The 64609-nt window shown below is 40.6% G+C and overlaps 3 protein-coding genes across 3 annotated transcripts in view; 2 read left to right on the top strand and 1 right to left on the bottom strand.

Moving 5' to 3' along the window:
- The window catches only part of LOC307040974 (uncharacterized protein), a 16059-nt gene extending 1820 nt beyond the window's left edge, over window positions 1-14239 (top strand). The window contains exons 4-7 of the mRNA XM_079684226.1: window positions 1395-1496; window positions 10480-10593; window positions 11689-11797; window positions 12406-14239. Coding sequence (XP_079540352.1) covers window positions 1395-1496; window positions 10480-10593; window positions 11689-11797; window positions 12406-14048 — 1968 coding nt within the window. The 3' untranslated portion in view covers window positions 14049-14239. The remainder of the gene's footprint in view (window positions 1-1394; window positions 1497-10479; window positions 10594-11688; window positions 11798-12405) is intronic.
- Window positions 14240-30803: 16564 nt separating this feature from the next.
- LOC307038813 (uncharacterized protein) lies at window positions 30804-34030 on the bottom strand (the record flags this gene model as incomplete). Its single annotated transcript, XM_079680490.1, has 3 exons — window positions 33309-34030; window positions 31030-32895; window positions 30804-30869 (listed from the first exon to the last, which is right to left on the bottom strand). Exons 1-3 carry the CDS (start codon window positions 33543-33545, stop codon window positions 30804-30806), a joined length of 2169 nt encoding a protein of 722 aa, XP_079536616.1. The 5' UTR covers window positions 33546-34030.
- A 26539-nt stretch (window positions 34031-60569) lies between these two features.
- tat (tyrosine aminotransferase) overlaps window positions 60570-64609 on the top strand; it is a 10559-nt gene continuing 6519 nt past the window's right edge. Inside the window, exons 1-5 of the mRNA XM_079685249.1 lie at window positions 60570-60726; window positions 61576-61865; window positions 62264-62368; window positions 62612-62679; window positions 63424-63582. Of these exons, the coding sequence (XP_079541375.1) occupies window positions 61583-61865; window positions 62264-62368; window positions 62612-62679; window positions 63424-63582 (615 nt within the window). The 5' untranslated portion in view covers window positions 60570-60726; window positions 61576-61582. The remainder of the gene's footprint in view (window positions 60727-61575; window positions 61866-62263; window positions 62369-62611; window positions 62680-63423; window positions 63583-64609) is intronic.

Below are 64609 nucleotides of genomic sequence, written 5' to 3'. Positions count from 1 at the left end.
TAACTTTGGTTTGAGAAGTGGGGGGGACACAAAACAGGGGTCCTCCGCAATGAAAATGTTTCTCAATTAATTCCATTTCCTGCCTTTCTACAAATATATTAGGGACTGTAGTGTTAACTAATCCAATGTTTTTTTTTAGTGTATATAATGAGTGTGCACACTCATCTAGTATCCTATCCATGTGAACCTGTTTTATTTGTGATGTCCTCACATCCTCTAGGGGGGTCTGGGGCATGCACCCCGGGAAGATTTTTTTCTTTACATTAAAGTTAAAAACATCAATCTGGTGCACTTTGAGGGCAACATGAAGAGATGTATGGATACAGCTCTCAACACTCATATGAAACAGAACTGTATATATTTCAATAATAAATTAGAATATGCTCACAACCAATAACACATATTTGATCAACTCCTCTCTCCTATCTGTATCTTACATAGACTGCGTTCTTTCTTTTTATTTATGCATTTTTGACTAGTCACTCCCCTTTCAAACTGTGTTTTTTATTTTTGTACTGGCCTATAGTACACATTTGATGGATTTCTTTAATTATTTTATATACAACTAATATAACATAGATGGAAATATTTGTTTACATAGATGACCAAACCGTTTGAGACCCAATGAGATAACTTAGACTAAAGTTTACAATTTAATCGCTCAGAGTAACTTTCTCAGTCTCTCTCTCTCTCTCCTCTCTCCTCTCTCTTTCAAAGTACGACAGGAAAGAGCTCTCCCTCTCCTTATTGTTGAAACAGCTACTAATCTCCGTTAGCTCCGAGCTAGCACCAAATGCTAACAACAACCCCCGTAACTCTCTATGTCTCTCTCTCTTTCTATCTCTCTCTCACAAGATGCGCTCGTGCCACACACACAGACGCTCCTCCGTGACGATGACCGCTTGCGCAACAAAATAATAATAAACACATTTGAAAAGTGGGGGGACATGTCCCCCCTGTCCCCAGTGGAAATTACGTGCGTGGATCTGGGATTAAAACAAATATTGTGAACACTTTTTACTTTTGCTCAGTTGATTTCACTCTTGTGTGATATTCATTCAGAGGCAACAATTTCATCTAAAGCTGCACAACTCACTGATGAGTGAGTAGATCAACACAAAACAGACAGCTGCGAACATTAGCCATTTTATATTTATGAGGTGAGAGATTGTTATTTCACCTAAATATTGGAGGGCAACATTTAGCAATAACTGTCTGGATATTGTTATTGATCTGCTATTATTTATTATGTCTCATTAATAAATTGTTACATTTAATTAATTAAAATAATCATAAAAGCATGTATTTTACATCATTGTGCAGTTAAGTCTGGCTGCTCTGTGCCTAACTAACATTTATATGAAAAACATTTGTTTACCATGTGTCTTGCACAGAGCCAACATGAGATGTTCCTCATGAGGAAGAACCATGTGGAGTTCAAGGCTCTGGCTCAGACTCTTGCTATGGACAAGGACAAACGTGAAGATTACATTAAGGTATGTTTCCCTCCACACAGTGTCTAACACAGTAACAGCCGGTGCATGAGAGGATACGAGTGTGTTCAAAGAGCCGGCTCACACGGACCTCTCCTCAGTAAGTGATACATGATTAGGGTTAAGCAGCTGTGAAACTGCTCAGGTTTGATGTGTATCCTGAGAGCCTTGAAATTGTTTTATTTTCCCTGTTTTTGGCTCACCTCTCTAATCGGCTTTCTATCCAAAGTGTTGCCCTTCTGCAGCGTTTCTCAAAGTGTGGGGATATGTGATAGGTAGGTCGCGAATGGACGCGATGAACGGGAGATTATTATTATTATCTTTTCTTTTTTTAAATACATTTTTTGGACATCAGGCCGGAATCGAACCTCGGTCCTCGAGAGAGAGAGAGAGAGAGAGAGAGAGAGAGAGAGAGAGAGAGAGAGAGAGAGAGAGAGAGAGAGAGAGAGAGAGAGAGAGAGAGAGAGAGAGAGAGAGAGAGAGAGAGAGAGAGAGAGAGAGGAGAGAGAGAGAGAGAGAGAGAGAGAGAGAGAGAGAGAGAGAGAGAGAGAGAGAGAGAGAGAGAGAGAGAGAGAGAGAGAGAGAGAGAGAGAGAGAGAGAGAGAGAGAGAGAGAGAGAGAGAGAACGAGAACACCCTGGCCCGTCCTGATACACCCACACAGCCAGCTGCCCACAGCCAGCTCTGCCCATCCCAGCCTCCCTCTACTCAGCAGGAAGAACAAGACCCACAAGTGGTCCTGCTGGCTGACTCAAACGGGAAGTTCCTGGACCCAAGAAAGCTTTTCCCTGATAAAAAGGTGCTGTCTAAACACTGCAGCACCACAGGCCAGGCCATGAAGCTGTTGAAAAAGGAGACCCTCAGGAGCCCTCAGTACCTGGTGATCCACACGGGAACAAATGACCTGCACACCCTCCGTAGGGACACTGCTGAGGCAGTGAGGAAAATGGCGGAGCAGGCCAGTAAGGAATTCCCTGACACCCGCATTGTGGTCTCCACCCTGCTGCCAAGGACAGACACCCCTCCTCATGTCATCCATGACATTAATATGGAGATCAGAAAAGGATGTGCCACCTTACCAAATGTCCACCTGGCCCTCCACTCAACCATTGGCCCCTGGGACCTCTATGATGGACTCCACCTACACAGAGAGAGGGTGGGGATATTTGCAAAGACCCTCAAAGATGCAGCCCTGGGACGCAGTCCTCCCACCCCCTCCTCTAGAGGCCTTATAGACCCTCCCACACCGCTTCCTCCCCATCACCACCCCAGGATCACCACCCCTGCTGTGAGGAGACACAACAGCTCAGCCTGGACCTCCCACTCCCCACGCCCCCCAACACACCCAGAGGAGGCTGCTTTCACCCAGCTCAACACCTGCACAACATCAGCAGCAGAGATATGCAGCAACAGCTGCTCCTTGTCTCCCTCCCCGCCTACAGCAGCGGAGCTATGCTGCAGTTGTAGCCCAGCCTGCTGCCACCCTCCCTCCCCCTGCTACCTCTGAACTGGGAGACATCAGGATGATGCTGCACACCCTGTGCACCCGACTTCTGTCCAGCTAAGACATTACATTTATATGTTATCGTAGTAATCAGTACAATAGCAATATTAGTGAAAATAGTTGTTTTATTTGTTGTTGTTTTTTTGTTTTTTTTTATATATTTGTCTCACTATACAGGTTCATTTTGATTGTTTTGTATTTTTTAAAAGATGCGTTCTTTTCATATAAGCTGTTGGAATATTCAGGGACTCCACTCCTCAACCTTTGAGGTTAAGAGTGAGAATCCAGAGTTCTTAGAATCTATCAAAGATGTTGATATAATTATATTAACAGAAACATGGTGTAAAAATGATCTGCTCACTCACTGTCCTCCAGGTTATAATGAAGTAATGGTGCCCTCTATAAAATCAAAAAACATACGCAAGGGCAGAACATCGGGGGGGATCTTGGTGTGGTATAAAGGAGATCTTTGCCATCAGATCTCAGTAGTAAAACAAGGTAAATCACACATTTGGCTAAGGTTAGATCAAGCCCTGGGCATAACTGACAGGAATCTATACATGTGTGCTATTTATATACCCCCAGTAGATTCTCCTTATTTTGAAGAAGACATTTTTGAAACTCTCCATTCAGAAATAGCCTATTTTCAGGCCCAGGGAAATGTGCTTCTAACTGGAGATCTGAACGGACGAACAGGAATTGAACCTGATGTCATAGACCCACAGGGCAGCCACCATGTATTTGGTGAGCCCCCCCTGTTTACCACACCAACCGTCAGCCATCGGAACAGCCTTGACTCTGAAATCAATCAGAATGGCAAAGAGATAGTGCATCTCTGTCGGGCCTTAGGCCTGTACATAGTGAACGGGAGGTTCAGAGGGGACTCTTTAGGGAGATTCACATACTCCTCAGCTCTAGGGTCTAGTGTAGTAGACTATGCAATCACTGACATGGACCCCTCCACTATCAGTGCATTCACTGTCAGACAGCAATCCCCCTTTTCAGACCACAACCAAATCAATGTGTTCTTTAAAGTCTCAGGTCCAATGAGTGACACAACAAGGGGACCCAGTAAGCTGTATACATTAAATCCTACTTACAGATGGGCCCCAGACAGTGGAGACAAATTCACCATGGCCTTGAACTCACCTGATCTGATGAATGACATGTCACTATTTGACCAAAATCAATATGTTCCTACCAAAGATGGTGTAAACATGGCCATTGATTATATCAATATGATATTTCACAAGGCAGCTATTAAAGCTGACCTTCTAAAACAAAAGCGGAAGCCTGTTAAAAGGCAAAACGCTGACAAATGGTTTGACCAGGAATGCAAGACCATCAGAAAAGACCTGAGAAAAATAGCAAATGAAAAACATCGGCAACCAAACAACCCAGCCTTACGCATTAGATACAATGACCTTTTAAACAAATATAAATGTACAATAAGGAACAAAAAACAAAATTATACCCACATGAAACTTGAGGATATTGAGAAAGCCATTGATCAAAATCAATTCTGGGATCTGTGGAGCAACTTCAACACAAAACAACCGCAAGCATTACCCATCCAAAACGGTGACATCTGGAGAGAACATTTTGAAAGTTTGTACAAAGACATACCAATAAATCTAATGAATTCAGATCAATGTATTACAAAAGAGAAACTCCAAACATTAGAAGAAACAATTAAAGACAACCAAAACCCCCTTGATTTCCCAATGACTTGGGAAGAGTTGACCACACAGACACAATCTCTCCGGCCAAGGAAAGCTTGTGGCCCAGACAACATTAAAAACGAAATGCTCAGATGCAGCACCCCAGAGATGCAGGGTACAGTATTAAAGCTGTTCAATATCATATTGCAGTCAGGATGTTTTCCTGACATCTGGTGCAAAGGGCTCATTTCCCCCATTCATAAGAGTGGAGACAAATCAGACCCTAATAACTACCGTGGCATCTGTGTCAGCAGCTGTCTGGGGAAATTATTCTGTAGTATTCTAAATAAAAGAATACAAGATTTCCTTAACCGACAATCCATCTTGAGTCAAAATCAAATTGGCTTCCTTCCAAAACACCGCACCACCGACCATGTATATACCCTTCACACTTTAGTTAACAAACATGTACACCAAACAAAACATGGTAAGATATTCACTTGTTTCATTGATTTCAAAAAAGCTTTCGACTCTATTTGGCACGAAGGGCTCTATTATAGACTTCTACATTGTGGTATAGGGGGCAAAATGTACGATCTGGTTAAATCAATGTATTTAGGGAATAAGTGTGCTGTTAAAATTGGAGACAAACAAACTGAATTCTTCACCCAGAGAAGAGGTGTTCGTCAGGGTTGCAATTTAAGTCCCACTTTATTTAATATATATATAAATGAACTTGCTGTTCAGTTGGATCACTGTGCTGCTCCTGGCCTCTCCCTCCTAGAGAGAGAGGTGAAGTGTCTGCTTTATGCTGATGACCTTGTTCTGCTGTCTCCTACTGAACAAGGACTACAACAACAGCTGGACATAGTAGACCAGTACTGTAAGAACTGGGCCCTGGCAGTCAATATGAAGAAAACTAATGTCATGGTTTTCCAAAAACGCCCCAGATGTCAGGAGAACAAATACCAGTTTACCATAAATAATCATATCATCGAACATAGTATGAGTTACACCTACCTCGGTTTAACCATAACAGCATCAGGAAGTTTCAACATGGCAGTGAATGCACTCAAAGAAAAAGCCAGAAGAGCTCTTAATGCAATTAAGAGAACATTTTATAATGTCCAAATTCCAATTAAAATCTGGCTCAAAATCTTTGATAGTGTGATCCAGCCCATTGCGCTGTACGGTAGTGAAGTATGGGGTCCACTCAGTCACCAGAGCTATACCCGCTGGGACAAACATCCAACAGAGTCTTTCCATGCAGAATTCTGCAGATACATTTTACGTGTTCAGAGAAAAACACCAACAAATGCATGTAGAGCAGAATTAGGCAGATACCCACTGATCATTAACACTCAAAAGAGAGCACTGACATTCTTTAACCACCTTAGATCCAGCCCCCGAGACACCCTCCACTCCAAAGCCCTCCAAAGCCAAGAGCTAACCCCAGAGAAGAGTCCCCTATGTCAGCTGGTGCTGAGGCTAACTGCCCCCTCTCAGAGCCACTCTGACCAGTCTCTCAACAACACTGCTCTCCAAACACCAATCACAGTCAAACGCATTATAACACAATGTAAAGACAACTATTTACAACATTGGGAAGAAGAAACTAAAAGACAAAGTAGATTAGAATGTTACCTGGCTCTAAACAGAGAGTATGAGCTGGCAGAGTATCTCTCTACTGTCAGAGATAGAAAGCAGAGACAGATCGTAACCAAGTACAGGCTCAGTGACCACAAACTGGCAATCGAAACAGGAAGACTCAAAAGATCCTGGCAACCAAAAGAGAACAGAACATGTGGTCACTGTACGACAGGTGAGACTGAGACAGAGATGCACTTCCTCCTGAAGTGCCAAACATTCAACGAAGTAAGGAGCATTTATTGGAACAAGTTGAACTCTGTAATCCCAGGTTTCAAGGAGGTTGATGACCTCTCAAGACTGAGAGTACTCCTAGGAGAAGGAGACAAGGCACACCTTGCTGCCCAATATGTATACACATGCCACAACCTGAGGGACAGTGAATGAGACTCTCACACACACACACACACACACACACACACACACACACACACACACACACACACACACACACACACACACACACACACACACACACACACACACACACACACACACACGTGTTGAAATGTAATTGTATCACTGTATATATATATCATCAATAATATGTAAAAATTTGAAATGTCTGTTAATGTTGTTAATTATTTTGTATTGTGATGCTTTGGCAACATTGTTTAATTTAACTTTCATGCCAATAAAGCCCCTTTGAATTGAATTGAATTGAATTGAACACACCTCTTTATCTATTTAATATAGTCTAGTTGTAAAAAATGTAGTAATAAATCATTCCAATGTGTACTATAGGACACATTGGAATGATTTCTTACTACATTTTTTACTACAGTAAAAAAAAAAAACTGTTTAAAAGGGGAGTGATTAGTGAAATACCCATAAATAAAAAGAAAGAATGCTAACTAGGTAACATAAGAATAAACAAGTTGAAATGATTTGTTATTGGTTGTGATCATATTCTAAAGATGTTTGGATTCTTGAAAAGTATACAGCTCCCTTTCATATGAGTGTTGAGAGCTGTTTCCATCAATTACTTTTGTGCTCAAAGTGCACCACATTTATGCATTTCACTTCAACATTTAAAAAATAATCTTCCCGGGGGTGATGCCCCCAGACCCCCCTAGAGGAAGTGAGGCCCATCCCCAAACAAAGGAGGTTAAAATAATGAAATTGAATACATGTTATTTTAGTAAACACTGAAAACCGGTCCCACAGACCCAAACAGCAGTAAAAGTAGCTCACGACTTGTTTTATTTTTTGAAAGTAGCTCTCATCCTAAAAAAGGTTGGAGACCCCTGTTATAGAACGATACATTTGACCATTTTAAGCTTGGCCTACCATTTTTTAATATGACAGAAGATGTCAAAAAACCGAATGGTTTAATACTATAAACTGCATTGATGGGCTTAACCAGATCCACCCAACACACACACACACACACACACACACACACACACACACACACACACACACACACACACACACACACACACACACACACACACACACACACACACACACACACACACACACACACACACACACAGCAGAGGATCAGCAGAGTATTGATCATATCATTTTGTAAACAAATGAAGGATTTCGGTTTTATAATTGTGTCATGCTGCAGGCATACAGCTTTGTCGGCATGGACTTACAAGACACCACAAACAAACAAAAAAGCCAGATGTAATCATTTTCAAAGACTACTACAAAAGACCATCTACAACAACATCCACAAAACACGGACAACACATACTGTTTAATACTGATCAAAGTAAGCACATTTCAAATCAAGGACCAGTGTTTCCCATACATTGATGTATTTGCCGCCACAATTAAATATCGTCCGCCACAAATGGATCTCATAAATAAATACAAAATTATTATTAATTAATTAATTAATTTTAAATATTTTTTTGGTGCTCAAATGGATAGTGAGGTGGGCTGATGATCGGAAGGTTGCGAGTTCAAATCCCGCCTGGAACACCACTACTAGTGTGCCCTTGAGTAAGGCACTTCGTCCTCAGTTACTCCAGGGAGAATGGCCCTTTAATTGGTCATTGTAAGTCGCTTTGGAATAAGGCGTTTGCTAAATGCCTGAATTGTAAATTGTAAATGATATTTTTGGGAGAATAAACCCCACAGATCCTCAACTCCGGTGTGTCTCACTCATTAACAACGCAACACAGAGCAACATGATCGTTGTCTACAGTAGCCATGAACTCGCATTTGTTATTTTATTTGAGGGGGGGTGGATGCATGGACCACCCGAATAGGTTAAGGGGCTTTTGGCTTTTCTTGCCGGGGGTGCGGTGCGGTGCGGTGCCCCCACAAGTAGAATCAAATTCTGTGGGAAACACTGAAGGACCATTCAAATGTTTCATCCTGGGATCATGAGTTGTATTGAAATGTCATGCACATTGACATTCTAGATCATCTTAGTATTTACAGAACAAAATAAGGTGTGACTCTCATATTTTATGTTCCAATATATGAACTTCAGTTATTCTTTAAAAAAAAAGAAGACATTATTCAACATCTTCTCAATATTGTTTGTTCACACACAAGGTACATTATTTAATGAAGGTAAATTATACTCTTGTGCAATTACATTTGTTCTGGCTCTCTCTTTGCTGTTCAAAATAGAGTGGAATAAATCAAACGGGTGATGAAAACAGTCGTCTGGATGATGAGAGGATGCTGAGTCACTGTTGTCTCAAGTTATCATGCATTTAGTCAGTGAGAATAAAACACAGCCGGTTTCTCTCTCAGCCCCGGACTGCCGTCCAGCAGAGGGCGCTGCAGGTTCACATTTATACCGTTGCAATCAAAATTATTCAACCCCCATTGCACATTAGGTTTATTGGCTAAATATACATTTCTCAGCTGTTTGCAATAAACAAATCACACAAGAACTGTTTCAATGAAAGTAGTTCAATGAAACTAATATTACAAGTTTTTTTTTAATACAAATTCAACACAAAATGCTATTTGTAATGACTACTCCAGTCCCAAGATGATTCTGCCCCCTGTCTCAAGCACACCTGGGGCAAAAACTGCAAACCTGCAGCGTGTGGAGGGCACGATTCACTCAAGTGTCAGGAGGTCTCAAGAAAAAACGTCTGTGAGGAAGCTGAAGCTTGGACCTTCCCACAGGACAATGATCCCAAGCATACCTCAAAGGCAGAAATACACTCGACCTTGTTTATTCCCCTTTCCGACATGGATATAAAACTCTCCCTCGCCCTCCCTTCGGCAAATCAGACCACATCTCGCTGCTGCTGCTGCTGCTGCTGCTGCTGCTGCTGCTGCTGCTGCTGCTGCTAAGCAGAACCTGAAACGGGACAGACCGGTGACACGGAGCATACAGTGCTGGAGTGAGGAGTCAGACTCAGCTCTGCAGCACTGCTTCGAATCTACGGAGTGGAGTGTGTTTGAGGACAACAACATCAACACACACACGGACACGGTCATCTGCTACATTGGGAAATGCATCGATGACGTGGTACCAAAGTTTACTATACGAACATTCCCAAATCAAAAGCCCTGGATAAACAGCGAGGTGCACACCAAGCTGAAAGCGTGCACAGAGCTGGAGATTCAGATGAGTTCAGGGAATGTAGGTATGAACTCCGGAGAGCTGTTCGCAAAGAGACAGTACAGAACACAAAACACCCTGTCATGTTAGTTTAATGGATTTACTTAAACAGTTCTTCTGTAATATGTTCATTGCAAACAGCTGGGAAATTGTTTATTTTGCCAATAAACCTAATGTGCAATGGGGGTTGAATAATTTTGATTGCAACTGTATACAAACGCTATGCATACCGTACACATATGGAGCTGTGTAAGTTCTCAGAAGAGCCTAAAGTGATGTCATGAGGAATGGTGAATGCAGCACTTTTCCCCCTTGTGGTCAACCAGATCAAATACAGCTGTACACTTTGAGGGAACATGCTAGAAAGTTCTTCAGAGAGGGTTTAGATGGTGCTGGGGAGTTAGAAACCTCTGGAACTCAGGATTTAAGTCCACTCTGCCAAAAAGTGAACAAACAATTGGACACCATGACTGATTTATTCTGTGCACTACATTAAACAAGCCTTGATAACATTTAATAATGATACTTGAACTTTAGGTCTAGATTTTGAAATGAAATGAAAGCCAAAGTATTGAAGTGCGTGCCACCGGTAGAAAGTCTGACTGAGGGTGTTTCACTATTTCAGAATCACATGGAGGAGCAGTATGGAGAACACTACGCTCAGAAGGTAGAGGACAGACTGCTGCACTACCTCCAGCAGCTGGAGACCGTGTTACCAGGAGACACACACATTGATAAGGTGTGTGTTCTATGGCAGCTACTTCTTCAATGTGTGCTCGCTGTTTGGTCCCGTGGTCAGAGTTCTCTTCAACATGAATTGGTAGATGAGATGCACAACATGTTGTGAGGATGTCAGTTTTACACTCAGTTTTATCAAACGTGAAACCTGGATAATATCTTGTCTACAAAGTAGTTCAATCATTCCTGCAATAACTATACCAGAATCAGAATCCGGTTCAACGGGAAGTAGGTTTACACAGACGAGGAATTGGTGTGTGTGGTGCAGACGTAAACACAGTTCAAGAAGAGACATTGTAAGAAAAGGACTAAAACAGGTTTTTTAACTATAACAAAAAAAACTATTATAACATTGAAACATTGAGGAATATTTACATTAAATATAGATATACCAAAAAACTACGCACAGTATAATATGCAAAAAACTTGTTATATTAATATAAAATAAAACATGTGCAGTATTGATACAAAAAGTGGAAAGCTGTGCAGAAAGAGGACGCTTTGAATATAAATGAGCTATTTGCTCGTACATATGGCTAACGTACTGATGTTTCCTGTATAATCAGCCCATTTCATGCAAATGTGCTGAAAACAGTGTAACTCATAAAGATGTGCTCATGACCTGATGCAGTTACACAGTGGGCGTCTTTAGAGAGGTGGTGGTACCTGGAGACATTTATAAGGTGGCCATGACTTCCCAGTGATCACGGCAGCAGTGATTGTAGCCGGGTGGAATAGTTTGATTTGGGAAGCATTGACTCAGTGAAAGGACAGTGGTATAATGAATAATAAGGCTCAAAAACACCATGTCCTTTTTCTGAAATGACATGAGAATTAAAAAAAGGTTTTTATAGTAAAATTATTTCCTTTTTCTTTCTGCTCTAATTTTATTAGAGCACAAATGTTTTGTGAATCAGACCTTGACACGACACAGATGGAAAGGATTCTTTGTGAATTTGTTGCCTCTAGTCGTCACAAACTACCACAATCTAGCTAGTAGAACTTCAAGGACTGCACGGATGACTCACCTGAATGGCCTCTGACATCAGGGGTACTTCACTCAGTGACTGATTCCATATTCTAATGTGTGAGGCAGATCCTGAAGAAAGCAAGCCCTGTGACCGAGGAGGAGAAGCTGCTTTTGGAAGTGATAACCTCTGACTCCAAGAGCATCGCAGCAACTCTGAAGAAACTGCTGCACTGTGGTAATGAACTCCACGAACAGTGTCCATGTGTATCCCCCTAATCTACTCATGTACGTATGGAGAGCTGGAGCATATCTCTTTGCTTTGAATCAAAGTCTGACCTTTATTTATTTACTGTTTCAATTGTTTGTTTTTCACCTTCAACAGCACTGCAGTTTCATCAAACTGCATTCTGGGTATTAAATAATCATCGGAGGTCTTTCATGACGTGATTTGTCGTGATGTACGGAAGTCATGAACAAGGCATCTTATCCCCTATTTTCTAATATTAGGACACCTCTGAGCACATTATTGTGTGAATGATCCCTTCAAATATCAATATACAGTAATACGCGTGACATAAAGCGTCAGCAAATGGCAGCTCAAGTGAAATCATTTGAAATAATGTATCAGACAATTGTTTTTGTATGTGCACATATTTCTTCTTATTCAAGATAGAGCTGAATCCATCTACTCTGACTTGTACTTTGTTTGTCCTTGTATTTTAAAAATGCTGTCTTTGAAGCATTAGCAAAGAAAGATTGCTTTTATATTTAGCAACTAATCAAATCTTCTGATGATAATTACGTATGTGTTACTCACTATGCACTTCCTGTCTGTTCCTTTAGATGTTGCTTTGTGTCGTCGGGCCACGACTCCTCAGTCCTCAGCACATGGAAAGAATGGGATGGAAAGCTCCAAACTCTCAGGGTCTGTTCTGCATGTCAGTGCTTCAGAGGACCTCCACAAGTCCATGGAGGCCCTTCAGACCCCTCCAGTGGTTCTTCAGCGAGGGGGGGCTGAAGGAGACGGCGCTGTGTCGTTGAAGAATGAAGATGATACAAATGTTAGCAGACGGCAGACAGAGGAGAGTATTGAGTTCTTCATGAGGGTGGGTGAAGATATCAGTGACAGGGAAATGAGTTGGAGCAGCAGAGGAGGCATTCAGGAAGCCCCCCCCTCCCGTCAGTTCTGCTCCAAGCACCAGCGCTGGGTGGAGAGCATCCTGCAGCAGTGTCCTGAGGAGTGCTCAGAGGAGCTCCAGGACAACGTCTCTTTGTCTCCTTTACTGTTCCAGTCGCCCTCATCCAACACTACATCACAGGACTTCAACCCCTCTGGTCTCATCCCCTCCCCCTTTGACCAACCACTGCCACCTTCAGAGACCTTCACCCATCTTCAGACAGCTTCTCAGCCAGCAAACCTTGAGCAAAGTTCTGCAGCACCGGGATCATCAGCGGATCCAGTTCTGCTGCCGTCGCCCAGAGACACTCAGCTGCCCCCCCACTTGACGCCGGTCGTCCGACTGCTGGACATCGCTTCCGTCAGAAGGTTCTGCCATTTCTCTAAACCCCATCAAGCACCTTTCCATCCCTCCGCCTTGTCTCCAAACAAACAGGATGCTTGTTGTTCTAGTCTTCAGGTACCAACCTCTCCACGCTGCCGTACCTCAGGGAACAATGCTTCAGCTGGAGGAGCGACGCAAGACTCTCCGCTCGTCCAACATGCTCCCCAGAACACGACACACCAGGTGTTCACAGCTCCTGGGTCTCAACATGCATCTACCTCCACGAGCTGCCAACCTCCAATAAAACAATATTTTTCAAAACTTTCAAGAAAGTACAGATGGCCTTGTGTCAACAGCAGAGTTTCACCGGTTCTGGACAAATTGAATCAAAACACTTGTCCGACCGTACCAGAACTCAGCGTTCCTCGGCCTCCTACTGAAGAGGCTTCTACCGCTGCGTCCCCTTCATCGACTTCGTCATCTCAACCAGTTGTCCCTCAGAACTCCTTCAAACCTCCTGCACAAAACACCATTCATCTTCAACCATCATACTCCACCGTCTCCCCACCCACCCCCCCTGAGGCCCCGCTGGTCCTGGTGGAGAGCGGCAGGGTCCGGAGAGAAGGGCTGAGGTTGTCTATGCACAGCCAGGCCGTGCTGCTGCAGTCCAGGCTGCTGCAGTCCAGGCTGCTGCAGCCCTGCGTGCCTCTGAGCAGGCTGAGCGCTCAGGAGTGCTACAGAATGACAGGGTGGAGGTCCTCCAGCATAGGGTCCGAGCCGGGGGTACAAGGCAGACATGATGACAACGGGAGGAAGGAGGAGGAGGAAGAAGAAGATGAAGGTTCCTTTGATCCGAACAGTCTTTATTCCAGTTATTCTTCAAGTATTGCTGACGACTCCATGGACCCTGATTACAAACCTTGCTTGAAGAAGAGAAGACTGCTCTTAGAATATGAAACTGCAAGGACCATGGGTCATACTTAAAAACATTTAAATATATACGGACTATAGCCGGATGCAAACTTGCTTTTTGACACTAATGATTTCAATATTTTGACTTTTAAAAAAGCAACAAAATATTAGCAAAGAGTACATTTTTAACATAAACACAATTTGACTTTGTACATTTGACACTGTAAATATCAACATCCTTTGTATAAAATATGAAATGGTGACACTGTTTCTTAATTCTTTGTTAATTATTCTTTTAGCATATCCCTCTGGCAGATGTGTCTGAAATGTGTGGGTGTTTTGTGACAACAGAAAATGGTTTGTTAGTGTTGATCTGTTGACAAATTAGAAGAAATAATCCAGTGGGGCCGGAGATGTGACTTGTTGTTCAGTCTTAAATGGATTGATGACATTTATAAAAGTATGGCTGTTCTGTGAATTAAAAATCAAAATGATTGATTTATATAAAGCCATTTGGGCACACTGTGGATGTAGTGGGTCCATGTGCCTATTACTGCATTCACAATGTCAGGCAGCATTGGGATCTATACTGTACATGTTACCGCCCATTTATATTGGGAGGAATAATCAAGATGAAAAATGGCGTTTCCTCAGCGAAAACATTTACTCCAGGGAGGGAAATTATACATCCATGGGAAATACCCAGAACAAATCCTTATATGTGGTGGTAGACAAAAGCAATGGATCTCAGGACCTTTGATTAAGACAATCTAGTAGATCACAGATCAACACTTTGTCATCATTTTAAATTCTATTTTAAACAAAGTACATAGAAGCTACTTCCTAAGCATGTAAACCATTTTCACACTAACATTAAAATCATTCCTCACACAAGTTACACAATTTAAATACATTACCAATTAAAAAATAAACGTATCAGATAGAATGTATACAATACGACACCACCCATTGCTTTTTGGACTACGGTTTTGAAGCTTCAAGGTCTGGCATTTTGGCCGAGCCTTCTTGTTTTTTTCTTTCTCCATTGTTGTTGTTTTTAGTAACCAGAAGTAACTGGAAACGGTGGAGCAGAGTCCTGAAAGGTGAAAATATAAATACATTTTAGACGAAAATGTATCGATTCATTTTTATGAAGTGGGCACACACAGTCAATGGGTTAAAGTTGTAAATTGAGTAAAGTTAGAACAGTATTGGCAGATTAGCAGATTCGGATTTCACGGATCAATAACTCATGAACAAGACGCTGTTCAGACACAAATTACGTACCGTGGTAAGGTTGAAAACGAACTACAATCACATTTTGATCAAAAAAAGCCAATACGTGCTGTCCTCCAAACTGGACACATTACATTGGTCTCTATCCACAGCCGGAGAAGAAACGAGTGCTCAGTCTGCAAAGTGCAAAGTGCAACTCCGAAAAAAGAGAATACAATAATATTCAATAACGTTACTATTATACAGTATATTACTACCAAACTCACTACACACGTCAATAGTCTCCTGTTGCTCATACTACAGCAGAGAGTTTGGAAGAATGTGATTTCGAATAATTTTGGGGAATATTTATAATGTAACATCTTCAATAAACATGGCATCATCTTCAATAACGTTACTGTTAGAGCCAGTATTTTTGATTTTATAAGAAAGGCCACCTAATTGTGACGTCTGTAGTCAACGCACCATAAAAGACTACAATTCCCACGGCGCCTGTACCAGGAGATGGCGCTTCATTCACAAATACAGAAAGACAAGTTTCATGGACTTTCAGTTGTGTTTTGAAGAGCATTTGAACACATCAATATTTTAGATCAACTAAAGTATATCTAATCTTGTAATTCAATAATATATAGTCTTTATATATTAAATAAATCATAATAATAATGTAAATGTTTACATTACACTTCTTTATTTGTTATGCTCATACTTTTACCTTTACAATCGTTTGCTTTAATATGCAGTATATTTGTTGTATATTTTTGTGTTTGCTTCCTCCTGCTCCCTTTCGGACACATACTGTATGATTTATTATCATTATTAATATGAAGATATTATTAAGATAAGTTAAGATGTTACTTTATTGATTGAACATTTTAGTTTAGAATGTGATGTCCCACGGTAATTCAGAAGGCTCACAGGTCACATTCCGACCATTATTTAAAACAATAGGTGCTTTCACACCGTCTACAATTTGATTTGTATAGAGGGAGCTCTGTGGCTGAATGGCCAGCGATTAGGCGTGGCGCATTTATCATAGGTGATCAGAGCTGCCTGCCGTCAGATTTCATTTAAAAAACAGATCTGATTTTAAGACTATTTCTGCGCTCATAAAGAATGATAAGAATAAGAATAATGCGTATTGAACTGGTTTCATTAATTATTGAGTTTATTTAACACTAGAACCGCCAATCGGGTCAATTTGTGTGATGTGTGTTGTGTGTGTGCAATGTAACTTTTTTTCAATAAAATATTAAATTCTCCCAGTCCATGACTTTTCCTGAAAGTGTGTTATGTAGCCTATGTTGTTAAAAATTGCATTATAATAGCGGGATTTGAAGGTTTTAGGTAGGCCTATACAAAAACCTCTGGCGGTTCTAGTGTTAAGGTAATTAGGTACAGTGGAAGCCCTTTTTTATCAGTAAAGAATTTAGCAGTTGAATATAAAAGTCAACTAACTGAGGGTCACTTGCAATGACAGTGTTGTGTCTAACTGTAAGCTTGTCACTCAGAGTAACCTACAGTTAATTTAGCTGCTGGAGAAGAAAGATAAGGGGGGGAGGGGGGGAGAGAGCTGTGGTTGATGGGCCATTTGTTGTGTAAATACACAGCTGAGAGCTGCCGTTTCATTCAGACTGTTTAAAAAACGGTAACAACGGACTATTTTTCTTAGCGGATGCATGTCAATTTAAATCAATACATACAACTATTTTTTAAATCAATACATACAACTATTTTTTAAATCAATAAAAACATTTTCTAAATCCATAAAAGCATTTCAATTAATATTGGGAGTCATGTCGTTACTTTGTTGAGAATGTGGCCATGTAATAGGCGGGATAATTTGCAGCGACTTGTTCCTTATGGGGAAAATAACACCCTTCATGCTGAATCAAGATCCCTCCGCTACGCGTTGGGATCCTGATCTGCCGACGAGGCTCCATTAAAATATAAATATTGTTAGTGAATTACTGAGTTTAGGCACGTTAATAACGTTTTAATGAAGTTGAATACAGTATATTCACATGTGTCAGTGATTTCATGTCAATTTGGCGAACATAAACATAAATGATCGTGGTGAAGATGATGATTAAATTAGGATTAAAAATCGAGAGCCGGGCTGCATTTCCTCCCGTTCGTTTTTTTCGACTAAACAACATTATTTTGTTAAATAACAACATGGTGATGTTTTGTAAATGATTACATGTCTCTTATTCAGCACAGAGTATGATATCCGTGACATATGGATCTGAACAAAGTTCCGCTGTACATCCAGCGTACTGTATCTGACTTTATTTCACATGAGCTCCAGTGTGTAACCCCAATGCACCCCCTGGTGGATCAATGATCCATTGCAGCTGGCTTCATTATAATTACATTTATTTATCACGGGGGAGTTCTCAAGTCAAGCTGGAGGTTTTCCCTTGAGCGAGGGTAGATCGCGTACCAATCACGGCCCTCGCGTTTCAAACTGTCTGAAATGAAGCGCTACATCTGTATAAGAAGAAAAAAAAGAAAAAAAAGTCTAAATATGATATTTGGCCTCAAATCATCTGAGGCCTGGCGCCCCCCCTGCGATCCCCAAGGGGGGCGCGCCCCCCAGGTTGGGAACCACTGTTCTAAACCATCGGAGGCCAAGCAACACTTCAAACTGTGAGTAATTTAAAGGAAAGAAACAAGTTAGAACTGTCTGTTTAAGGCGTCTAGTGGCTTGATGGAAAAACGAGTAAGGAAGCCACTACATTGTTAAAAACTCTTGTGACGGAAAAATCCGTGTGGAATTAAATGGTTGCCACCATATTATAGAATGAATGAAATACTCTTGGAAATTAATGGATACGAGCGGATGTGAATCGTGAGTTTACAAATCAAGGACTTCATAGTGAACAAGGAAGGATCGCACTGACTTTCTGGATTGTGACAACGTGGATTTCTGTGGAAAAAGGCTTGTGCCGTATGTTGTGGATGTCGCATGCAATACAGTATAGTCTAATGCTGGAAGTGGAATACATTCGCTTATGAATAAAGTGTGGACCGTAACTCAAGGAGAGCATCTTGAAAGCGCTTTAATAAGTTTGTCTATCTGGCTCACTGCCGCGGATCCAAGCCGCACACTAACAAAGCACAGCATTAAAATAAGGAAAGCTGTTTACAAGTGGATGTTTAATGACAATAAAGCATAACAATGGCTGAAAAGGAAAATGTGGAAACGAATGAAAGTCCTATGGACCCAAACGTGAATGAACGTGAAGTGCCCGTGGAAAATGCTGACGTCAGACCAAAAACAACAATAAGACCTACAGAAAAGGCTTTGGAAGATAAGCTGGCGCAGTTAATTAAAAAAAGGAGAACGAAATTGGGTCAAGTCTCAAGAAAAAAAAATGAGATTGATTCACTCATGATTGATTATGGGAATATCATTGAGATGCAAGGTTGTCGTGGGGTTTTTCAAATACTCTCCAAAGTGTTTTCAAACTCACTTTACTCAGTTCAAGAAATGCTGTCAGAGCAAGAACAAGAAAGTGATCATGTTGACTGGTATCTCCCAAAAATGGCATATTTCAATAAGTTTCAAGATGTGATGAAGAAATGGTTAGCTAGAGCTGACTCCTTTGAGCATGTGCTTCCTTCTGACCATGGCTCATATACTGCACTTATGTCAAGTCCACATAAAGCAACATCAGTGGGCATGATAAGCAAAAAAGGTAAAAGTTCTAGTGGCAGCAACACATCTTCAACAGCTTCATCAGTAAGAAGAAAGGCGGAGGCAGAAAGAGCTGCGCTCAGATCACACGCTGCTGCCTTATCACAGAAACACTCACTTGAAAAACAAGAAGCTGACCTGGAAGCATTGAAAGCCCATATCAATTTGGCCCTGCAGGAAGGGAATGTACAAACTGCACAGTATGTGGTGACTCTTGAAGGAAAGTGTACAACAGGGATTTTTCTCTAGAAACTCTTGTACAACACGTCGGTCCACGGTTGCTTCAGAACCCGTCAATGGAACAATCTGTTGCCATTTCTTTCGATATACAGTAGTGTTAGGGTGCATTCACACCTAATAGTCCGCTCTCTGGTGCGCACCAGACCACAGTTTGTTACATTGTTTCATTTTTCAGAAGGTTCGGTTTGCGTTCACACCGGCAAAACTCAAACGGACTATAAACTTTAAACACAAGTCATGTGCTCGGAAGTGCTGTTCAACCATTGGTTGTTGCACCTTCATGCCGATCTAGATCCCTCCGCTTCGCGTCGGGCTCCTGATCAGTCTGTGTTCTTTTCCCCATAATGACCGCTCCGCTGCACATTATCCATGAGAGACGTTCCGCAGTCAGGAGGGGCGTTTCACCGACGACAGGTGTTCTTACTTTGATGTAGCTGACGGAGAATTTTTACTTCACACAACACTGTTCAACACTTAATTCTGCTTTACTCTTTAACTAAACAACCGCGGATGTCTTGAAAGAGTCTTTCGCTAAAGATTTTTGAAGATATCCGCGTTCTTGTGACACGTAAATACTGCGCTTCCTATGTTTTGGTGCAGACTGCGTTCACACCAGCAATGAACCGCTCCAGAGTTCACAAGCAAGCGCTCCGAGACCACCTATTTTAGCGGACCAGAGTCCGGTTGTTTAGTTCACTTCAGAGGTCTTGGACTGTGTTCACACCGACCCAAATGACCAGGGTTCGATTCAACCAGACTATACAAAGCAGGTGTGAACACACCCTTATTCTGAACCTTATTATGATACTACTGGCAACTTCCGCCAATGTGTTTTGGTGCCTGTGTTTTTATTGTCATCTTGTGATCCTCTTTGCAAATTCTGTTCTTCAGTTTCTGCCTCATTGATTTCTATGTCCTCATCTGATAACTGGTCATCTACTTCTCGTCCACTTTGAGAAGACATCCTTTGTTGTTTGTCTTCTCCTTCTTTATTTTCTGTGTCCTCATCTGATACCTTATTCTAAATCATGCTCAGAGGCAAGTCCTTTGTAAGACAGTCTTCAGAACATGCCCCTCCAACATCTCTCTCATTTTGATTTTCCTCCATTACCTGAGCTTCCTTCTGCTCTAATGATCTTTGGTTTTTATAGATTAAATCCCTCAATCCTTTTCGATTGTTGGTCCATACAACCCACAGCCAATGACGGTTTTTCTTATCATCATGACCAAAAAGGATTATAGCGGGTTCTGACCAAATATATGAAGAATGTCCTGTATCTCTTTTGGGAATGTGAACACTCTTCATTGCTCGGACCAAAGCTTCTATTCCACCAGCCATTGCCCATAAGTCCTTCCTCTGGGCCCTGTTTCCTTTTTTATCTCTTCCCATTATTTTCAAATTGCCTCTAACCTAGGAAAAGGAGGACAGGCAAAGCTAAATATTTTTTCTCAATATAAAAAGAGTTTGAAGTAAACTTTTTAGAAGTACATATAAGAAAAAACTGTGGCCAAATATGTAACACTAAGTTGGGTTTTTGGTTTGGTTTGCAAAACTAGTCATTTTTCATTTTAATATGTGTAATATTACATCACAAGAACAAATAACATTTGTAGTTTTAATTCAGTAACATTTCAGTTGATCAAATACTAACAAGAAGAGCTCAAACGTAATTTTCTAAACAGGTAAGCATAACTTAAATGACTGTTAGTAACTTCAATGAAAAGACAATAAAATAAAAATAATACTTACATATAACCTTGGAACAGGAGTGGAGGCATGTTTTCAAAGAAGTCCCAGCGCTTTAAGTACTGAACGTGTTATATTTAGGCCAAATGTGTCCTCTGTGTCAGTAGCATACATTTTCAAAAATGTCTATCCTCATAGTTTGCTGTAAGCACTGAAAAACGGCATGATCCATGCATGATTCATTGAAGGCAAGTGATTGGCTGGAGGCTTGATTGCTCTGCATCCTTCATTTGATTGGTTTAAACTCTTCACCCTTTTGCCAGGGACCAATTTTTTTCTCTTTTTAGGTGTGGCAGCTGATCTTTAGAGGGGAAATAAAAAGTAAAGTATATTATCGTGTACATCACCTGTACCTGAAGATGTTTTCACGATTTGGCTTCATTTCTAGTCCTAAATCCTAGTCCTAATTTCTTGCACTAAGAAGTACTTGCACTAATGTCCAATTTATTTTTCTTGTTGATTATGTTTTTTATATATATTAATTACTTACTTTTATACCCTTGTTTAGCTAGAACTTTCTTAATTTGTTTATATATATATAATATATCTTGTTTTTGTTCACGCTGTGGGACTGTAAGAAACAGTATTACAATGTTTCTGTATGTTTAACACATGTGGAAAATTTGACACTAAAGTTGACTTTAACCTGTTAAGCACCAGTGGCGGATTTAGGATTGTAGGAGATCTGGGGCTTAGCCCAGGAGTTGTTTTTTTTTATATATATATAAATATTGAAGTTAAAAGCATCAATCTGGTGCACTTTGAGAGCAACATTAACCCTACCTTAATAATACCTTAAAGCGGACAAAAGGCACTGGAGAACACTTATTCATTAACACCCTTTAATGAAGCAAACTAATGCCTTAACTCACTCAAATACAGTCGTTTACTTATTTCGGTGAAACTAATGTGCGTAGAGTTTTAAAGGATGCGGATAGTCTCACCTTGATTCTGGCGCATTGCTTATCGTTTTATATATCTATTCTCATCCACCATCTTTGTTTGTGACGTAAAGAGTGTAAGAGTCACGTTTCTGAATCGGACACTCGGAGTCTGATTCAGAGGGTTGCCTGTCAGTTCCGTTGCCTGTCAGTTCCGTTGCTCTGGTTCCGTTGTTATGTGTGTCACGACCAAGCGACAAACTCTGGGGAAGAGCCGGGACGCCAATGCGGAAGTGCCTCAAACTGCAGTTCATCTAGTGGCCAGTAGGAGCAGTCTGCAGAATGGAAAAATGTCCATAGACCCCCATGTTAAAATGCCCAACTTCAGAGCAGAATTAAACATGTTTACATCGTGGTTCAAAAAACCATATTCTCTGTATAGTTAGATCCCCCCTTCATGAATATGGATTGGGGTGTTAATTTTTTTCTCAACTCATCTGTTTAATTAATATTACGCCTTAAAGCTTTTGCATAAATTAGGGCGTGGTCACTTTGATGGACATGTACATGCCTCACTGTCAGCTAACAGCAACTTGTCCACTCTGCTAGGCTACAACCATAGAGGCTACAACGTTAGTTAGTTGTAGTTACTGTACTTGAGCCTTTAGCTTTAGCCGTGTTCGTGGTGATTGTGCCTTTTAGGGAATATTGTTACAAATACCAGACAATTAAAATGTTGTGCTGTGCGCTTGAATGTACTAACAGAACTTCCAAGAAGTCTAAAATGATAATATTATACATGTCCCGTTCACAGGTGTTTGTGTGCTTGGTAGCTTAGCTTGTTACTTATTAGCCAGCTAAGGACGTAACCCTTTATACATACATATACATTTTAGTTTATGATTCAGCCTTGGGTAAGACTTTTATAGTCTATGGCTATGACGCCCATAATGCTAAACAGGAGCAAATGTTAATAGGGGACCCAATTATCCCAGTGGTGGCCGCCGGAGCTAACGGAGCCGCAGGGGGCTAGCTCCAGCCGGCGTCCCGGAGCTAGCCCACTGCAGCTCCGTTAGGTCCGGGCGGTGGAGTCCGTCTTTTCTTAACGTGTGAATGACAAGCATTAAGAATAACAAAATATAGCTAATTCTCTTGCAGATTGTCTCATTTGATTATGAATGTAACGTTTATATAGGGGAACTACACTGTTACCAGTAACTTGTATGCATGTATTTCATGTTAGCTTAGCTTCTTAGCCTGAGCTAGCTCTGTTTACTTCCAGTTCGGAGGCAGCAGGTCCCGCCTCGGCTCCGCCTCTTTACCCTTATTTGGAGCAGGCGGGATTAGACCCTGATGTCGCTGTCAAGCCGTTAGTGGCCGACTCCGCCTACTAAGGGCTTCTCGGCAACTCTGCAGAATCCTATGGGTGACGTCACGGACACTACGTCCATTAAAGAGCCTGTGACACGAACCCAACAACTGTTGTGCAATGAAATAGTGGGCTACTAGTCAGTTTAAAAAAGAAAAAGCGATACCGTTCCGATAAATATCAATAATTTCGAACATCGCGGGAAAATTCCTTCGACTCATTTTGAGGTTTTGGGGGAAGCCGGAAGTGACGTCAATGCGGGAACGCTTCACTGTGCGGCGAGAGAGCCAAACACGGACAAAGTTTGTTGTCATGCGTAGAAATGGTGAATTACTGAGTTTAGGCACGTTAATAACGTTTTAATGAAGTTGAATACAGTATATTCATATTTGTCAGTGCTTTCATGTCAATTCGGCGAACATAAACATAAATGATCGTGGTGAAGATGATGATTAAATTAGGATTAAAAATCGGTAGTGAGAGCTGCTGAATTTCCTCCCGTCGGATGTGATATAAAAACAAATCGATTATTTTTGTAGTTGTAAACTCAAGTGGATGAAACTACATTTATTAGTGCTTTCATGTCAATTCGGCGAACATGATACATTAAATTATCGTGAGGATGATGATTTAAAAATCTTTTGTTTGAGCCGGTCTGCATTTCCTGATGAGAAAACAAACCTTAGCTTTTTGTAGTTGCAGTCAGTGGTGTAGTGGGTGTTGGACGCGGGGGTACGCCGTACCCCCACTTATTTGAAGCATGATTTCTTTTTTTAATAGTCTAATACATCTAAAATCATTGCCAGTGTTATCAGTTGCAAGTGTGTGTTTGTTGTAATAATGACGAAAACATAATAGGCAGATTTCACAGTAATTATAATAAAAACGTAGCTCAAGCATCTATGCAACTTGATTTGAAGCGTGTGTGAGGGGCAGAACTGTGTGTGTAGGGTGACCAGGTGTCCCGCACTGTGCGGGACTGCACACACAGTATTTGTATTATTTGGCCCGCGTCCCACACATTGAGACTATGTCCCGCATTTGAGTGATAGTCGCGCAGAAAGGCCGGATCGGTTCGCTGACAGCCGGCACCGCCCTTTATTATTATATTGTCTAAACGGCATCATGTAAGTTGCGCTGACAGGCGACACAGAGGTCCCCAAGCCTAGCCTTTTCTAGAAGATCTAGAAAATTGTCAACATTGAAGGGCAGATTAATGGTTATCAAAGTACAAATATCCAAAATCAGTTCAGTAACGTTTTTCAAGGGGACAATATTTACTCAAATTGATGGGTTTGGATGATGGGGGAAACTCGTGTCACAGGCTCTTTAATATATATACAATCTATGGTCACTACCCGATCCGTGCCCCTGCCCGATCTGTACTGCGCATGTGCGAGATGGTCCACCATATTGGAGAGTTCCGGACGGCAACCCAAGAAGGACACTTGACACAGTGGCTTTTGGCAAAGCTGAAAAATAAAACTCGAGAGAGATGAGTTATTGTTATTACAACGTGACTTCACTATTATTTAACAACTCTTTTTATTGGGTTATTTTATTTGGGGTTAGGTACATTGTCAGAATAAATGAGAAATGGATTTAACTTCTGTTAGACAGCTATCATACTGAATAAATATTTACTGTGAATGTATGCAAAAATGTATTGCATATGGCTGTCTAACAGAAGTTAAATTCATTTCTCACTTATTCTGACGATGTACTTACTTAATTAGTTCTTATTTGACTTTATTTATTTGGGTCTACAACAGATGATACAAATGTTTGTGTCAGTAAATGTGTAGGCGGGGGTGTTTGGGAAAATAACGGGGACAGAGCTAGTAGGCTTGTTTGAGACAAGCGAGGCCTGCGCAGTTGCGATCAACGTCTCGTGCGTTGCATGATGGTTAGTCATTTTGTCCGACTTGCTCTGGAGGCTCGCCTACATGAGACGTTGAAATCCTGCGGGACAAAGACGCCCGCAGACTTGAGAGCGAGGCGCGGCGGCGCAGTTCCTCTCCACGGGCTGCGGAAGCAAAATGCTTGATGGGAAACGACTCGCTGGTATCTCGAGCTGAGCGCTCATTTGTGGTTTTTACCACGTGCTGGTGATGAAACTCTCCAATTGGCTCGGCAAAAGTGCCACTGCTTACCGTTTTCATACTGCTCACAGGCTGCTGTGTATACACAGCAGCCTGTGAGCAGTATGAACAGTGTGTATGAATACACTAGATATACAGTATATCTAGTGTATTCATACACACTGTTAATACTGCTCACAGGCTGCTGTGTATATCTAGTGTATTCATACCCCTCACTGTTTATTCATCATTCACTTCATTCTATCTTTTATTCTGTAGATTGTGTACATTACTTTTCACTTTACTGCTTTTTGCACTCCTGGTTAGAAGCTAAACTGCATTTTACGGAGCCCTGGAGGGTTCATAGAGAGAAAAATAAATAAAACGTGGCCACGTTTTACTAAAGCGTGCGCACGAGTTACTAAAGCGTGCGCACGAGTTACTAAAGCGTGCGCACGAGTAACTAAAGCGTGCGCACGAGTTATTAAAGCCTGCGCACGCTTTAGTAACTCGTGCGCACGCTTTAGTAACTCGTGCGCACGCTTTAGTAAAACGTGCGCACGCTTTAATAACTCGTGCTCACGCTTTAATAACTCGTGCGCACGAGATAGTTAGGTATATAATGTAGCCTACAGCACAACAGACCAGCCTTTCTCCCCGAAGCATGAAGAGGAGTTCACCTGCTTGCTGACCTGGCAAAGCGGTTAGGGTTAGGTCAATGGTTGTAGCTATGGATAGAGACGCTTTAATTAAGCTTTACTTTGGACTTGGGATGAGTTATCAAGACATCCTGACAACACTTGCTTTGCAAGGGATAATTGTTAGTAAAAGTACATTAAGGAGAATATTGAGAGCGTGTGGATTAAATCGTCGGAAATATGCTGATTTGGAAGTTGCTATCGACTATATAGTTGGTCAATTGGGAGGCCCTGGACAACTTCATGGATATCGCTGGATGTATGCAAAGCTTTTGGAGCGAGGTATCCGCATCCGGAAAGAAGACGTCAGGATCCTTCTTTCTCTGCTCGACCCAGTCAACTCTCAAGCTCGCCTGAAAAGACGTCTCAGCCGGAGAAAGTATTTTTCACAAGGGCCTAATTTCATATGGCACGTAGATGGCTACGACAAACTCAAGCCCTATGGAATATGCATTAATGGATGCATAGACGGATATTCCCGTAGGATTATCTGGCTAAAAGCAGCTTTCACCAACAGCGACCCAAAAGTAATTGGAAGCTACTTTGTCGAAGCAATAGAGAATGTCGGAGGTTACCCAAGGCTTTTACGCACTGACATGGGCACAGAGAATGTGCTGTGTTAGAAATTAAAATCAATGTTTTGATGGTATAATGTAGCTTAAACATACCGTCAGTTTAAACGCTCTTTTATACTGAAAAACCAGAAATTCTTGTGCACAAGCAGTTAAGCTTTTATTCTGAAAATCCTTCATCTACGGTTAGCATTTAGCATGTGGCTAATATACGAATTCCTAAAGAGGTGAATTGAGTAGCGAAATGACGTGGTGTGGTGAAAACCGAAACCTACTGATTTAACACTACAACGATAGATGTCGAGATACTACCATGTTGAATATTAAATGAAAGTACAGTTTATTTGAATACATTATTGTTTACAGACGAGAGTAGCATGTGACAACATCCGGAATGACCGGAAACCAAACGAGCCGAGAAGTATTGTTTAGAGTATTGATTACAGCGTTTAGAATGTGTTAAATGAAAAGTGATGAAAGAGAATATGAGGAGAAACGGCGTGTTAAGCATATATTGAATGTGAAAAGAACCTATCCTCTGTTTAAATGCAATAACGGACATTGGAGACGAGGTGAGCCGGCTGGCGGGGAGGAGCCAGCAGAGGATATAGCGCCGGAGGAGAGATCCAGTCTCTTCTCTTCTTGCTCAGGAGAGCCAGATCACAGCTGTTTTCTGCCGGAACAATATTCTGTCTGTAACACTACCGCGCCTTTTTTTAAAATTAAAGTATCCCATTTGAATCTTTTCAGAGACTCCATTTAGTCTAATTTTAAAGCTTCTCTCCTGGACGCGAGAATAAAGAACATATTTAACAGCTGCTACGAGACATCCAACAGTTTTTACGGCGAAACGATGAAGATGAAAGAGCAGGAGAAAGGAGTTATATAACAGGAGCTAGCACAGCAAATCGGAGAATAGAGAGCTGGTGGGGAGTGATGAGAAAGGAAGGGGTTCAATACTGGATCCAGCAACTGGGAGAACTCAAGGATGAAGGGCTCTTCACCGGTGATTTTCTGGACAAAGCACTTGTCCAGTTGTGCTTCATGGCAATCATTCGGTAAAACAATATGATGTTGATCTGACAATTGTTAGCTGCAGTTAAACAGAGACCATAACCATGTAAATTATACAAATATCGGGAAATAGTAAAAGTAGGGCACAGACTTAAAAACCACAGGATTTATTATGAGAGTCAATCATGTTGTATGCATCCATTCACATACTTTTACGCACTGATAGGCAGCAATGATCTGCCAAATACACCCACTGTAGAACAATCTTTAAAATCAACTTGACATAAATTCATCATCAAGATGAACCTACGTTGAACACACAGGCTATAAACACACAGTCTGCCCAACATTCGTAACGAGTCACACAACAGTTTTACGAAAAGCCGCACTACGTTTTCTGACAACTTGCCAGACAATCATAGCCTACCAATGTCCAATGTTAATGCATAGACATGATTAACTTATATATAAATAGGCTATATATACATTGGCAAACATTTTTGATAACGTATATTTACAGCTGGCATATAGGCCTTTTTTATTTAGGGTATAGCTAACGATTGTTGAATGAGTTGTGTGAGTCTTTACGCACTTTGGGTATACTTTAATGAAGACGTAGGCCTACTATAGTTGCATGCATGTGTACCTATTCATTTAATGTAGGATTTATTATGATGAAGAAATTGACTCAAAGTTATGTTATGTATAGTTTAGTTGTGCTTAATTGTCAGTGTATAGGACACTTGATAGCTGCATGCATAATGAATGCGTAAGAATATGTGTCTGCGCTAAAAATGCCTCACACAATTAGACCTGTGATTTTGAAGAATGTACCGTGATGTAACCCATAACGCCAATTATCTGTTAATACGGCTCTATTATAGCGATCACTTTGTGTTTGATATATCTACATCTTTTATTTATCAGATCGCGTACAGCATGCCGTGAGGTTCAAATCTAATAATCTCTTGCCAACGCGCAACAACCCTGTCCATTGTTCTGAAATAACAGCGCTATGTCGAAGCTATGCTTGAATGATGTGTGTGCAGTGGGCAACGAGAGTAGATCAGATAACTTTGTTTTTTTGCTATTATTCCATACGGTACATACAATTTATCCCCCTTTCCATTTCTTTTTGCAGGAGGACTTCAATGAGATAAGACACGTTTGGAACACACATCGCATCAGGCCCTCTACAAACGCCAATGTCCCCGCAGGAATACCTAATATCATGTATACGGCACCTCATTTGTGGGGTGCAGATGACCTTCTTGTTCCATTCAGTGATGACTTACCCACTTGCAAAGAGAGCTGCAAGTTCCTAACTTCAGTTCCATGTGACGAGGACGTGTTTGATTTGTGCACAATCATAGTGGAAGAATCAGGCATGGGGTTCCCAATGAATAGGTCACAAGCACTTGACTTATATCTATCATTGAGGGATATCATTCGCCCACAAGTATTTGAGGAGGCAACTGCATGAATGTTGCAGTTTTCTTTCTGCTATTGGTGGAAGAAGTATCAGATCCTTTACTGAAGTAAAAACCCTACCTAACTGTGGAAATACTCCACTATATCCTACATTTTAAACCTTACATATTTAAAAGTATTTAAGTATGATCAGCTAAATGTAAATAACAGTATGAATAGTAAAAGTAGTCACCGTGCAGTAAAATGTTCCCTGTCAGTGTTTTATTATTATATATGATGTTTCAGGATTAATATTACTGCTGAATTAATGTTGCATTTTACTGCTGTTTAAGGCTGTGCTAATTTTAACTCCTTTATATACTTTTGGATAGTTTAGGATATACACATTTATATGTATGTATATATGGTAAATGTATCTAGCAATGTGTGACATGTATTGTAAACATTAATTCACCTTTGATATCTCATGTAAAGTCATATACAGTGAACAGAAAATGTATCTTACTTTAATGATAAATCTTTATTCCATGTGCTTCACATAATAATCGTCTTTTATTGTGTGGAACAAACAAACAAAGAAAGGGATCATTACTGACCTTGCAGTGAAGTAGTATTTGATAACAATGTAACAATGTTACATGATTGACAAATAAAAATAAGAAAACCAACACAAATACAAAAGGGAGTGCTTTTTTTTATCTTATTTGAACATTAAGCCCTACTTAGGCAAACTTGAATGTCACCAATAAACAGGCACTGACATAAGAACTTGAGTAAACGTTGAGGTTTTAAACGTTCCCCCATAAACTAAATGTTTACCTTGCTCAAAATACATTCATGCTAAACAGAAAGACCAGATTAGTCAAACGAATAGACTCTTAAAATAGGACCTGTGTACAACAGGAACAGGAACAACAATTAACACATTGGAGTAAAATATTCTATAAAAACAAAAACATCCTTCAATAGTTATTCTGCCCTTTGGAATCACTCTATTCCAAATCAACATGTTGATAGTACAGATTTGAACAACAATCATGTCATGCAGTGCAAGGATTTTCAAATGAAGGCAAAACATAATATGCAAATCCCTAACAATTAACCATAAATGCATATTTACTTAGCTCAGCTTATGCTTTTGCATAGAGCTATCTAGTAGCTGTTGTGTGCCTATTGAACACAATCATTGGCTCCTGTGTATCAGAACATGTATCTTCTTTGATATCATAACATAACTTCTACTGTGAGTATGAGTAAAGATGTATAGAGAACCGCAGTGACGCATCATAAAATCTGGAAGTAAGCTGCGCATGGGTTCCTTCGACAAAAATGCAATGCAATTTCTCCATAGGATTTTGAAAAATAGCTCAAAATAAGGTCTGGTTGAAACACATTTAAGAGACGGATCACGTTTTGTTCAGCCGGATAATCTCCACATGTCTACCCTACTTTTATAATTTTCGAATCGATACATTTATGATCGATACATTTATGATTCGAAAATTATAAGAGATGGGTAGACATGTGGAGATTATCCAACTAAACAAAACGTGATCCGTCTCTTCAATGTGTGTCAACCACAGACCTTATTTCGAGCTATTTTCCAAAATCCTATGGAGAAATTGCATTGCATTTTTGTCGAAGGAACCGGAAGAAGTTATTAGAAATTAAAGTTTCAAAGTGCATATATAAACGTAGCGTCTAGCTAAGAAAAAATGTTAAATGCTGAAAGAAAGCCTTTTACACCTTGAAAATTATCTCCTGTCTTTAAATGTTCCTTTCAAAACCATAACTGCAGTAGAAATTGTGGGTGCAACCTATAGACGCTATCTCCTTCTTGTCTAGATGATATCGGTCACCCACACAGAGCTTGTAAGTACACTATTAAAATCACTGCGGAGGTCTGGATAATTGTGGTACCCTACAGGTAGTTTTAAAAGGCAGCCACATGTGTGAGATTGTGGTCTTCGCTCGAAGTTCGAGGTTTCGATGAATTGTATCTTAATAGTTTGTTCCATTAAATTGGAACCAGTGCAGAAGCGGAGGAAAAGCTGAAGGGTGCTCAGATCAACTTCACCTACATATCTCTTCAGGTAGCGGGCAACTGCAGTCTGGGGTGGAGTCATCTCATCTGGGAACTGAAGGAGCTCCTTCACTGCTTTTCCAGTTGGTGTTTTCTGCTGAATAACATCATTCAGGGCATCTTGTGGCAACACACTTGCTAAGTGCACCACAATGGGACGCCAACACTTGATTACATACATTGGTGCCTGTATGAGAGCCTTGTGTCCCATCTGTGAAAGCAGTGGGATCAGATTGTCCTTGGTAGGAACCTGCTGGCACTCATGTGCTTCAAGGGCATCAAACAGTGCATCAGTGTCAACAGAGTTGAAGTCTTCCAAAGCCTTAACAAGGACCTCTCTCTCCTGTTCAGACACGTACTGCAAAAAGGTGTCCTTTAAGCTACTGGTGGATGTGGCGTACAGTGCCTCTTCAAGGAATGGTACTGCCAGTTTCACTGGGAAATAGCGAGCAATCCTCCACCCTACTACTAAGATTCTGGCAATTGCCTGCCACTCTTCAGACTGATAATCATGCCTAATAAAGGGAACTTTTACATTCCCTCCCAAGGTGCATCTTTCATAAAAGTCTGTCCAAAATTCAGTTAAGCAGTCCCGGGTCACACCACTTCCCTCTCCTTCTTCAAGTTTACCATTGGGTAGACGCATCTTTATAAACACCTCAGTGTTTAAAATGTCTGGGTTTGTGAAGGCTTTGATAAGGTCAGTGAGATAATGCCCCCTCCTGATAATCAGTGTAACAGGAGCAAGTTCATCCATTGTCTGGTCATTCCATGGCTCTGTAACAAGAGCAGGTTGCGGTTCGCCAAATCCATGTGGTGGCTGGTCATTCCACGGAGCAGGTTGCGGGTCGCCCAATCCATGTGGTGGCTGGTCATTCCACGGAGCAGGTTGCGGGTCGCCCAATCCATGTAGTGGCTGGTCATTCCACGGAGCAGGTTGCGGGTCGCCCAATCCATGTGGTGGCTGGTCATTCCACGGAGCAGGTTGCGGGTCGCCCAATCCATGTGGTGGCTGGTCATTCCACGGAGCAGGTTGCGGGTCGCCCAATCCATGTGGTGGCTGGTCATTCCACTGAGCAGGTTGCGGGTCGCCCAATCCATGTGGTGGCTGGTCATTCCACGGTAGTGTGTCATCTAACTGCACACCATCATTTGCCATAGCCCCAATAATAATCTCAGGATCGATCTCTTGATGAACCATGTCATCGATCCCCTGTACATCAGTTGAATAATGTGGCTCACTTCCAGTAAGATCTACAACTGGGGTTGAGGTTAACTGCATCTCTGCCTCCTCTTCATCTGAGGACAGCTCCACTTTCCTTATTTTGGTACGAAGGTACAATCTAAGGATTTTTACTCTGCTTTCTTCATACAAGTTATCCACAGTGCTAGAACTGCTGACCTGTACCTGAGAAGATTCAATTTCAGTTGAATAATATGAGAGCTTTCTCTTTCCCTTTGAAAAACCATCGGGGAAAAACAAGTTTTCAGCCATTTCTTTGATTTCCACTAATGTTTTGTCCTTGCTGATGATCAGGTGTCTGGTTCCTCCACCATTGATTGCCTTCACTTGTTTGTACCGTTTCTGCTTTCCATCGAAATCCATCCATCCAAGTTCAACCCGTCTCTCTTGCTTTTTAGCACTTGTATTTCCTGCCCATGGCTTTCTTTTTGCAGGTACTGGTGCCTCACCAGAGACCAATCTCTGTCGGAGCCTTGTGAGCATTATGTCTTTCCTGCTCTTTGTGTCAAGCGATGAATTGTTATGCCGGCAGAAGGCAACAGTAGCTATTCTATCTCCAGCTTTAGGGATGTACTTTGCCAGGTCAGCATCCGTCATTGCAGGTATTACTGATGCATCAATCTGGAGAAAAAAACCAAAAACAATCGTTGGGAGCATGATTATAATTACATATTAATGTGCCGAAATAAATAATAGAATTATGAATGACTTGACTCTTAAAACCATTGAGCCACATTAGTTCAAATTCACTTTCAATTGGGAATACTCTCCTAAAATGTTCAACATCTTACCAATTTTATTTGTATTGCCAAATTTCCAACAATCTGTTATTCAATCCCTGCTAAAATAATTTCATTAAAAAAGAAAATCCATTTGGATTTTTGTAAGCAACACTAACCCTCACTGTGGCCAAAATGTGTGCTTTCTGGATTCAACAAAAATATTGATTGTCAGTTCTTTGACTTGTTCTTCATCTCATGGAAAGGTAGTACGCAATTCACACTTTACATTCGTACATATGTAAAGTGGCTTACCTTTTCATTTTCCAGCTTTTGGATAAATTCCTCAGAAATGTTCCGCTTAATTAACAAACCCCTCAGCTCAGCATCCATTGTTTCAACTGTCTGCTCTGGAAAGAGGATTAAACAAAGTATAAATTGCAAACATTCACAACGTTTACGATTGCAAAGAACTGTGGATTTGTAAAGTATGTTATGGTGACATTGTAAATCCATTGAAAAAACTTGATGTAATGATAGATGTTTATGCATAGTTACAATGCATATATGTTACCACTAGGTGGCAGTATAACATATATTGACATATAGAAGTGAGTAGAACAAGATGTAACTTGGTACTGCTTGTTGGCTAATAAAGTGGCTAGTGAAGCTAGTCTAAAGATTCAAGACCGTGTGTTATTTATAACAAATAAGAACATTACACTTGATGCACAATCAAAAGTGTTTTTATCACTACATCCACGAACAGTTGGTTGAAAAACTAGTGTTGACACCATTTATCCTAGCTGCTAGTGCTACCGGTATTAGCTTGTTAAACTTAGCAAGTTGGCTATGTCGGTCGGCTGCTTAATAAATAGCCAGCACAACTAACAGGTAGATGGCCAAATACACAGTTAAGCTAGCAATTCATGTTTAATAGCAAGCTAATAATCAACTTAACTTACCGATCAAGCAGGTGAACTCCTCTTCATGCTTCGGGGAGAAAGGCTGGTCTGTTGTGCTGTAGCCTACATTATATACCTAACTATCTCGTGCGCACGAGTTATTAAAGCGTGCGCACGAGTTATTAAAGCGTGCGCACGAGTTATTAAAGCGTGCGCACGTTTTACTAAAGCGTGCGCACGAGTTACTAAAGCGTGCGCACGAGTTACTAAAGCGTGCGCACGAGTTACTAAAGCGTGCGCACGCTTTAATTCTTTTATTTATTTTTCTCTCTATGAACCCTCCAGGGCTCCGTAGCATTTCGTTGTCTCAGTACCTGTAATCTGTGCAATAACATTAAAGTTTAATCTAATCTTGAGCAGGAACAAATGTATTTACTTAGTACATATCTGACATTAACGATTAAACACATTTGTGCATTCTTTATAAATGCAAACCGAGTCAAGCCGACTCCGGAGGTGGCGGTATGCACCTTAAAGTTGTTTGCAATCCGCCAAAAAACCGAGAGAAGAAGAAGAAGAAGAAGAAGAAGAAGCCGACTCCGAGCTGTCCGACTTCAGTCAAGCTTTTTGAGACCTCCCGCGGCTGCGATCGGCTATTCTCGTTTACTTTCGAGGCGAGCCGCAACTCGTCTCAAACAAGCCTGCTGTCAGATGATCAGCTGTGCGGCGTCATCACAAACGGACGTCGCCCTCACTTGACACTCCGGAGGAAAGGACGTCCCGTTGCTCTTAAAACTAATTTTCATCTCATTTTCTTTGCGAATGTAGTAATGTGTTATTTATTATTTGCATGTACAGCACTTTGGTCTCGACCGAAAATTGTTTTAAAATGTGCTTTATAAATAAAACCTGATTTGATTTGATTTCCCTGCTTCTCGTGGTTTCCTTGCGTCTCTCCATGCTTCCCTGGTGGGAGGGACTAGTCGCAGGGAAACGACGAAAGTGAGGGACGCAAGGAATCCATTTAACCGAAGTGAAACGCAGCCAATGTGTACTGAAACGAGAGCCGGTATAATTCCACGCGCGAAGACAAAATAAAAATTGGAATACGTTATTTTAGTGTCTTAAAAGTAGACTGAAGTATGAAGGGTAAATGTTACATCTTAGGATAATTTTTAGTCATGTTCTGTATACATACTAACATATAAGGGTATACTTAGTGTGGTTACTCCATGTTTACTAGCAATAACATTAACATTATCACTCTTTTTCACTTCTTACTCAGTCAGCCAGAGTGCAGATATCACCATTAGATTCACAAACCTGAAACATCATCCATTTCTTCACTGCTGGTGCATTGTTGTCAGCTGCTGATACTGCTGTTGCTGCAGCTTGTGGCGCCTGCTTCAATGAACATAACTTTCTAATATCCATAACTTTATAGGCTATTAGCTTAAAACTCGTCAGGCACTAGGAAGGATCACTTCTTCTTCAGGGCAGGGAAGGCTACGCAGTACGCAGGCTGCTGTCCCGCAGCGGCTGCCTCTGTCTCTGGTTGACTCCGTTACTGCACATCACTCCCGAGACGTTTTCAACAAAAACATTTTATAATCTTTTTTACAATTTTTTTAAGTGAAACATCCGGGGCTTTTCAGAAAACATCCGGGGCTTGAGCCCAAGTAGCCACCCCCTAGCGCCGCTACTGGAAGCACCGAGCCTGTTTTTCAGGTTTCAGGCTCGAAAATGACATTCCCAGAACAAATGACCATATCTTCCCTTCTAGAAGGGTTAAATTAATTAACTTTTTTCTCAAAGTAATGATAAACCTGTGAGTTTGATGTAGAAAAGTCAGAATCAATATAGATGTCTTTTATTTTAAAGAAAATTCAGATTGAACATGGTAAAAAACTGTAAATTATAGTGTCTTTGTCCGTTAAAGCTTTAGGAATCCAAAGTACAACATATAATAAGTACCGTGTATCAAGATTGATGCAAAACAAGTGATATTTGAACTTTTTAGACAGATTTAGCAAAACAAAAACTCTTCTGGGGCCATTTGGGTGGATTTTCCTTATCTCTGGCGCCCCTTGCTGGATTTTGACATGTGACATCTCTTTCTAACCGTCAGAGCCAATGGAATCGAGGGGAACTCCCACATAGTCCTTATTTGGTAATGTGTGTGTGTTAGACTGCCGCATATCCTAGACTGGAAGCTGCGATAACTCTGGTGGCTACCATTAGCAGCTAACTTTTGCACTCCGATTTTTACATAAAAATAGAATTATGGATTATAAATTAAAAAAATTATTACACAGACACATTATCAACCTATGGATTAACTGATTCAGCCGCGTTTTTATCGTTTTAATGCCATTGAACACGTCTTTTGATCAGATTGACAGCTACGGTGAGACGATCTCCCTAAAAGCTCCGTAAAGGTACGTGTTGTGATGTCTGTGTTTGCTTCCCCTGTCGCGAGTTCGGATCACTCAGGAATGATACTATATACCTAAATAATCTGTGGAACCTCAGCTTTAATCGGATGTCTTGTATGTGCAGCTACGATAAGTAATAAGGGTACTTTTATCTTGAGTTCTGTGTCAAAGTCCCTTAGCATTTTTCGCTAAGGGGTCATTTCGATGCTTCTTAGGAGACTTATGTTTTGTTTTGGTAAAAATGGTTTGTATCGTCAGTTAGCTGAGATTATTTCCGTTAATCTGGTATAACACATTAATAGGTTCTTAAATATTAAGATGCCCTGAGACACAGTGTCGTGAAAAAAAAAAGTAAAGTACCCGCCGGCGGGGACCTTGGGGCTTAACAGGTTGACTTCAACTTTGGCTAAATCTGTAATAAACATTTAGTTTTGTTCACAAAAATATGTATACAAATGTATCGGAGTATAACAAACAGGGGACTATACTGATTGTAAGTCGCTTTGGATGAAATCGTCAGCTAAATGTAATGTTGTAATATTGATGTGTGTAGTGAGTTTGGTAATAAACTGTATAATAGTAAAATTATTGAAGATGATGCCATGTTTATTGAAGATTTTACATTATAAATATTCCCCAAAATTATTCAAAAGCACATTCTTCCAAACTCTCTGCTGTAGTATGAGCAACAGCAGACTATTGATGTGTGTAGTGAGTTTGGTATAAATATACTGTATAATAGTAACGTTATTGAAGATGATGCCATATTTATTGAAGATTTCACATTATAAATATTCACCAAAATTATTCCAAACCATATTTTTCCAAACTCTCTGCTGTAGTATGAGCAACAGGAGACTATTGATGTGTGTAGTGAGTTTCGTAGTAATATACTGTATAATTGTAACGTTATTGAATATTATTGTATTCTCTTTTTTCGGTGTTGCACTTTGCAGACGGTCCCTGAGCACTCGTTTCTTGTCCGGCTGCGGACAGAGAACAATGTAATGTGTCCAGCTTAGAGGACGGCACGTATTGGCTTTTTTTGATCAAAATGTGATTGTAGTTCGTTGTCAACCTTACCACGGTGCTTCGGAGACGTAATTTGTGTCTGAACAATGTCTTGTTCATGAGTTATTGATCCGTGAAATCCGAATCTGCCAATATCGTTCTAACTTTACTCAACTAAAGTAGTTAACCAATAACAAGACTAGCATAACCACGCTGTGATAGCATTCTGCTAGCAATAGGACCCTAATCTTCAAAAAGAACATTTAGCTTTATCGAAGAATAATAGAAATAACTAGCTTTTAAGACAATACAATTGTCAGGAAAGGATGAAATAAATCAAATGAGAAGTAGGATACATTTTTCATAGATGTCTACCAGAGGTCGCGTTAACCGAATATTTTCTGTCTATGACAGATTTTTTTTAACAATGACGGAAAAATCTGAAAGCAGTCGGTCATTTTGACGGATTAGGTCAAACTCGGAACAGCGTCAAAGTACCTGCCAAAAAGGAAATGATACCGTTTCCAAACCCAACTTTGCCGTACAAATCATTGAAATGTCTGTGAGTTTTGGCTTTACGCTGTGCTCACTCCCGCGAGGTGCAGTGGGCATGCATAACACAACGCTAACAGTTGACGACTGTGCTCGCCCCCCCCTCACCCCCGTTGACAGTTCACGACCGTGCTCTCCTCCCCCGCCCCCCGATCCTGTCCGTCAAAATGACGGGCAGTGAAAAAGTCTAGCGCAACCTCTAGTCTATACAACCACACTTATTTTTGAAACCAGGAAAGTTGCCCCCTGCTGGATATAAGAGGAAAGGATTTGAAGGCACTCCCAAATTAGCTAAAGTTTTAAGACACATTTTGGTCAGTAATATGCCCGTCTCCTTATTCAGAGAATCAGATGCAGCAGCAACTGTCTGCATGACGGTCAAATACCATGAAGAGAACTGTCAAAAAGAAACAGCTCTGAGCAGGGGCGGTTCTAGGGCGGAACGCTGACCAGCGACCCTCTGTGGTCCCCCTCCAAAAAAAAGGTTACAATATTACGATTTATTGGAACTAAATCAAATCAGAAACCCGGATGTACAGTGGAGATTAAACTGTTCATTACCTTATAAAAGCAAATACTGTTTGAGTTTTTTAATTAAATTGTCACTTAAAGTTACTAAAACAAATACTCTAAATTAAACAAACGACTGAAACAAAGGACTGTAACTTAAATGTACTAAAACAAATACCTTTACAAAAACAAATACCAATTACTGTATTTTATGTTTATTTTCCACAATGACTTTATACTGTCTTTGTCTTTTTAACCCGCTTTTATTGTGCCCCTCTCATGAAATAACTGGCCCCAGCCTGGCCCCCCTGGTCAAATTGGTCTAGAACCGCCACTGGCTCTGAGGCAAATGCCGTCTGTTTGCATACGTGTATTGACACTGTGCTGTTGCAGAGGAAAGGATGTCCAGGTTCTGTGGTGGAGGGAACATGAGGACACTGTGGACTGACCTTTGACCTGAGGATTGATTTTTCAATGTGACCTAGAATAATTCTGTAAATCCTCAGAAAACAGATCAGGCAGAGGAAAGGCACTGCTTTGACTGTTGTAGTACTAGAAAGCACCAAACCTGGAGCTAATACTTCAGTCACTAAAGATTCGATTTTCTTGCTTCATTTTGTTCATTATAAACTGTAAGCTAGTTAGGCTAATACTAAACCGTATGTTATATTATATGTAGTCCATCAAACCACGTACCCACAGCATGGTGTTTTGTAAGTCTTCATTAATATATCCCCTTCTCTTTTGCTTTAAATATTTGTTTTACTCTTAATTATTCATCTTGCTTTCTTGATTTGTAGTCATGATCACAATTTGTTTGTGCACAATTTCCCTCCCCAGCAGCAAGAGATAGAATGAGCGAGGCTCTTGTCAAAGTGATACGGTGAGGGTTAAATGGCAGGGTACAAAGTTCCAAGGGGTATAGTATTTACTTATCATGCTGCGCTCTATTCAAAGTAAAAAACACGCTAAAAGCAGAACCTTTCTTGAATACAAAAAAGTATGTCAATATATTAAGCGTTAAGATTGAAGTAATGAAGTCATTTTATTATTATTAGTGACTAACTCTGAGGTCTCAGAATATTGGTTCGAGCTATTTCATCCAACATTTTTATAGGTATTAATCACAAAATGTCTCTTATTAATAAATTCATGTAAAAACAGTAAATAATTATATCTTACTGTAGGGTGGATTATCAGCGGAAGGCTTGTTTATTTATTCATTATCAGGTGTACTAGCTGTGGATGTTTACTTGGTTCAGAATTGCATCAGATGATGTGTTGTGAAGTTCCCTCCATGAGGACAAAGAGCAATAAATAGTATCTGTACAACAGTTGAATCTACTTTTAGAGCCATTCTTAAACAATAGGTTTAAATGCGATTATAATGAGTATTTTCTGATTATAACAGCTTTTAAATAGGTTGGATTTATTTTTGCAATGGAAAAACAATGAGTTTGGGTCAATGTGATGTTGTCAAAAATGATTGTTTTTTGGTGAAATATCTAAAGTTTAAACAACTGTTGGATGGAGTGCAATGACATTTAGTATAGATATCTATGGTTCATAGAGTATGAATGGTAATGATGCTTGGGTGGTTCAGAGAAACATTTGGTACATTATTAAATTCACGTCCCCATTCACGTAAGCATTTTGGTGGTATTGGTGGTATAATCCGGGAGCCGTGGGGTTGAACCTTGTTTCATTTGATAAAAATGTTTTCTCTGCTGTAACCCCTTCATGCCCACAATGGCCAAATCCCTGAAAAATGAGGATTTATGAGATTTCATGCAAAATTCTCAAATGAAATGCAGCCAATTTGCTTTCTCCAATGTGTATTCATAAAGGAAGTCATGTGTTCCAAATTAATGAATATTAACCCTGTTATGCCAAGCCAGCAAAACAGGTCTGCAGATTAACCTTCCTACACCCATTGAGTTTTTGAGATCCAGAACAATGGATTTTTTAATATATTTTTGATATGCTTTTCATGTCACGTCTAACACATGTTGTAACCATTTCATCTAAAGTGTAATATACCCTGTGATTATGCAATCAAACCATAATTGCAAGATGTTGTTGTCAAACGTATTCTGCCTCCAGATTGTATTTGGTATTTGGGGCCCCATTGGTGCCGTTCCTGTATTATTCCTAGCTATTTGAGTTTGCTAGTCAAGACAAAAACACACTGGGGAATGCAACTCTTTGGATCGTCCATCCACTTCTTTTATGCCCTTGATGAAGCATAATCTGTAAGTATTTTATATTTATAAGATTATTGTTGACACTATTATATCTTATATTGACTATTATTTCACATTATTATAAATGTGTTTTTCTTTCTCATAGCTATTGATGTAGTCTACTGTTAGCATGCTATCCTGGCTCCAAAATGGTGGAATGAGCTCCCCATTGACATCAGGACAGCAGATAGCCTACACATCTTCCGGCGCAGACTGAAAACTCATCTCTTTCGACTCCACTTCGAGCGATAGAATTACTAACAAAGAACTTCTAACAAAGCAGTTATACACTAATAAAGGACCAGCTTATCTAAAGCCAATTGAGTAGCACTTGAAATGTTTGGCTCTATGAAACCCTGTACTTATAGGATTCTGTTTTCTTCAAATTTTTATCTTCCTGGTCGAATGTACTTATTGTAAGTCGCTTTGGATAAAAGCGTCAGCTAAATGCAATGTAATGTAATAATATCATTCAATGTAAATCAAGAATAACACTGGAAATGGGTAGGCTATTAAAATAAAATGTTAGCATAGATGGATGTAAGTGTATTAACCTTTTTTATTATTATCTATTTTCTTTACAGGGTTTACATTGGTTATGGATCCAGTGCCTGATGAGTGCTACTTCAGTTGGAGGTTTAACTGCCAAGTGAAGAAGGAACCGTTGATCTCTGCAGGAGCAGTCAGATAAGCAAACATTATCCAGATATATGGTGATGAAAAACACTTTGAGCTTCCAGAAACATTGGACAATAACAACAAATTCACTTTGAAATGCCATAAAAGTCGTGTTTCATTTTACACCTCAAAGACTCAATGTGAACGGCACAAACGTCAGAGGGCTGGAGAAACAGATTCAAAAGTTCCTTGCAAGGTGACCAGGCGCTCACAGTCAGGGGACTCAGATGAACCTTTCCATTTTCAAAAGCATTGTGTTTTCTGTGGTGAGTTTTGCAATCTTAACATTGACAAGAAGAACCCATCCAGATGGAGGGCTGCATTCTTATTCCGAGAATTGGAGACCAAGAAGTCTCGATTAGAAGTTTGTGGAAAACTAAAGGATGCTGTTTCGAAAAGTGTCCAACATCGTCTTCAGGGGACAATTAGTGATCTGCATGCTGCAGATGCCCGGTATCATGTTGACTGTCGACAAATAGTTGTCCAATTTAGGTCACTGCCAGGGCAGGCGGTTAGAAGTTCAAAGGACACTGACGAAGATCCTCCCTTTACGTCAGTTGTAGAGAAGATGACAGCTGACCGGTCAAACATGTGGAATTCTGTTGAACTGTTTGCACTCTATGCAGACCTTCATGGGGATAAGCTTTCTAGGAGGACCCTCATCCGGCAACTCCAGCAGACATTTGGCAATGATCTTCTGGTACTATCCTCACCCGGGATAGCTGACATCATTGCTTTTCGTAGTTGTGCCTCGTAGACTCTTCGACTTGTGAATGATGACGAGGAGGAAATGGAGAGCATCGCAGTGAGAGCTAGCAAGCAAATCATTCAGGATGTGAAAAACATTGATATGGACAAGGGACACTATAACATCAGCATTAATAAGGACATGATCAAAGAGTCAGTGAGTGACTTTCTGTTCATGTTGTTAGCAAAGGTTTCTCCAAAGCTAGATAATACCCTTCCTGCACGGCTCATAGGTTCAATTGTCACAAGTACTCTCAAGTCTCAGGCAACTCGCTTGCAAGTAGACCTAGCAGGAAAAATGGTAGCGTCCAAGAAGCTTATCAATAGCATGTATTCCTATGGTGTATGTTGTTCTCACACAGAGTATTGCAGGTTCAAGAAATCAGCATGTCAGGCAGCAGTAGCAGATGTGACACTGTAGTTTCTTACTATTGATTGGGAAAAGGCTCTGTCATCAAAAGGCGCTTTCACACCGGAGTACTTTTCTCAAGAACTAGGCCGATTGTTCTTGGGATTTTGGTCTCACACCAAAAATATCTGGAACTAGAACCTAGTTAATGCGAACCTTTTCACCCCCAGATAGTCCCTGCTAGAGAGGTGGTACTTTGCTGGGGAGGAAAATGTTCCAGTTTCTGATTGGCTGGGCGAATTGCAAACCACAGCCCGTAAAACTCTGAAAAGTTTTGTGAAGCCACCATTTTATTTGCTCACATTAGCATTATTAGCATTAGCATTAGCCCAGCGCACCAATGGAGCGAGACTAACTTAAACAAAAGAAAACATGTGAGCAGTGGAGATGAGGAGGTGTCGGCGCTTCTGGCGATTTACTTGGAAGGCTTCAGTAGAAGCTGCTGGGAACATTCCCAGCAGCTTCTACTGAAGCCAGTCCCCAACTCCGGGACTACAGGTGGAAGTATACGCCGTGAAGTTGTTTGCGGCCTGCCATTAAACCCAGAGCAGAAGAAGAAGAAGTGATGTCAGCGGCTTCATTTGCCTAATCCTCCCTCAGGGACTTATTCCGGTGTGAACGCGATCTACTAGGACAGTTCCGGGACTAAAGAATTCAGCGGGACTAAGTACTGGGAACTAAGTACGGCAAAGTATTTGGTGTGAAAGCGGCTAATGTCCTCAAAGCTGGGTCCGAACTGTCAGCCATTGGCAACATGGATGCACCTTTCCAGCAAGTCCTCCACCAAGCCACTTCCTTCACCTCAGCCTGTTATGGCATAAAGGAGAGCACAGACATGTCACACACAAGGCTACTTGTCTGGGGGGAAAAGAATGGAAAAGGACATATGTCTGCTCCAAACCTTGCTGCTCTACCACCAACAAATGTATCCTTCTTGAGAATGTTAAGAGGGCCCACTTTCAGGCAATGTTGTGGCGAAATCTCAATGTAAACCTGCTGCCAGCACTGAACCCATTTGGATGGAAAAAAGATACGTGTAACAGGTCACTGATCCCAACCCATCTACCAGAAGATGCCAAAACTTGTCCCAGATTCCATTTTATTGAGATGATCAGGTGTGGCTGCAAGAGTGAGACCCCTTTCGACTCCAAAAAGTGCAGTTGTAAAGTGCATGGTTTGCCATGCACCATGTTCTGTGCATGTTTCAGGGTGGGATGCTCAAGATCCTAACACTAGATGATAATATAACTGCAAAAGTGTGTTTTGCTGGGTCAGCTTGAAAGGGTTAATATTAATTCATTTAGAATACAATGCACTGTATGAATATAAACATTGGGGAAGGCAAATGTGATGCATTTGATTTGAATATACAGTATTTCAATAGTATTGCATGAAATCTCATAAATCCTTATTTTTCTGGGATTTAGTCGTTTTGGGCATGAAGGTGTTAATATCTGAAATTGTTAAAAGGTTATCAATGGGCACCCTCCTGTACTCCTTTTGATTAAACATTGGAGAAAGTAAATTGGGTGCATTTGATTAGAGTATTTTGCATGAAATCTCATAAATCCTTATTTTTCTGGGATTTTGGCATTTTGGCCATGAAGGGGTTACTATCCAAAAATGCTCAAGGGATATCACCGGGCACCCTCCTGTATTTTGAAGAGGTACCTCCAAGCTACAAGAAACAGCAGGAAAAAAACTTTATCAGACGAAACAAGGTCCATCCAAAAATCAGGCTTTAGCTCCCGGACAAGTAAGTCAAAATTTCACTTTCTCCATTAGCTACTTTAATTGATCAAATACCTGAACAATTAAGGATATTCCCATAAGCCTCAGCTGCTAATCATGGCCTATTGGCAGCTGAGAGGGTGGTTAAGCTCAATGGCTAACGCAAGACCCCACGTTTCAGCTAACTCTTACACAACAACATAACCTAGCTAATGAAAAGTCAGGAAGTTTAAAATGAATTTACCCCTAGTACAGTCGACAACAGAGACATTTTCAAAGGAAATATACTTAACAAATTCCTATTCAGTAAAGAGGTCTGCATTCTCCACTGGTTAAGTGCACTTTTAAGGAAAGCTATATGTCAGACTTAAGAGCCACACAAGCCTCCACAACAATCATCAGAACAATTCAAAGCAGTTGTTTGCTAATGTGTGATAAAAAATAACAAATACCGGTTAGCTCGGGTGTTCTCACACATGTTAAATGTTTGTATGAGTTATGAAGGACATTCAAATGGTCATCAAAAAGGTTATAAGATTTAAAATAAAGGATGGGGTTAGTAGTATTTTATCTTTTAGCTTGTTATATATTCCTATTAAGAATAAAATCAGCAATTATTATTATTTTTTTTTTTATTATTATGAAGCATAAGTGTGTTTTGTTATTCTCTTGTATGTATTATCTCTTGGTATGGTTTTGTGTAATACAATAGTAGTAATATTCATCCCGCTTTCGTCTCATTAGTATGCATAAAAAAGTGACAGGTCACACCTCCCCCCATTATGCAAATGAGCTAAGTCCCGCCTCCCCTTTGATCGAGGTGTGAGATCTCAAGTAGGTGTGATATCCCAAGTAGGTGTGAGATCCGTCGATAGGAGGGGGTTGATGTGTATTCACAGGTGTGAAAAGCCCCCACTGTTGCGCCTTATGGTGTATCATACAATTTTTTTCAATCACATTAGTATGCATAAAAAGTGACAGGTGGGCCCGCCCCCAAGTCTATTAAAACAAAATGCCGCTTCCATCACATTAGTATGCATAAAAGTGACAGAAGGGCCCGCCCCAATTATGTGATGTCAGAAGACCGAGGGGGTGGAGTGAGATAAAAAAAAAAAAGAACCCCGTGCAGATAAAAAGCCAGTCATTTCCAATCATCAAGTCATCTTTCCAAAAAGAAAAAATGGCCAAGAGACGCCTCGATATGGGTTTAATCAGCGAGACGCCTGTGACAACTTACCGCCATCCGTCCGGAGCGCCAATCAAGAAACGGATGCAGTATCTGTGCCGGGTTCAAACACCTCTGGTCGAAGATCTTGAAGAGAAATGGCTTCTGGAAAATGAACATGTTTGGGGATACGTATTCAACTATATGGCGAATGAACTGCATTTCTACAATCTGAAGAATGGAGAAACGTATGGACCCCACAGTGTTAAAGCGACGTTGACCTCAACAGATTGGGCTGTGTTAACTCTGGTGTCTTCCAGAGATCTCCACGCAACCATTGTATCGGAAGAAGTAGTGCATCAAGAAAATACTGTGAAACCAGCGGTGTACAAGATATTTGCAACAAAAAGCAAAGAAACGCAAACAAAAAGCGAGATCAAAGAAGAGTTTTCACTGTTACCCCCCAATGTGGAGGAAGAAGAAGGAAATATCCCCCCGCCACCAGAAGTGAAAAGAGTCCTGACAAGCACCGTCTGGGAAACTAAAAGCGGACCATCTGGGCGATGGTATTACCGCGCAAGCCGTTTGCTGACGCAGGGGGGGAGGGGTTCTCTCTAAAACACAGTGTCCTGCCATCTCTCTCTGTTTCTGCTGATGTGTAAAATATACAAAATAACGTTTTATATACTTACTCTCTTGTTAAAAGGTGATGAAGTTTGTACCGTAAGCCAGCCATGAGTGTTCTAGTTTTAAGGATCGAAGGATCCAATGTATTTTTAAATGGAGCAGAAATAGAACTAGTCTCCCAGTGCAAGTATCTTGAACAGAGAGTGTCATATTGGACTCGCACTTGACTTTTTAAGAAACATATCCAGAAAGTATCCAATACCATTAAATTCAACTTGCAACATTTTAAACAAATTAGACCTTTTTCTTAACTGTCAATGCTGCAAAGTCATACCTCCACTGTATGATTCTATCCCACATTGAATACTGTTTTACAAACTGGTCGTTTGCTTGTGCCACACACCTGAAACCCATAGAACAGCTGTTCAAGAGAGCTATCCAGTTGTTTGACAGAAAGCCAAAGTCATACCACCACTGTACCATCCTTGAATATGCTGCTCATGCTCTTTCTGCATATCATGTATTTATTTTTGCTGTATATATATATATAAATGTCATGTTCTTATATGCTGTATGTGACGGGACTATAGATGGAAATTAGCTCAAAGCTAAAATCCGGCTCATTTACACTTGTAAGCATTATTTTTGTTTTAAAGTGTTCATCAATGTGCACTACGGTGGCCCTGAAGAAAATTAAACATTAAAATATGTTATCGATGTCCCCAATCCCAGTTTGTTTTGGGAATAATTGCGATGTTTTCTATGTTTTGGTAGCTCTTAACAAAACAGAATTTTTGTAAAAGACTGCGACTCTAAAAGGCAAGTTTGTAATTTTAACACTGTTTCGATGAAACAATACATTATACAATATTACGACTTTTTGCCATATTTTTAACACAATCTTTTTTTTTTGTGGTTGTAGGGCTTCAAGATATTTTGCATGTCATGCATAAACACGGTGTCATCTTTTCCTTGAAACTGACGTGCTGCCCGTTTTACAAAACAAGTTATTTTTCTGCTTCTTCATCCTCTGAATTTTCCTCCCCCCGTCCCTCTTCCTTCCGCCAGCACAACAAGAATCAAGGTGGATCTGTGAAATGAAACACCTCTTCCCAAAGCGTGACTTCCCTATTGAGAGCATGCGTCTAGGGCAGTAGGGTCTAAACCAATTGGCCAGATATACTAACATGCAGAAAGTATGGTATGTTTGAAGACTAACCATTTATCCAGTTCAAGCTGTCTTTAAGATGTGACATTGCGCTCTGACTATCCCCCGTAAAATGGTGACAAACTATTACTTATTCTTAGATTTGACCTCTTGCTGCTTGGTTGAAAATTATAGATGAAAAAATAACTGTAAAAAAAAAGACTCAAACAGCGAGGGACATTATACTGGTAAAAAAACTCTCAATTCTACAGATGACTCCCCCCACTCAACGCAATAAGTCCCTCCCTCCACTCAGCAAATCTAAAACTAAGGACCCCACTAAGACGACAGTTTGAAAACTAGCTATGGATCTGAGAAAAACCAAGTCTCCCCCCACGAGTTGCAGCCAGGAACGAACTCCTGGACTACCATCATCACCACCATTCTGGACACCCGAATCTTGCAGTACTACTGCTGCTTATTTTGCTCCTTGGGCCAAGACGTCTCTGTTTATGGACACAGTGAAATCAGTGTTGGTTGATATTGTGGAGGGGGTGATACATCGGTACAGAGAAGAAATATGCAACGGATGCCGAGTCAGTCACCCCGGCCAGAGGCAACACGATTGTCTGAATGACATGCCCGATTTTTTCTTCAGAAACAATTACAACACGTTAATGAAAAGACTCTGGCTCACCGACTTCATTACTGAGATCGACCAGACTCTTATTGATAAAGAAATTTTCACGGATGATTGGAGGATCCAAGGCGCTTCGGAGGCTTTTCTGCACAATCTCAAAAATTGTAGACGCCTCAAGGAGAGACTTGAAAAGATCCATGCCGAGTTGGATGGAGAAGAAGAAGACTAATAACCTGCGGTTGGTTGAAGCCAGGGATTTTTTCTTTTTCGATACATTGAATTTTTCTTTAAAGTAAAATAAAAATGGGGAACTACAATGCAAAACGCTCGGTATATATTGATCAGAATGTAGTCAATACCCTTTTAATAAGTGTGGTGATGAGGACGATTGAAAACAGAGTGAATAGTGATCCCTGTGTAAACAGAATGGCTGAAGTTTGTAAACTAGAAGACATTTTGGATATCGTTCGTTCTGGCAGTACTATTCCTGGTCATTGGGAAACGATTGTAAACGAAACATTTAAAGTGGTCCTGGAATCTTCATTTTCCGAAACATTCTGTAACATTACCGAAGAAATGAAACAAACATCAAAAGTGTATCATGTGCTCTCATTGTATGCTCTGTTTGTAGATGTAATGCATCTTTGTGTCAAAAACAGCATACACATGAATATTTTGACTGAAGTGAAAAAACTCCATCATGATATTTCCAGTAATCTGGGGAATTCTAAGCTGGAGACGGTCCTGGGGATGTTACAATCAGTATAACTATTGATTTTGTGTGTGAAAATGTTTAAATGTAATTTGGACATTTTTTTAAAAAAATTTTAAAAAAGTGTTTTTTACATTTTAAAAACTGTTGTCTTCATTATAGCAAGGGGAGCGTGTCTGATACATGTGTATTACAGTCCTTCAGATGCACTGTTGTCTTCATTATAACAAGGGGAGGGTAACAGTGAAGATGTATGATACATGTGTATTGAAACGTGCGTATTATACCCCCACAGAAACACAGAAACATGGAAACACAGAAACACAGAAAATACTGAAACCACTGAAACACTGAAAAAACACCGAAACACCGACACACAGAAACACCGAAACACAGAGACACAGAACTACAGAAACACAGAAACACAGAACCACAGAGACACAGAAACACAGAAACTTGGAAACACAGAAACACAGAAAACACAGAAACACAGAAACACAAAAACACAAAAACACAAAAACACTGAAACACCGACACACCGAGACACAGAACCACAGAAACACAGAATCATTATTTTAAAAAGTCGATTATTTGACTTTTTAAAAGCTGTGTTTCCATGTTTCTGTGTTTCTGTGGGGGTATAATACGCACGTTTCAATACACATGTATCATACATCTTCACTGTTACCCTCCCCTTGTTATAATGAAGACAACAGTGCATGTGAAGGACTGTAATACACATGTATCAGACACGCTCCCCTTGCTATAATGAAGACAACAGTTTTTAAAATGTAAAAAACACTTTTTTTTTTCTTTTTTTTTAAATGTCCTATTTACATTTAAACATTTTCACACACAAAATCAATAGTTATACTGATTGTAACATCCCCAGGACCGTCTCCAGCTTAGAATTCTCCAGATTACTGGAAATATCATGATGGAGTTTTTTCACTTCAGTCAAAATATTCATGTGTATGCTGTTTTTGACACAAAGATGCATTACATCTACAAACAGAGCATACAATGAGAGCACATGATACACTTTTGATGTGTGTTTCATTTCTTCGGTAATGTTTCAGAATGTTTCGGAAAATGAAGATTCCAGGACCACTTTAAATGTTTCGTTTACAATCGTTTCCCAATGACCAGGAATAGTACTGCCAGAACGAACGATATCCAAAATGTCTTCTAGTTTACAAACTTCAGCCATTCTGTTTACACAGGGTCACTATTCACTCTGTTTTCAATCGTCCTCATCACCACACTTATTAAAAGGGTATTGACTACATTCTGATCAATATATACCGAGCGTTTTGCATAGTAGTTCCCCATTTTTATTTTACTTTAAAGAAAAATTCAATGTATCGAAAAAGAAAAAATCCCTGGCTTCAACCAACCGCAGGTTATTAGTCTTCTTCTTCTCCATCCAACTCGGCATGGATCTTTTCAAGTCTCTCCTTGAGGCGTCTACAATTTTTGAGATTGTGCAGAAAAGCCTCCGAAGCGCCTTGGATCCTCCAATCATCCGTGAAAATGTCTTTATCAATAAGAGTCTGGTCGATCTCAGTAATGAAGTCGGTGAGCCAGAGTCTTTTCATTAACGCGTTGTAATTTTTTCTGAAGAAAGAATCGGGCATGTCATTCAGCCAATCGTGTTGCCTCTGGCCGGGGTGACTGACTCGGCATCCGTTGCATATTTCTTCTCTGTAACGATGTATCACCCTCTCCACAATATCAACCAACACTGATTTCACTGTGTCCATAAACAGAGACGTCTTGGCCCAAGGAGCAAAATAAGCAGCAGTAGTACTGCAAGATTCGGGTGTCCAGAATGGTGGTGATGATGGTAGTCCAGGAGTTTGTTCCTGGCTGCAACTCACGGGGGGAGACTTGGTTTTTCTCAGATCCATAGCTAGTTTTCAAACTGTCGTCTTAGTGGGGTCCTTAGTTTTAGATGCTTTGCTGAGTGGAGGGAGGGACTTATTGCGTTGAGTGGGGGGAGTCATCTGTAGAATTGAGAGTTTTTTCACCAGTATAATGTCCCTCGCTGTTTGAGTCTTTTTTTTTTAAAGTTATTTTTCAACTATCATTTTCAACCAAGGAGCAAGAGGTCAAATTTAAGAATAAGTAATAGTTTGTCACCATTTTAAGGGAAATAGTCAGAGCGCAATGTCACATCTTAAAGACAGCTTGAACTGGATAAATGGTTAGTCTTCAAACATACCGTACGTTCTGCATGTTAGTTTATCTGGGCAATTGGTTTAGACCCTACTGCCCTAGACGCATGCTCTCAATAGGGAAGTCACGCTTTGGGAAGAGGTGTTTCATTTCACAGATCCACCTTGATTCTTGTTGTGCTGGCTGAAGGAAGAGGGACGGGGGAGGAAAATTCAGAGGATGAAGAAGCAGAAAAATAACTTGTTTTGAAAAACGGGCAGCACGTCAGTTTGAAGGAGAAGATGACACCGTGTTTATGCATGACATGCAAAATATCTTGAAGCCCTACAACCACAAAAAAAAAAGGTACAAGTATATTGTGTTAAAAATATGGCAAAAAGTCGTAATATTGTATAATGTATTGTTTCATCGAAACAGTGTTAAAATCACAAACTTGCCTTTTAGAGTCGCAGTCTTTTACAAAAATTCTGTTTTGTTAAGAGCTACCAAAACATAGTAAACATCGCAATTATTCCCAAAACAAACTGGGAATGGGGACATCGATAACATATTTTAATGTTTAATTTTCTTCAGGGCTACAGTAGTGCACATTGATGTACACTTTAAAACAAAAATAATGCTTACAAGTGTAAATGAGCCGGATTTTAGCTTTGAGCTAATTTCCATCTGTAGTCCCGTCACATACAGCATATAAGAACATGACATTTATATATATATACACAGCAAAAATAAAATACATGATATGCAGAAAGAGCATGAGCAGCAAACAAGCATTTACCACATGGCAGTACAATGTAGCAGCTATGATATATAAAGTGCAAGATAAGATAAAAGCGCTACATAAAGTGCAAGAGGAGATACCCCTGTGTTAAAGTGCATTTATTTAGCGGTGATTACACGTCTGTTTGTTGCTCAACCATTCTTTAAGTTGACCTTTAAAACTATTGAGAGTGGGACAATCCCGTATCTCAGTTGGGGGGCTATTCCACAATGAGCTGCCTTTAATGGAGAGGACATTTTGTCTAAAGGTGGTCCGTCTGTGGTGGACTTCACAGTCTCCTCTGGTTTCTGACCTAGTGCTGCGTCCAGTGTGTTTTCTGTGGATGAATTCCCCCAAGGGGAGGGGGGGCCAGCCCATGTAAATATTTTTTTTTTTAAAACACATACTTTTAAAAGACATAAAAATGTCAAAAACTCAAGAAATTGTGATTTTCAAGGATGGTACAGTGGTGGTATGACTGTGGCTTTCTATCAAACACCTGGATAGCTCTCTTGAACAGCTGTTCTATGGGTTTCAGGTGTGTGGCACAAGCAAACGACCAGTTTGTAAAACAGTATTCAATGTGGGATAGAATCATACAGTGGAGGTATGACTTTGCAGCATTGACAGTTAAGAAAAAGGTCTAATTTGTTTAAAATGTTGCAAGTTGAATTGAATGGTATTGGATACTTTCTGGATATGTTTCTTAAAAAGTCAAGTGCGAGTTCCAATATGGCACTCCCTGTTCAAGATACTTGCACTGGGAGACTAGTTCTATTTCTGCTCCATTTAAAAATACATTGGATCCTTCGATTTTGATTGATCGTTTACTGAACATCGTCGTTGAGAGTTTTTTCACCAGTATAATGTCCCTCGCTGTTTGAGTCTTTTTTTTTAAAGTTATTTTTTCATCTATCATTTTCAACCAAGCAGCAAGAGGTCAAATTTAAGAATAAGTAATAGTTTGTCACGATTTTACGGGGGATAGTCAGAGCGCAATGTCACATCTTAAAGACAGCTTGAACTGGATAAATGGTTAGTCTTCAAACATACCGTACGTTCTGCATGTTAGTATATCTGGCGAATTGGTTTAGACCCTACTGCCCTAGACGCATGCTCTCAATAGGGAAGTCACGCTTTGGGAAGACGTGTTTCATTTCACAGATCCACTTTGATTCTTGTTGTGCTGGCTGAAGGAAGAGGGACGTGGGAGGAAAATTCAGAGTATGAAGAAGCAGAAAAATAACTTGTTTTGTAAAACGGGCAGCACGTCAGTTTCAAGGAAAAGATGACACCGTGTTTATGCATGACATGCAAAATATCTTGAAGCCCTACAACCACAAAAAAAAAGATTGTGTTAAAAATATGGCAAAAAGTCGTAATATTGTATAATGTATTGTTTCATCGAAACAGTGTTAAAATCACAAACTTGCCTTTTAGAGTCGCAGTCTTTTACAAAAATTCTGTTTTGTTAAGAGCTACCAAAAACATAGTAAACATCGCAATTATTCCCAAAACAAACTGGGAATGGGGACATCGATAACATATTTTAATGTTTAATTTTCTTCAGGGCTACCGTAGTGCACATTGATGAACACTTTAAAACAAATATAATGCTTACAAGTGTAAATGAGCCAGATTTTAGCTTTGAGCTAATTTCCATCTATAGTCCCGTCACATACAGCATATAAGAACATGACATTTATATATATATATATATACATACAACAAAAATAAATACATGATATGCAGAAAGAGCATGAGCAGCATATTCAAGGATGGTACAGTGGTGGTATGACTTTGGCTTTCTGTCAAACACCTGGATAGCTCTCTTGAACAGCTGTTCTATGGGTTTCAGGTGTGTGGCACAAGCAAACGACCAGTTTGTAAAACAGTATTCAATGTGGGATAGAATCATACAGTGGAGGTATGACTTTGCATCATTGACAGTTAAGAAAAAGGTCTAATTTGTTTAAAATGTTGCAAGTTGAATTTAATGGTATTGGATACTTTCTGGATATGTTTCTTAAAAAGTCAAGTGCGAGTCCAATATGACACTCTCTGTTCAAGATACTTGCACTGGGAGACTAGTTCTATTTCTGCTCCATTTAAAAATACATTGGATCCTTCGATCCTTAAAACTAGAACACTCATGGCTGGCTTACGCTACAAACTTCATCACCTTTTAACAAGAGAGTAAGTATATAAAACGTTATTTTGTATATTTTACACATCAGCAGAAACAGAGAGAGATGGCAGGACACTGTGTTTTAGAGAGAACCCCTCCCCCCTGCGTCAGCAAACGGCTTGCGCGGTAATACCATCGCCCAGATGGTCCGCTTTTAGTTTCCCAGACGGTGCTTGTCAGGACTCTTTTCACTTCTGGCGGCGGGGGGATATTTCCTTCTTCTTCCTCCACATTGGGGGGTAACGGTGAAAACTCTTCTCTGATCTCGCTTTTTGTTTGCGTTTCTTTGCTTTTTGTTGCAAATATCTTGTACACCGCTGGTTTCACAGTATTTTCTTGATGCACTACTTCTTCCGATACAATGGTTGCGTGGAGATCTCTGGAAGACACCAGAGTTAACACAGCCCAATCTGTTGAGGTCAACGTCGCTTTAACACTGTGGGGTACATACGTTTCTCCATTCTTCAGATTGTAGAAATGCAGTTCATTCGCCATATAGTTGAATACGTATCCCCAAACATGTTCATTTTCCAGAAGCCATTTCTCTTCAAGATCTTCGACCGGAGGTGTTTGAACCCGGCACAGATACTGCATCCGTTTCTTGATTGGCGCTCCGGACGGATGGCGGTAAGTTGTCACAGGCGTCTCGCTGATTAAACCCATATCGAGGCGTCTCTTGGCCATTTTTTCTTTTTGGAAAGATGACTTGATGATTGGAAATGACTGGCTTTTTATCTGCACGGGGTTCTTTTTTTTTTTTATCTCACTCCACCCCCTCGGTCTTCTGACATCACATAATTGGGGCGGGCCCTTCTTTCACTTTTATGCATACTAATGTGATGGAAGCGGCATTTTGTTTTAATAGACTTGGGGGCGGGCCCACCTGTCACTTTTTATGCATACTAATGTGATTGAAAAAATTGTTATGATACACCATAAGGCGCAACAGTGGGGGCTTTTCACACCTGTGAATACACATCAACCCCCTCCTATCGACGGATCTCACACCTACTTGGGATATCACACCTACTTGAGATCTCACACCTCGATCAAAGGGGAGGCGGGACTTAGCTCATTTGCATAATGGGGGGAGGTGTGACCTGTCACTTTTTTATGCATACTAATGAGACGAAAGCGGGATGAATATTTCTACTTACAATATTTTTGGGTTTAGCTCAGTTAATAGAAAAAGATTAAACAAACAAACACACCTTTTCATATTTATTTGACCATTTTGAAACACTTCTCTCTCTGTTATTATTCCCAGAGGACCTTTTATGCTGTTGTGGCACTATTTCCCTCACAGGGAGAGGAAAATGAACAGTCAAAAATCAAAAAAGCAGTAGCGTGACTGGCAGGCTGTTATGTAAGAAGTCGTATTCCATCGATGTTATTTAAATGCTCGCTGTACTCTCTGCAAACATTATGTTCATTTAATCCCCTAAACGTTGAAAGATGCAGTATGACACTATCGGTGTGTTTTGGGCAAACTAGTGTCTGTCAGTGTGACACATTGATTAACACAACGTACCAGACAGTCTGCAGGGTCACATCTGGCAGACCACAACACAGGAAACCATAACATATTTTGGCTCACTAAGTAGCCATACCCATCCTGAACATGTTGTTGGGGCAGGGGGCACTTTAGGTGCAAGGGGCCAATGGCGTACACTTATTTACAGACTGAGTTTTGGAAGGATTTCATGAGGTATTTTGATGATTGATACTGAATGAAACATTTCTATATCCTTTACGAAGGGAAAAGTCCAGTAAAGTCATAGTAAGAAAAACACTGATGTACTCATAATATTGACGCAACTTGAATCAGTATTTTAAAGAGGATTTATAGAATCAAGCCATTTATTAATAATGGATCGCATATTGGCAGATGTGGAAGAAGTACTTGTATCTTATTTATAGAAGTTTGTTTGTTTATTTGTAGCCTTTATTTACCCAGGTGAAATCCCATTGAGATCAACAATCTCTTTTTCAAGTGAGACCTGCAGCACATTGGTTACACATGTAAACATAAATACAACAGAAAACAAAATAGGACCTCATGCAACATAATTTACAGGGGTACAATTTACAAACCTATTCACAATAACAGGTACCAATATTATCAAATATAATTTCATCCAGCAGAACTTTAAAATTATGCAGGGGAACCAAAATGCTCAGTTTCCAATTAAGTACTAGAGTGTAGGATACTCTGTTACAAGTAAAAGTCCTGCATTCAAAATGTTACTTAAAGGTTTCCTATAATGCTATTTTTAGGCATATATTATGGGTCTCAGATATATAACAAAAATATCATAACATGTTTATGATGTGTTTAGCTCAAAAATACCAAACAGATAATGCATTTTAGACATCCCTCATACCCCTCTATTTCAGCCCGGTGAGACAAGTGCTTATTTTGGGAGAACCCTAACCCTAATACCTGCTCAGAATTCTACCGAGAGATTCTCAGCTAAATGATGCTGGGATGAAATGCCATATCATGTTCAAAACCACATCAAGGATTATGTCTGAAACAGTATGGAGCTCAAATGCTTTTTCTCTCTCTCCGGTTTACCACAAGGTGAGTTCTTTTTTATATTTCCTGCTTCTTTACATACTCTCCAGTACAGGTTAGCTCTGAGTGTTAGGGATGCTTGCTAATGTAAACACAGACCATATTACGTCCAAAACACGTTGTGCATTGTTTCTGACAGCAACGTTTCTGATAGGACAGTGGGCGTAAAGCCAGCCCACATTTCAGATATTGCGTCATATCGGACGCAAATCTTGCTCAGCTCCGTTGTACCTCTGTTTTTAGAGATTTGGGTACAGAGTAAAAGAGAGAGGGTTTTATTTTCTGACACTTTGTGAGTCTCCTGACACACCGGGGACACATTTATGTATAAAAGACATAAAAAAGTGCACTTTTCATTATGGGACACTTTTAAAGGTGGGGTAGGTACATTTGAGAAACCGGCTCGAGATACACTTTTAGTTACATTCCATGGAATGCTCTTAACATCCCGATAGCAATGAATATCTTAAGTGCTTTGACAAAAAATCCATGAAAAAATGTCATCTGTGGAAGCCGTAGTGCTGTAAAAAGCACGAACAATCATCTGAGCCGGACCGGCTAAAGTAACTGGATGGCCTACCTGCCTGTCAGCCTTCCATCTGTGCACAAACTTATCTCTTGCCCTCATTGGTCATGTGCACGTTTGTGTGTGTTGGAGGAGGGGCTCTGTAAGGAAGTGGCAGATTTGTTTCCGGCTGTGTATTTTCAAATTCTAGTGCACTCGAGCTGGTTTCTTCAAAATTACCTACCCCACCTTTAATTAAAAGTATAAAAGTATTAACACCATAGAGTTAAAGTATCAAAAGTAAAAGTACAATGTAAAAATATTCACTGTGAATTCACAAGAAATACCTGGCAACTTTTTGCATGACTTTCACAGTAAGGTTCACAGCAATTTACTGTGAATGTCTTCACAGCAATGCATTGTAATTTCACATCCATGATATTACAATGCATTGTTGTAAAGGTAAAACTGTATACTGTAACTTCACTGCTTCAATGACTAAGGAATTACTGTGATATTACAGTATGTTACTGGGGAATTACATCATTTTGTTGTACGCATTACAACAAGGGCCTGTACTTTTACATTTCTATTGTGAAAGCAATGCAGGAGTTGCCAGCAATTTACTGTGAATTTACAATGATGTGTCACGATCTGTCTGTGTTGTGTTTTGTCTTGTCTTTTTCTGTCTTTGGTTTCCTGTTTTATTTTGAAAAGTATAAAAAAAAAACTCTCGAGTCCCCTCTCAAGTCACCTCTTGAGTTCCCTCTCAAGTCCCCTCTCAAGTCCCCTCTCGAGTCTCCTCTCGAGTCTCCTCTCGAGTTCCCTCTTGAGTTCCATCTCCAGTCCCTACTCAAGTCCCCTCTCCAGTCCCTATACTCAAGTCCCCTCTCCAGTCCCTACTCAAGTCCCTTCTCTAGTCCCTACTCAAGTCCCTACTCAAGTGCTGTTGGAGGTTCCGCTGGGGGTCCTGCCAACTCCATGTCTTGTCCCGTTGGGGGTCCCGCCGATTACTCTTCTGGCGGGGGTCCTGCCAACCCTATGTCCTGTCCTGTTGGAGGTTCCGCTGGGGGTCCTGCCAACTCTATGTCCTGTCCCGTTGGAGGTTCCGCTGGGAGTCCTGCCAACCCTATGTCCTGCCAACCCTATGTCTTGTGCCGCTGGAGGTCCCGCCGACTACTCTCCTGCCGGGGGTCCTGCCAACCCTGTGTCTTGTCCCGTTGGAGGTCCCGCCGACTACTCTTCTGCCGGGGGTCCTGCCAACCCTGTGTCCTGTCCCGTTGGGGGTCCCGCCGACTGCTCTTCTGCCGGGGGTCCTGCCAACCCTATGTCCTGTACCGTTGGAGGTTCCGCTGGAGGTCCTGCCAGCTCTGTGTCCTGTCCCGTTGCGGGTCCAGCCGACTGCTCTTCTGCCAGGGGTCCTGCCAAAACCATATCCTGTCCTGTTGGAGGTCCCGCCGACACCTGCTCCGCCGGGTTTCCTGCCAACACCGTGTCCTGTTCTGTTTCGGGTCCCATCGACACCAGCCCTTGCTCTGTCGTGGGTCCCACTAACACCAGCCAAGGTTCCGCCCAGGGTCACGTATACGTCTGACCCGCTAGGGGTTCCACCAGCTCCTGCCCGTCCTTGTGCCCGGCCCCCTGAGTTCCCCAGCCGCGGTCTTCGCCCTCGAGCCCAGCCCCCTGAGTTCCTCGGTCTTCGCCCTTGAGCCCGGCCCCCTGACTTTCCCTGCCGCGGTCTTCGCCCTCGAGCCCGGCTCCCTGAGTGCCGCGGTCTTCGCCCTCAAGCCAGGCCCCCTGACTTTCCCGGCCGCGGTCCTCGCCCTCCGGCCCGGCCCCCTGACTCTTCCAGCCGCTGCCTTCGCCCTCATGCCCAGCCCCCTGAGTTCGCCCGCTGTGGCCTTGCCCCCGGGTCGTTCGCCTGAGACTCCCACTGCGAGCTCTGCCTTGCCCCTTCCTTCAGAATTCCTTACAGAGCCCCTCCTCCAACACACACGAACGTGCACATGACCAATGAGGGCACGAGAAACGTTTGTGAACAGATGGAAGGCTGACAGGCAGGTAGGCCATCCAGTTATTTTAGCCTGGCCGGCTCAGATGATTGGTCGTGCTTTTTACAGTACTACGGCTTCCACAGATGACATTTTTTTTTGTATTTATTGTCAAAGCATTTAAAATATTCATTGCTATCGGGATGTTAAGAGCATTCCATGGAATATAACAACAAGTGTTTCTGAAATAAATTACATACCCCACCTTTAAATGCTGTGAAATCCAAGGATACAGTCCTTTTTACATGTATTTGTTGGGATATTACAGGGGGCCTTGATTACAATATGTCACTGTAAAATAATACTGTTAAATGTTGTGAAATGCTGGTAATTGTTTACAGTGTAGTCATTGTGCAGATTATTCCATTTCAGAATAATATATATGATATGTTTTATAATGATTGATCATGAAAGTGTTCTCAAAGCTGGTAAAGGTGCAGCTAGTTTGAATGACTTTGTATACTGCAGAGTAGCTTGTGAATTTACTCCAGGTGGAACTAAAGTCTGATTTAACACTTGATCATATTTCACATCATTCATCCACATCTGTGAAGTAACTGAAGGTATTAAATACATGTAGTAAAAGTACACCATTTACCTCTGAATTGTAGTGGGGTAGAAAAAATAGCATACAATGTAAATACTCAAGTAATGTACAAGTATCTGAAAAGTACTTGAGTAAATGAGTTTAGTAACACCACTGCAGTATTCATTCATTCCCCCGCACTGTGCGCCCATATGGAGGCAGCGCACCGGAACGCCTCTCTTTAAAGAGTGCAGTAGGCATAAGGAGCCATACACATGCCGCGTCTTTGCATATTCAAATCCACCGTGTTGGTCGCCATTTCCGGCTGTGTACTTTGTTGAACGTTGCCTAGTTTAACTTTTGGAACGCACTCAACGCAGCAGCGCGACGAACAAGAACAAGGGTGAACACAGGGACCAGTGCGCGTCACTGCAGAGGAGGGGAGTAACTAAGCAGGCCTACATTTACTCAAGTACTGCACTTAAGTACAATATTGAGATAGGCTACTTGTACTTTACTTAAATATTTATATTGTATACTACGTTGTACTTCTACTGCACTACAATTCAGAGGTAGGCTACATAGTGTACTTTTATTCACTACATGTATTTAATACCTTTAGTTACAGATGTGGATGAATGATGTGAAATATAATCAAGTGTTAAATCAGACTCTAGTTCCACCTGGAGTAAATCCACAAGCTACCCTGCAGTATACAAAGTCATTCAAACTAGCTGCACCTTTACCGGCTTTGAGAACACTTTCATGATCAATCATTATAAAACATATCATATATGTTATTCTGGAATGGGCCAATCTGCAAAACGACTACTTTTACTGTCGGTACTTTAACTATATTTTGATGCGTATACTTTTACTTGTGGAACATTAGCAATACAGGACTTTTAGTTGTAACAGAGTATTCCTACACTCTGGTACTTTTATTTATGATCTAAGTGCAGCGAATACTGTCAGAATTAGTGTATACTTAACTATAATGCTTTTTGGATCTGGCTGCAGGAGTTAATTGACAGCTGTTTCATAACCTTCAACACGAGCTACAACTGTGCGCATTCACGCATGCGCGCGTCATGGGTACGTTCCGGTTTTTATACACAAACAAATAGCACCCCTGCATATGACGCACAGCACAGACGCACTGCAGGTGCCCCCCCCCCCCCCCCCCGGGCCTCCGGAAGGTAATGTTGCGGTTAAAGTTTGCAGATGGTATGGTTCCTATTAGTGATGTAAAGGGGGTGTAATGGTACAGCCCTCAGTCTCCACCAATGGAATGATAGGCTGGGCTCAACACCCATTTTCGGGGATCTTCTATATAACCGGCATAAATCATCCTATCGGCTTCATCCTGTTTAACAGTTATTAACCTGCGCGCTACTGCTGATCTGCAGATACTTTTTGTAGAACATTTTTTGACGTAAGTACAAATATTACTTTTTATTTCAATGTATGGTCTTACAGTACACAGATATTCTAGGGATGGAGATGCATAAAAGTGAAATGCACGCTGTTTGAGAATGTTGATGTAATAGATGTTACAGATTGAATTTGTTTCGCACAACAATTCATTTATTAAAGACTTGAGCGATTCCTTTCAATTTGCTGTCCTTGGGCTTTATAAACAATAATTTAAAAATACTAAAATGTTGACGGTCTAGCCGCAATTTATAGATATTCTGCCTGAGATTTCGATCTGATAATAATCTTTGAATATGCAGGATCAGATGTGATAATTAGCACAACTTTGTTTTAATATATTTTTTTAATGCAAATTCAACTTGTAATAACACTTTTGCAATTTCACATCAGCATAACCAAATAGAAATGTTTGAAGAAGCATGCATTTCCATAATAAACGTAGCATTGCCCCTCAACTTACCAACTTAAATAAAGGTACAGAAGTATTAGGAAAACAATTAGCCATTAGTATTAACAGTATAATAGCCTACTCATTATGCAGAGGATTACATATATATTTTTTGAATATGCTTTTTTTGGTGTTTATAAGTGATTCAACTGTGGGGAGCATGTTGAAGTTGCAGCTGTTTGAAAGGCAGCTAGTTTTGCATTTAATTTATAAACATTTATTATAATATGATCAAATGCATGTTAAATGTTAATGTGTAATAGCTGACAGATACAGGAAGTGAAGGCTAAGATACATTGTTTCCTTCTGAACTGTAGTTGAGAAGTTTAAGCACAACGTGGAACACTTAAAAGTCTAGGTACCTTTTGAGTAAACGTCCATTTTCTTCACCACCATCAGTTCCAGGATGGAGAACAAGTCTTACTTGGTTCAGATGAATGGCAAGGGAGTCCACAACAAGAGCATTGAGAATGGTAAGAGCCTGAGTGGGAACGGAGTGAATGGGAAGGACCTCCACCACGTCAGTGTGAGGGGTGCTCTGTATCACAGCAAGGCCAAGAGTCGCAGGCAGAGGTGGGACGTGAGGCCCTCGGAGATGGCCAACAACACGCTGAACCCCATCAGAGCCATCGTGGACGGGATGAAGCTCACCCCCAACCCCGAGAAACCCATGATCGCACTCTCCATAGGTGAGAGGGCTTCTGCACAATTCAAATGCTGATTCAAACAATCCAGAGATGTCACTGTGTAGCTTGAAGCAATGCCAGTTTTCAATGTGTACTTAATTATATTTATCAATAAGCCAACATACAGTGAAACTCTTGTTGGGTGGATCTCATAATGTGTGACTATAATCAACTAATAATAACTACCCCCTTAGATTTCCAGTTAGTTTTTAGGAGTACCAGCTTGGTTGATTGCAAATACAGATCTCTTGTCTTTTTATCTTTTGGAATTACATGGTTTTTAAGACATGTTTTTCCTGTCATTCCAGGACTAAGTATACTGATTTATGACATTTTTTCAATGCAATACTCTTGGGTTCTCTTGAAATTAATTGATTGCTTATTGTCACATCCGTTCCCAGGGGATCCCACTGTATTTGGAAACCTGCCTACAGATGGGGCAGTGTTGCAGGCCATGAAAGACGCCATAGACTCCCAAAAGTACAACGGCTATGCCCCTTCTGTTGGTGAGTTAAAGTAGGAAACATCTTTGAATGCACAAAGATTAGAAATGTCATTTCAGGTTGGCTGTAAAATCAGGTGAGACGTTTGGTTGTGTTACAGCTACATTAGGGTAACCCACATGTTGTCACGCTATGACTTGTGTTGTGAAATTAGGTAACCCGAAATGGCCTGATGTAAATGTCAGGAGTGGTGAGGCCCCATTGAATCTCTGTTTGCAGTACATTATTTGCTCTGTCCACCTGCAGGTTATCTGAAGAGCCGACAGGCGGTGGCCAACTTCTACAGCTGCCCCGAGGCTCCGCTGGAGGCCGAGGTGCTTATTCAATCAGATTCAATCATAAATAGACCTGTAGTCCGTCAACAAGAGTGCATGTCTTGGAATCTACAAGTCAGTGGTGGAAATAGTATTCAGAATCTGTACTATAGTAAAAAAACACTAATACCACAACACTACATTTCAAGTAAAAGTTCTCCGTGGAGAATGGTACTTAAGTAAAAGTATTTGAGTATGAATAGGACCATGTAATTAAAGTATTAGAATTCAAAGTTAAAAAAAAACTAGAAACTAGTATTTAAGTATTTTAAAATATAAAAAACCTAAGGCAGCAAATCTTCACATTTAAGAAGCTTAACTGTTAAATATTTTTGAACAAAAATGTTTTAAATTCCTATGAATTTCCTGTTAACCCACTCATGGTTTTAGTTAATCAAATATAATGGTAGATGGTTTAATCTACAAAATAATCATATTTTAAAAGTTATTCCTGAGTATTTTGTGTCAAATCTGTAAAGAAAATGTAGTGGAGTGAAAAGTAAAAAATTGGCTTCCAAAATGTAGTAGAGTAGAAATATAAAGCAGCATACAATGAAAACACTTAGGTAAAGTACAATTAGGTCAAATGCGTACTTAAGTACAGTACTTAGTGGAATGTAGTTACTTTACACCACTGCTACTAGTAACTGTGACTCCATCATGGTCAAAGAATAGAAACTGTAGTGTTGTTAAGCATTTATTTTTGATTTTGAAAGTAACCCCCCCCCCCCCCCTTTCCTCCAGGATGTGATTCTGACCAGTGGCTGCAGTCAGGCCATCGACCTGGCTATCAGTGTCCTGTGTAACCCGGGGGAAAACATCCTGGTCCCATGCCCGGGCTTCTCCTTATATAAGACTCTGGCTGTCTCCATGGGCATAGATGTCAAACTCTACAATCTGCTGGTGAGTATAGGAGGTTAAATAAACACCAATGTTTATTTGATCAATTCATCAATCATTACAAGTTTTCAAACATAAAAAATAAGACATTTGTCTCAGGGGACTTCACGGTGTCAACAGCATTCAACACCCTTTTTCCTTAGACCCACAACGTACAATAAAGTAGTCCCCCACTGAAACCCCACAGTGAACAGCAGAAATGGAAGGAGCCAACAGAGGACGATCCGTCTGTAAGGACAGACAGACGTGTGTGCAGATATGTGTCGTGTGTATGGATTAAAACAAATAGTACAATTACAGAAAAGACAATCCATATGAAAAAAATTATAATGTGAACATATATAAAAAGGTCCAGGAGGATTTCAAAAGGCTTCCAGGTGCTACCAACAAGTAGGTGAAAGACAAAAACACAGGACATAACTTCATACAAATAGAGAGAGAGAGAAATAGGAGAGGAAGGGTTAGAATAGAAAGGTACAAAGTGAAAGTCTTTGGCAGCTGAACAAGGGTCTGGTTCAATGCTAGCCTGAACCAGCCCTAACTATAAGATCTATCTTCTTTAACACAGACACTTCTTGTTACAAACAGGAGTATTCATGTCTGATATCGTCATAGTCACATGTCTTACAGTGCTTTTGATGAAGAATAAAGACTCAGTCTATAGGTATTTATCCACCTGGTGTACTTATACATCACTAGCATTACATCAGATCAAATGTTCTCTTAGTAATCGTCACGCTATGCCATGTTTTATAACATGATTGTAAACCATTCATAGCAGCTGTTTTGAGAAGTTCATCTATCAATAATAAGACACACAGTGTGGTAAGGCCACTGATGGGAGGAGGATGTGAGCGTCCTACTGTTATATAAAGACATGGAGGGAAACCGTTTTGGAAATTTCGTAAAGAAATAAGAAAATTGTGGAATGGGAATTGTAAATGTTTTATGTTGGTGCACATCACACATGAATCATTTTGGTCAAACGTTGGTTACAGTGAATGAGCACCCAAAGGTTCAAGGACCTGAA

The sequence above is a fragment of the Notothenia rossii genome (assembly GCF_949606895.1).
Source record: "Notothenia rossii genome assembly, chromosome: 5".
NCBI lineage: Eukaryota > Metazoa > Chordata > Actinopteri > Perciformes > Nototheniidae > Notothenia > Notothenia rossii.
This window is presented reverse-complemented; position numbering and strand designations above follow the sequence as displayed.